Raw genomic sequence first — 72089 nt, 5'->3', positions numbered from 1 at the left:
GACATGCTATCTATGTTATAGTTGGTCGGTTGTTTTTGTTTTACGGCATATCAACCCTTTTCAGGTTATTTAATGCCGAATCCAAAGATTTAAGAAAAAACTTTTAATAGTATATTTGCTATTTTCAAGTCGGTTTCTATTTAACCCATAGTTCGGACTCTAACAAGTACTACAACTCCGGTTCAGAGTGGACCTGGGAGCAATGACAATCCAAGGGTGTTTCCACACTCCACCAAGCCAGCAAGCTGGGGCCTCCCCACTGAATATAGGTTAAGGTTATATTCAGGACCCTATATTTTATTCTATTATCATAAAAACATATTTTGAAATATAAACGTACAATTAACGCAAACTATTTCACAATTTTAACTAGTGTAATAGAAAGTGAAACTATTTTTAACTAAGCGTACAAGATTAATCATCGCTGAGACATCACTTAATATGAAAAGATAAATATACATTTTTGTTAAGCTAAAAAAAATGCTTATTATGTTACTCGCCACTCACTAAAATGTATATGAGTAAGAAATACATACTATGTGTGGCAATACTAATAATATTGCATTAAATGCATAAAATCATTAATTGAAAATTTTAATAAAAGCTTGCATTTTTATTGAAATCTTTACGGATTACTATTTAATTTTATTCAATTATTACTGAAAATAGAGTGACAATATTACTAATATATGCTGCCTTCCCAGCGAGTTCATATATATATATATATATATATATATATATATATATATATATATATATATATATATATATATACATACATATACATATATATATATATATATATATATATATATATATATATATATATATATATAAGGAAAAATGTGTGTTTTGGGGTTTGTGTGGTTGTTTGTATGTCACGCGAAAAATTCGAAAGAGACGACTGATTTCATGCATGTTGCGTTTTAATGGTCGACTTTTTGCACGACAAAAAATCGAAAAGTTGATGAAAAATATTATTTTATTTACCATCAACGAGAAACTGTACTATATGAAAAAAAAGCAAAAATCATTTAACCATGGCAAGTAAGCAATATACACATGCGCAAATAACGGTCGTTTTAAACATTATTTTAAATATTGAAAGTAGCTTAATGAGTAGCATCGTTATCTTAAGATTACAGGTTCGAACGCAGATGTAAGAGTTTTTTCAACTTATAAAATTTTAATATTGAAATAATTTTTAATGTCATTTTTTTTTTCAATTTTTTTCGATCACGTTCGCCGTACATCTTGTTTTCTCATTTATTTAAAAAGTTTACCCATTGTTCGCTTACACGTCATTTTTTTGTTTTTTATTACATTTCCTGTTTTTTTGTATTTGTTATACGATTTTTGAGACGTTTTAACATCTTTTTTTTTTCATTTTTAGCATAATAAACAAGGTTATTATTAGAGTATTCTTTATTTTCCATTTATTTTGATTTAGCGCCTCCGTACACATATCAAAACACCCAGAAAAAGTGTTGTATCCCCGATAGTCCATTATATGAAATGAAAAAAAAAGTCTGTGGGTTTCTATGTCTCGAAAAAACTTTCGACAGAGGCGACAGATTTTGACGAGACCGGTATCATTTTTAGGTTCGACCCTTAAAACGACCAATATGGTCAGTTTTGTACAATAATGGGGTTGTTTATTGCGTTGTTATTTTTCCTAGTAATCGTATCAGTTGGATTGATTTCGCTTAATTTCCACGTTCTAAAATTCTGGTCAGACGACGAAGACATCGGAAAAGACGTAATTTGTTTCCACCTTTGTCGTTACGGATTCGAACCTGCCTGCCTAATACCATTTCTTTTCATGTCAATCCAAGCTAGCAAACCATTAAACTTACTATGGATAAGAAAAGTACTATATATATATATATATATATATATATATATATATATATATATATATATATATATATATATATAAAGGATGAAACACTAGTGTCTGTAGGTATTTAATTATTATAGTAAAAAAATAATTATGACAGCCCCTTTAAGAAATACGTTTCATATCGTTGAGCACTTTCTGTTGAATTAAAAGTCGGTCAATTTAGCTCTTATGCGTAGATCATCGTATAACGATTTGATCACTGTCTGTCTGACGTAATGAACATTTAAATTAAAATGTTCAAATTCAACGCTATTTCACATGATTAATGGTAGCCGAATGGATACGGCCTCCGCTAATTGAGCCAGAGATGTCTCGTGTCGCGGGGTTCGAATCGTTCGACTGGTAGTAATCGTGACACCCTGCACTGAAGAATCCCGAAAGGATGAAACACTAGTGTCTGTAGGTATTTAATTATTATAGTAAAAATATAATTATGACAGCCCCTTTAAGAAATACGTTTCTTATCGTTGAGCACTTTCTGTTGAATTAAAAGTCGGTCAATTTAGCTCTTATGCGTAGATCATCGTATAACGATTTGATCACTGTCTGCCTGACGTAATGAACATTTAAATTAAAATGTTTAAAATTCAACACTATTTCACATGATTAATGGTAGCCGAATGGATACGGCCTCCGCTAATCGAGCCAGAGGTGTCGCGGGGTTCGAATCGTTCGACTGGTAGTAATCGTGACACCCTGCACTGAAGAATCCCGAAAGGATGACACACTAGTGTCTGTAGGTATTTAATTATTATAGTAAAAAAATAATTATATATATATATATATATATATATATATATATATATATATATATATATATATGTATATATATGTGTGTGTGGGGGGTGTTTGTGTATTGTATAAGATGTTTCCAGGAATACAAGAATGTTTCTATTGATTTGCATCAATGTAATGTTTGAATTTAAGAAGGACGTACAACATATACTGGGATTAGGTAATTTAAGAGATTAATTTATTTATATCTCAATAAATTACTAATGTGTTCTGTAGTTATTTCTGTTCATCACATTCCTAAATCCAAAACTACATTGTATAAAGAAACTAATAAAAAATCATAATTTACACCAATCACATATATTATCCTGACTGTATAATCTCAGTTGTAAAACAGTGCACTATTCACAATGCATTTCCCTATTTTTTCAACGTCTGTGATAGTAATTTAAAAAGAAACATATTATATAGGCCACACTAATATATATATATATATATATATATACATATATATATATATATATATATATATATATATATATATATATATATATTAGTGTGGGTGTAAATAAAATGTTATTTGAAAAATTACGATAAAATATATATATATGCATGCATATATATGTATATATATTTATATATATATTTATATTTATATATATGAACTTATATAATACATATAACTGCATATATAAACGTATATATGCATATATACATACATTTATATACATGCATATATATACATATATTACCATATACATCTACATAAATATACACATGCACATATATATATATATATATACACACACAAACTATATTCATATCTATGTATATTATATATACATAAATATCCATACACATGTACATATATATAAACATATATATGCTTAAATATACATAGATATATGCATATGCATATACATATATACATAAAGGTATATATATATATATATATATATATATATATATATATATATATATATATATATATATATAAAATATATACTACCATATACATCTATATAAATATACACAGGCACATATATATATACACACAAAATATATTCATATCTATGTATACTATATCCACATAAATATCCGTACATATATATATATATATATATATATATATATACATAAAATATACATGCATAAATATATACCTATATATGTATATATATAATGCATACACATATATATATATATATACATAAATATATGCATATATATAAGTATCTATGAACATAAATATATGCGTATACATATACATGCACATATACACACATATATAAGTAATGATTGCCACGTATTGTCGGACGAGAGGCACTCCCTCAGGCAGTAAAAATTCCTGTGACAAAGATTAATTTTGAGCCCAGCCAACGCCTTGTATACCCTCAAGCAGTCATGGCATTGAAAACGTTCCCTGGTTTGGATGAAACTAACAGCAGCGAAACCTGTATTATCGAGGAATTTCATGTGATTAACAAAACCTGCCTCAGACCAAAGAGCCCGATCACACACCTTACAGCTCCAAAGATCTCCATTGTTGGGCGGTAATATTTGCCATTACCTTCATGCACTCTTTAGCTTCGCTCGGTCTACTTTGGCTGCTTTAAATGTTCTGCGCCCTATACTACTTGCGATCATACACTAGGACTCCAAACTGCCAACAGGAATATGAAAGCTCGCCGGACTCTCCTTGACGCTATCACGAAAACGTGTTTTTGGCTTGCGTCGGGGTCTTTTTCCAAGAAAGACCATAGAGCAACTGTTTTTAGAGTCGATAGTCTTCAAGCCGTATAAGATGTCCCGCCAAACTCATCTGGTTCCTGAAAACAATGGTCGACATACTGGATGTTTTGGCTTATTAAAGACATACGTATCAGGTTCAAAGCTATCCCACTTGAAATGAAGAATGTGTCTAAGGCAGTACTGATGGAACCTTTCGAGAAATTCTATATGAGACTGGTACAAGGTCCAAGTTCCAGCTGCATAGAGTAGGGATGGTACTATACATGCTTGATATACTGAAACTTTAGTTATCAGAATTAGATCACCGTAAGACCAGATAATATATTGTAACCTTTCGAAAGCATTTGATGCCTTACTGATGCTTTGTTATATTTTCGCATCAAAAGTGCCATCGTTTTACAAGGTACTCCCAAGGTAGACAACATTTTTACGACTTCAAGGCGCTTTCCACAGATGTAGATATCAGGTTCCACATACGGATGATCAGGAGCGGTAGGGTACATGGCTTTAGTTTTCTTAATTCTAAATCCATGTCCGAAGCAGGTACAAGCATTTGTAAAAATATCCATCACTAGTTGCGTAACAAGTGCTTTAGCTTGGAATGCTCTGAGGTTGAACAGTTTCCTGTCGTTTGTAATCACACCCATATCGAAATTGTGGAGACCATACCAGAGCACAGTAATCAGCTTGAGCAAAACCAATTATCAATGGGAGAGGGCTTTGAAGTTGATGCGAGCTTTCATGCTACGATGAAGTTGCTTGAACTTCTCTGTAAAAGCAGGTGTACAACCAAATTTTTCCAGCCCTTTACAAATTCCCTAAGTGCTGAATGTGTCAAACCCCTTGTTTAAGTCCACAAACACCCGGTAAAGAGGCATACACTGCTCAACACATTTTCCATAAGATGTCTAGCAAAAATCACCATATCTACAGTTATACGTCCACCTCTAAAATCAGCTGGGATTCCGAAAGATATCAGGATATATATATATATATATATATATATATATATATATATATATATATATATATATATATATATATATATATATATATATTCCAATCTGTTTAGCAGGAGCTGTGTAAATACGTTTCTAACCGCACTCAGCAGCGAGATACCTCAATAATTTTCACAATAAGACCGTGTACTCATAACCAGGTTGACATCTACCCAATCCTGAACAACCGCTCACTCTGCCATACTGACAGTGTCAAAGAGTGGATCACACAATGTAAATGGACACCACCTTATTTCAGCAGCTCAATAGGGATGTCATCCACCCCAGGGGATTTTTCGAGTTTATCTGTTTGATGCAGTCAACTGATTCCACAAGAGTGGGTTCAAAATCAAGTTCCGGATGAAAGGAACATTGAGGGATACTTTGTATTACAGCAACATCAACATTGGGTGGGTTATAAAACAGATTATGAAAGTGTTCATACCATCGATGCATAATTTCATCTGAGGTTTTCAGCAAGGTTTTCCATCTTTAGGGCGGAATTGTGTAATTGAAGAGGATTTCGCTCCATAAACCTAATAATGCAAAATGTAAAATGTCTTGACATCTCTATGATCGTAAGCAGTCTGTATCTCCCTGGAGAAGTCAGACCACCATTTGTACTTCATTTGCCGCTCACAACACTGAACCTGACTCCGCACAGAAGAGAAGTGGGCAGCGATAGCTGGCCTGTTCAGAGGTGAAGAGTTTAGCAGTTTAAAATAAGCTTTCCGCTTTCTATAAATTTGAAGGTAAATTCGATTATAATTATAAGCAAACCAATCTCTATGTCTGGGAATCTTCAATCCAAGAGCTTCAACATATTTTATATATTGTATCTCTTACTATCTCCCAATCGCAATCTCAGAAATTCACCTAGTTGAACGCAGATTTCGAGGAATTTCGTACACTGGACACTTCCATTTGGAAACATCAATACGTTTAGGCACTTTGAACATTAACTGATCAGTAAAACAGTCTGCACCACGCATTACTCTAATTTGTAAACATTTATAATATCACCACGTCTACACAGTATGTAATCAAGCAAATGACCATGTTTATATTGAGGATGGAACAAGGTCTCCTAATTTTTTTTTGGTTGGAGAACATGTTAGTGATAACAAGATTTAGTTAATTGCAGAGATGGAGAAGCAGCTAACGTTTTGAATTGACTCACCCGATGGCATATGGACCAAACGGAGACCAAGCCTCATTGCGTGATCAAACCACTTCATTGTAGTCACCAGGGACCACCAAACCCTCAGTACTTGGACAACCGATGATAACAGATCTACGCATATGATAAAAGGAAGTAATATCGTCTTCAGAGAGTGCAGCACTGTCTATGAAGTATCTTTGTAATTCATGACTTAAAATTGCAGTCTTCCGTTCTAGTGTTTTACTATTGCACACAATTGAGCTTGAGTGGGTGCCCTTTGGCATAGTATCTTCTGTTCCATTTAATATGGACAGCCATCAGCTGCAGGTTGTTGGCAAGTAGATCGAAGTGAGTCTTGTTTAGGACTCATTTTCTTTCTCCCTACTACATTCTTGGGCGAGTAGACAAAGCAAACAACTGTACAAGTATTATTGCTAAAAACGATGTTAGGATAGATTTTGTCACCTGTGCAGATCAGTTATTACAGCTTTCAGCCTGCCAGGCTTACACGCGTCAGAATTTTCCATCGCCAATAGGACATTTTTTTAATAAAATGTATGTACAAAGATGTTATTTGAGAAATGTAATTTTGTAGGAGAGCTAATCTCTCTGTCGGTTCAAAATGTTGATAGCCACCCACAAGCAAGAGCAAGATAGCCAGAATAATCAAACTGCAGACTAGCTTAATTTAGGTAGTGGTCTTGAGATTTATGTTGTTTTTTTTTTAAATCAGAGACTTGCTTCTCTTAGAGAGGTTGCATTGACCATTCGCTTCACGTCTAGGACATAGGTTGCTGGTAATCAGAACATACTCAGCATGACCGTAGCTCATACATGCCCCAGCAGAGAGGACCTAAGCTCCTCTGAAGATTGAATTAAGAGAAGCGTTTAAAACGGTAGAATTCATCAATATTCATGATGATCATAATTCTGTTTACAATTTAATGGACCCAAACGATGAATAACAATCAAAACAAATCCAACTGGTAAAACAAGCAGTCATGAATCTCGGTGTTAATTTTGGAATTGAGTGAAACGTTTATGAACGGTAGAATTTCTCAATAGTCATGATGTTCGTGATATATATATATATATATATATATATATATATATATATATATAAGTACGTGCATACACATATGCACACAATACATATACAAATATATAAATGCGCATATATACACATACATATATATACCAACGCATATATGCATATATATATATATATATATATATATGTATATATACAATATTTATATACATATGTATACACACATATACACATGCATTTATATATACATATATACACATAAATATATATATATATATATACATATCTATAAACGCACATATATACACATATATACATATACACACATATATATATATGAATATACATATATATACATATATATATGTGTATAGATATATATATATATATATATATATATATATATATATATATGTATATATATATACATCCATCTATATGCACATAATTATATACACCCTTACGCTCATATACAAATATATACACAGATATGTTTCATGTATCTTGATAGAATATTGCAAAGAAAGTGAATATTTACGTATGGATTTTTAATTTTTATATCGCAACTAAAAGTTACTGTGTAACTTGGAAAAACTTGCATTTATGCCTCACATATTATATATATATATATATATATATATATACATATACATACATAATAACAAAGATATACGTACATACATATATATATATATACACATATATACATATACATACACAAATATATATATATACACATATGTATATAAAATTCATACATACATATATACACATACATATACACATATATATATATATATGATTGCAACGACTTGTCAGACGAGTGCCACTCCCTCAGTCACTGAAAGCCCATGAGCCCGATAATAACCTTTTTTTAGTCCTGCCAGCGAATTCAAACGCTCAAGCAGACCTGTCATTGAAGCCGGCCATTTGCATACATACAAATATCAACATATACACACATACATACACATACATACCCATAAACACACACACGTGCACACATCCATACATACACAATACATATAACACATACATACAAACATATACATATATACTACCATATACAAATACATACACACATATACATACATATTAACATATATGTATACGTATACATGTATCCACATATACATCCATACAAATAAAGTTACCTACATAATCGTACACATACATCTATATGCACCTATACGCGCACATATATATGCATATATACATATACATACCCACAAATATATATATACGTATATACATAAACCCACATAAACATTTACACACAATAAATAATTTTTATATATATATATATACAGACATATACGAATAGCTATACATATACATACATACATACATACACTAGTACATATATTAACATACATGCATACATACACACATATGCATATATAGAATGATGGCAGATCAATTATTACATGCTTTCAGCATGTCAGGGCTAAACACATGCCACTTTTTCCATTGCCACGGACAATTTTTATAGACAAATGCCTGAGGGAGTATCTATAGAAAGATGATATTCCAGAGTGTTAGCTTTGTACGACAGCTAAGTCCCTTCCATCAGTTCAAAATGTCGGGATCCACCAACAATCATGAGCAAGATATCCAGCAAAAAATCAAAGTGAATTTTCACAAAGTATACACCCAAATTCCCTAGGAATGTTGATCGCACCTTAATATATTATAACAATTTAATCTTGACACGCATTAATTTTTTTTTACGCAGTGACTACCACTTATCACGGCCAGAACAACTCAGGGATAATTGTTATTGCAAGTACATTACATTCATGTGGAGATTTGATGAAGTGTTTACTTAAGGGGGCGGTTCATTAGGCATTTTGTTGTAGTCAGGTGGGAAGCAGGCAGACGGACACAGAGTTCTACAGGCGTGCAGTTCTAAGAAAGAAGCTTTGTTCATGGAATCCACGTTTTGATTTAGGCACAGATAAAGAGTGGGGGAAATTTTTCACAGTGGATTCGGGTGTTTTTTGTGAAAGATTGGCGAGGGAGTACCATAGATTGGAGTTCAGACGAGCACCTGCCATGGAAATAACGATAAAACAAGGATAGGCTCGCAACGTCTCTTCTGTGGGAGAGAGGTTGCAGGTTAGAGAAAAGGGCATCCTCCACTAAACCACGAAGTCTATTTTGTACTCTGCCAAGGCAGGATAGGCTATTTTTAGCAGCTCCTGCCCAGAGATGGCAACAGTATGCAATCCTTGAACGTACTTGGCTTTTATATAGATAGAGCTTGCATCAGTAGTGAGATAATTTCGATTATTTTTGGTCTTATTATATTGACCCTGAATTGAGACTCCACGTGAACTGCATCTAGGCAGTGTTTTTTTATGAGTAGTAAGAGGAAAGTATATAAGCTTCAATTATTAAGGAAGCGTTTGGTGATTATTTTAGGTTTGTGTTTTTATTGCTATTGATTTAATATTTCCCACGTTCAAGGTCGCTATTTTATTGGTGTTATTTTAATTTATTTATTACGTTTTTTTATCACTCGTTTTTTTATACGTTCAGTTGTGTTACCTTCTCTAGTTTTCAGAGTACAGGTGACGAGTGGGAAGAACTGTGTCATGATATTAAGCTGTTGACAGTTCGGCTAATCCCTTGCTCTGATCTAAAGGAATTTATATGAGTATCATCGCGACTACCTCAATGACAAGTTGATTTTAGGTTGTCCATTGTTTACTGCTTGCGACATCCCATTGATAAGATTTTATTATTTTGTTGAATGTATCTATGTATTTATCTATTTATCTATCTATCTATATATATATATATATATATATATATATATATATATATATATATATATATATGTGGGTGTGTGTGTCTGTGTTGTGTTTGTGTCTGTGTCTATGTGTGTCGATACTACAGCAATAATTCAAACATACACAGAGGCTCTATTACACATTATTTTAAAAACAAAATTATATATAATTTACTTTTGCTCCAAAATCAAATACACCTTATAACGTTTACGTTAATACATCCCTGATCGAGTAAAGTGGCAATCTCCACTATAACATTGTATGTCCGTGACAAATTAGTTTTACATGTTCTAATGATTAATGCACTTTTTACTTAAAAAAAATACAATCATTTCTCTTAAAAAAAATGTTCCTTTCCTTTTTTCTAAAGATAATGATTTCAGACGTTAAATTTAATAATTGCAATAAATATGCATTTATTTTTATTATTCTTTCACCGATTAGATAATAACATATTTATTTAATACAAACATTTTCACGTTTCTAAATGCTTGCGTTTTTTTCTTCATTTTTAGAAAGTAAGCATTTACGACATTAAATAAAATATATGCAGATATATTCCCATATTTTGTAATTTTCTTTAACCGATCAGATTAACAAATACTAATTTCAAAGAAAAAGTATGTTTCTTTTTCAGTTCATGCATCATGTTACATTTCAGATGGAATTTTAAAGTTTAAATATGGTGTTAGTGTTTTCTATTACATAGTTTGGTTTAAGTGCAGATTAGTTAATAAGTCGTCTCCTTATGTTAATAATAGCTTTCAAAATAATAACATTATAATTTCAGCAGCACTAATCATTTTAGACATGATTTCCTTAATTTATAATGACAACAGTTTTAGATGTTTACGGAAATGTACGAAGATATATCAATACATCCGTATTTTTGTACTTATTAGATCAAATAATATTAATCCAATACAAAAATTCTAACGTTTCCGATTGCGTGCGTTTTCTTTTATTTTTTACAGAATTTAGTATTTCGGTCATTACATTACATATACGAAAACATGTCTGTACATATGTTATTGATTTACCGATTCTATAAATAAATATTTATTACAAAGAAAAATGGAATTTTAACGAATGTTATCGGATTTCTTATGTTGTACTTTATAAAATGCCTTACACATTTTCGTATGCATATTTGTCGTTCTGTCCTGTTGCTTTGTAGAAATATATCTCTGAAATATTTATAGAATTCACACTGTTCAGAAACAAAATATACTTGTTTTTCATACATAATTGTTCGTAACTAACAAATAATATGCATTTTGATTTAGAGAAAACTTCGAGATTTTGCAGTGTTTGTAACAAAATTAAAAATAAATTGTAATGAATAAATTAATGAACGTTATAATTAGTGAAGACGAATACAGATTATATGTTTAAGAAAATCTCGAACGACAGACGTTGAATTCTAAGTACTGTTACCCATTAATTGCAAAATGACTAATCGCTTACTGTACAATAGTTAATTTCCTTGGATATAATTTCCCTAACAAAAAATTAATAAACATGTATTCATTGTTATGAATTCCTCTATAGTTCATTATAATGTTTGAGGACGAAATATTCAAATATAGCATGTACAATCTGGAAACGCCGGATACTAAAGCTATTAAACGAATGAGAACAAGAGATGATTTATCGTTATTTTCATGGCAAGTGATACTCTGAGTTCCATTCTATGGTCCCCCACTTGTCAAACTTTCACGAGAAACTGACAAGATCAAAATACTACCAATAATTTCCCTCACTTTTTATCTAGGCCTTAACCTTCACGTATATTCCATGAAAACATGTTATTTCTTAGAATTGCCCGTCCGTAAAAGTGTCTTGTTTTTTCCTACTTTCAAACGGACTAAAATATAGTTGTCTTCATGTCTAACCTAAACAAGTTCTTTATGAGTCGTTTCACTTAAGTAAACACATTTACGGAATTATTATTAACGATTACTACATTGTGCAAATGACTACTGTACACTAATTAACTCTTCGAGTGGCACCTTGACCGCGATAAGTGATGATGCTTATGTAAAAATGATTTAAAAAATCAATAATTTAATAAATATAACACCTGTCAACAAGAACCTAATATCACCACCAGGGAAAAAATACAACCATATAAACAAGCTAAGATATCGGGATTTTTTCAATAAAAGGTAATAAAAAATCCGCTCAACAAGGGAAATAACCCAACACCGCCCTACAAATACCAGCTCACACTTGAGAAACGGCGTTCTTTATTTCCCTCATCACACTCCCCCAAAACACTATTTCTCACATTCACAAGCTATACAGCCCAAATTTCCCTGGAATGTAGACGACAACTAAATACCTTATACAATCGTATGCAATTTTGAACCCCGTTTCAATTTCTATTTTTTTGTTGGTCTAATGAAATTTCGGCCCCTAAGTAATCTTAAGAGATGTGTTCCCCATCACTCTGGAAATCTCATCATTATGCTCTGCACTTAAGAATTCAGGTGATCGCTCGTCCCCCTCTCAGTGCAGCCCAATAAGTCTCCTGTGCATCATGAGTAAGTTGCTGTGTTTTATAGAGAAGTAATCAGACATCTTATCAGAAATAACCTTATTAATGACACACAATAATGTCTACGTTCTGTTAAATCTATAGAAGATGTGCTTAAAGTTATATCTCATATGGATTGACGAATCCTCAACGGAGGCTACCTTTCTACGGCAATTACTCTTGACATATAAAATACATTTGATAGAGTATTGCATCAAAGTGTACTTTACCGGATCTCCAGCTACGGTAGAGCTCGAAATGAATTCTCAGTTATTAAATCATTTCTCTCTGATAGATTCCTAATACTAGTGGTTGGTGTGCAGAAATCAGAACCTCACAGTATTAATTCTGGAGTACCTCAGGGGTCAATCCTGGGCCCTATCTCTTCCTGGTCTACATTAATGATATTCCCAATCACATCCTTACATCATTTGTAGACATTTATGCTGAAAACTCTACTATCTATGGTAGCACATATAAGAGCGCCAACGAACAAGTTCTCACCAATTATCTCTGCTCTGATCTTGAGGAAGTAATAAAATAGAGATATAATACAATAGGGAAAGAGGTGGCGTGTTACTTTTAACGCAGCTAAAAACAAGTTTTTATCCTTACATCATCAACGCTCTTAACCCTATCTGGCGTCAAGTTAAAAGAATGACTATCGTCTTCTCGGCTTGCACTTTACGTCTGGTCTTACTTGGAACACATACATTAACTCCGTTGCCAAGGCAGCTTTAAAAATAATCGGATCCTTCTGTCGAGTCAGGAGATATTTTACTGTTGATGCAATTCTCTATCAATATAAGAGCCACGTGCGTCCAAGGATGGAGTAATGTTGCCACATCTAGGCAGAAGCTGCTAGAAAGGATCTGCCCTCTCTTGATAGAGTTCAAAGTTGACCTCGAAGCTTCATAGGAGATGCCCTATTTTCTTCTTTATCTCAGAGAAGAGATGTTGCGAAACTTCTTCTGAGTGAATGCAATTAAGAAAACAAAATGCGTCTACACATATTTAAAAAATATATTTTGAATGGAATGATCTACAACCTTGTTCTATTTTATAAACGACAAAGTTGTATTTTTTCTTTAAAGTATCATAAATCTGTTAAGATATTAAAATAAGGTATATTCCTATTCATATTTGTGGAACAAACATGGCGGTTATAATTAAAATATATCTATGCAATTAAGATTTAATAAGTGTATTTTAGGTGTAATGTTTTGACGAAGTACATGTATTAACTAATATTAGTCGTGTATTCTTTTATATGAGAGAATGTACTTGTGCCTACGATTAAATTATGCCATTTAAATAAGAGTTAATGTATTTATAGAGATACATGCATCCAGAAGATCCGCAATACAGAAGAAACATTTATGAACACCCAACTTTGGTTGTTAATATATATATATATATATATATATATATATATATATATAAATATATATATATATATATATATACATATATATATATACATATATATATATATATATATATATATATACATACATATATTTATATATATATACACTAAATAGAAATACATTCAAAATTACAGAATTGTATACAACTTCTAGACCTTCATAAAAATAGTTTCTATTATTTTTAAATTATGGATTGAGTGCGATATACACAAAAATGGTAAACATGTCAGCATTGAACATCCTGGCACGCGTATTGTTATTTATAAGGTGAAAACCCTACGTATTACTCAGAACACCTAGAAGTGAAAATATTGTATGACGAATCTTTGATGGTACGTGTTGTTTCAAATGAAAACCTTATTCCTGCGGTGTCTGCCCAGCATAGTGGGCGCTTCAACTACGTTTGAATAAATAAATAATATAAATATTATTGTGGGTGAGAACTTCTTTGCAATTAAACGACCGCATACGTCTGGTTGCGAATATAACGTGTAAGTTCGATGCAATATTACGCAGTTGTACGACAAAGAGGTTTGCTAAGAAAATTGGCCACTGATATTCTCTAGCCAAGGTAGACGAAAAAACAGGATATCTATTAGCGACAGTTTATTTAGAGTTATAATAATTGTAAACATTTTTAGTAGATTCAACAATGTCAAAGGGGGAGATATTGTTACAATTGGGCATAATAATGAATTAAAGATCGCTTAGGAACAAAATATCAAGGCCCTGTGTGGTAAAGTCTTGGTTAAATTGAATGTTTGTTGTAAGACAACATTTTTCCCAACGCGTATAGATAATAGTTGCGTTACGATAATCGAAGTAAGAACACAGGATTTCTTTAAAAAAAAACATCTAGAAAAGGAAAAGTATGCGTATATATATATATATATATATATATATATATATATATATATATATATATATATATACATATATATATATATATATATTTATGTACGGGTGTGTGCATATAGAAATAGATATGTGTGTATATATAGATATATATATATATATATATATATATATATATATATATATATTTGTACATATAGAAATATATATGCATATATATGAAAGAGAGAAACACAGAAAAATATAGGGATATTCTCTATAATTATGAAATGCGAAACCCTATGCACGTTACCTCTAAGTGTTTAAATTTGAAAACATAAAATAAATTTTGACATCTGCCATAATTAACAAAAAATAAAATGATGTTCCTTCTTTTAATGTTTTATAACGCACTACTTAATATTTGCATTCGACATTTCCTCTGTTAAGCTTTTTACTTTTACATACAATCTATTCCGTTTATTTTACACTCATCAAAAGGAAAATGCATTTTTAGTAACTCTTAATGTGTATTCGAAAATTGCCGAAACACATGTTTCAGTACTCTTCGTACAATTATGCACTTTACTTTCAAAGGTGTTCTGCGCTTAATGCCACATAATAATACACAACCTTTCTTAAATTGCAGCAATTTCCTAACTATTATTAACTTTACAATGTTAAAGTTGTAAGAAATCGAAAAAATCATATTGAGAAAAAAAAATCCACTTATGGCTGTTTACTAACATGCTAAGATTTCATTTCATAATGACCAGGATTCCTTATTAAATAAGACACTAATTTTAAACTATATACGTACATTAAGAAACAGAATGTTCAAAAAAGCAACTAAAAGCATTCACTATTAATATCACAGACGAATGGCATTAGAAAGATTGTATGTTTAAGCATAATTCATTTAAAGACATTTCTCTGCAATAAATTAGCCTTAGGAATTGAACAAATATCAAGACGACTGCTGAGTACATTGGGCGTCGCACAACGGAATTTATTGTCAATTAATTCGAAATCGCTTGAGGTATCAATTTGATTGAAATGGCAAATAGAGTAGATAAAAGCAATATAGTGCAGCGTAATTGACGACAAAATGTAAAATCGTTATTATAAACTATCATTGAAAACACTTCTAAAACAACATGAAAACCACCTCGAATCTAGACACATGATGCATCTCTTATAAGAGCATGATGTAGCCAGTATTCTATATAGACAAAACACTTGAGTATTTTACCATGAAATATTCACACATGAGGATATAAAGGTATGTGTTTATAAATACATACATATATTTATTCATTAAATATACATTTAGTTATTAATAAACACACACAAACACACATATATACATACATATATATATATATATATATTAAGTAATGTGATTTATAATTTAAAATTTAAACATCAAATTTTAATTAAATTAGAAATCCGTTTCATAAGAAGGAACAACAACAAACTCAATTATCTGTACGATCGTTTCGGAAAACAATGCCAAAAACTATATATAATTATTCTACATAACTTCATGTATACCACAATAAAAAGCATTGTTTTCGGAAACAATCGTACAGATAATTGATTATGCTGTTGTTCCTTCTTATGAAACGGATTTTTAATTTAATTAAAATTTGATTTTTAAATTTGTAATTATAAATCACATTACTTAATATTGAATTAGCTCTAGGACATTTAACTATCGAGCTTATTATATATCTAAATTACAACGAACACTTTCTATTTCCTGTATTTTAATGAAACTAGTAATTTCAACGTTACATTAAAATACACTCAGCTCTTTAGACTATTGTTCTAATCTCCTTTATATATATATATATATATATATATATATATATATATATATATATATATATATATTAATTTTATTTATACAAACATTAACGGCTACATATGTGCATACATGTTTCTGTAATAATCAACGTTGGGGGATTAGGTCTTCAGACCCAGTACTATCGTCGAAAGTCTTGGCCTGAAGACGTAATCCCCCAACGTGGGTGATTACAGAAACATGTATGCACATATGTAGCCATTAATGTGTGTATAAATATAATTAATATACTTGCTCTGTTCACTCATTGAGCACTATTTTGGTAGATACATGTTGTTTTATTGGATGTACTTCTAGGAAACTTAACTCTACTGGCTATATATATATATATATATATATATATATATATATATATATATATATATATATATATACATACATATATATGTTACATGATAAGGGATGTCCCCTGTTCATGTAAGTATAAAAATAGAGAGATTAGTTAAAATGGAAATAAGAGAAAGCAAAAATCGAACCCTGGACATAAGTTTTTAAGAACAATAGGTTTAAATGGAATGTCCAGTAAATTGTTAATTCGGATGAAATAAATAACAAATAAACTATTCAATTGTTAAAAGAATGTGGATAATAAAATATGAGTTAAATAAATTAGATATGTAGGTTAAATTCCTTTGTGGAAACAACACAAGGAAAATAGGTTATTGGGAAATCAATGTCGAAAACGTGCAAAGTCGCGCATGTTGAAACACGTGAATTTTGCTCACGTGGCCGGGATGCATGGATTTCTCAATATAGCAAGTGGGAGTTAGTTGGTCGAGAGTAAGTCAGAGACAGGCAGAGAAAGTCAGAGAGACAGTCAGGAGAGACAGTCAGACGTCTGAAGCGAGACGTCACTTCAGAAACTAAGATGTGAAACTTTGAGTTCTTAATGAGGAAATCCCGACCGGTCGTATTAAATAAATCCATCATGTGTATTGGATAAACCTCATCTTTGTGTTTGTGATTTCTACAAAAAGGTAAATTGTATTGTTATTATATGTCTGTTATAAAATGTCATTACATACACATCTCTCTCTAAGATACAACATCATATGTAATAAGACAAGAACTCTCACTAAGACTCATATCATTACTAATAAGAACTCTCACAAGAAAAAAAGCATCACTTATAATAGTCTCTCTCTAAGACTCTTTAATGAAACAACTATATAACATATATATATATATATATATATATATATATATATATACATGTATATACATATAAATAGTCTATATTCTAATTTCAAAGATGCTATTAATCTTAGGTTTATTTGGATATTATGCCGAAGTATACACATCGGGGTCTTTAAATGAGGATATGCATAAAATAAACAGAAATATATAATTAAAAACAAATTCCATATATGCATGTATTTTTAGACAATTTACGCCCATAGACACTTATGTATACATATAAATGTATGTATGTATATATATATATATATATATATATATATATGTATGTATATATATATAAGTATGTAAACTATAGTAATTAATATTTTTTTTTATTACATTTTCACCCGATACAAGGCAAATTGCCACTTTGGTGTAGGGGGCTACTATCAGGGGCAACAACTACTGGGGTACTATGTAGGGATTTGGGCAGCAAGGTGTCGGTTCACGTTACACTTGAACTTCTGCATGTCAGTACTGTTGGGGAAGCAGGGACCTGGAATGGAATTCCAGAGTCTTGCGGTTCTGGGGAAGAAACTATTGGAGTAAAAAGATCTTTTACATCTAGGGACCGCTACAGTGTGGGGGTGGGATCTAGTAGGTTGTCGGGTTTGTCGAGGGTGCTCGCGTCGTGGGGGCACAAGTGATTGCAGTTCGTCAGAGCATTCACCACTAAAATACTTGTAGAAAAGGCAGAGGGATGCAACATTTCGTCGATGGGACAGAGGCTGAAGCTTAGATGCCAGTTCAGGGCCTATCAGGTTTGCGACTCTCTTTTGAACCTTGTCAAGGAGCGAGAGACTAGTAGCAGATGCAGCAGCCCAGATGTGGCAGCAATACTCCATACATGGGCGAATGGTGGCCTTATAGAGGTACAGGATACTTTCGGGTGTTAGTAGTTTTCTAGCACGGTAGAGAGAGCCTACCTTTCTTGCAACGGCCCTGGCAATGCCTTCAATGTAATTGTTCCAACTCATGTTTCCTGTGAACGTTAGGCCAAGGAATTTGAAAGATGGACTCTCAGATAAAGAGTCGTTGGCCATTGCTATGGGTGGTAGAGAGGGTTTCTTGTAATTATTGAATGAGACTAGTTTAGTCTTGGCAGCATTGAACGCGACCAACCACTTTTGTCCCCATTCCACTACAGATTGGAGGTCTTCCTCTAGTGTTTCTGCCATTTCTTTAGAAATGTGTTCATTCGTCTTCCTGTCGTGTCTGCCATAGAGTGTAGTGTCATCAGCATATATACCCATCTCAGAGGCAATGTTGTCGGGGAGGTCATTTATGAATATCAGGAACAATAGAGGTCCAAGGATAGAACCCTGGGGCACTCCCGCATTTATATCATATTGTTTAGATGTGCGACCGTCGAGGACTACCTGGATTTTTCTCTTATCTAAGAAGGATTTAATTATGTTAAGTATTCTACCAGTGATACCGTATGATCTGATTTTACTGAGGAGACCCTCATGCCATACCTTGTCAAAAGCCTTAGATATATCTAGAGCTACCGCTCTTCCTTCCCCCGCTTTGTCCAGTGAATGGTATATACGTTCAGAGATCACAGTGAAGATGTCTGCGGTGGAACGGGCTTGTCTAAATCCATATTGTTTGTCAGTCAGTAGTATAGCATCTGTAAGATGATGGACTAGAGCATGGTTAATTATGGTCTCAAATATTTTGGCAACAAGTGGGAGGAGGCTAATGGGGCGATAATTTGATGGGTCTGTCCTTTCGCCAGAATTCTTGACTACTGGTACAACAGAAGCAGTTTTCCAACAGCCCGGAAAGCAGGCTTCATTAAGACATTTGTTGTAGAGTTTGGAGAGAACTGGAGCTACTTTGGCTGAGCACTTTTTTAATAGCACAGCTGGGATAAGATCGGGTCCACATATAAATATATATATATAAATAATATAATATACTATAATATAATAAATTAGAATATAATCAACACCTCCATCATCTCAAATTTAATTAGCATTTCTGCCATTTAATATGATGAAATTAATACATAAATACAAATCTAATTTTAATTTACTTTACCAACTTCCTCATTCTGTCCTACCTTTTTTATCAGATAATCATCACGATCGAGTAAATGCATTTCTGCAAAATTCAGGATTTTTGATATTCGGTGTGTCAGGCTCTATGAATGTAACACACAACCTTATGCACTCTCCGATGTTGACGTAGTATCATTTACGTATATTTACTGATCACACAGTGTTCCCGTAGAGGCTTCTTCGAGAAACATAATATTCAGTAAGATCATTTACTTATATATATATATATATATATATATATATATATATATATATATATATATATATATATATATATATATATATATATATATATATGAATATACATATATACATATCTATATATATATATATTTACATATATATATATATATATATTTACATATATATATATATTTACATATATATATATATATATATATATATATATTTACATATATATACATACATATATATTTATACATATATATATGTTTACATATATATATTTACATATATATATATATATATTTACATATATATATTTACATATATATATTTTCATATATATATGTACATATATATGTACATATATATATATATATATTTATATTTATTTATTTTTTTATTCATTTATCAAACCAAATCACGAATTGAACACACGTTCTATTGCAGTATTCTATTTTCGCTAATGTGCTTACATGTTCGGAATTTTAAACATGTTTAACATTAAAAGCTAACGGACTACCCATGGAAATAACCAGTAGCGCTAAAACACTTTTCTTAACCTTCGCCCCTTGGACGTAAGAGGCTCAATTTTTTTATCGTACATCATAAGGTTAAGAAGATATTGTAAAAGTGAACTCCTCATATCTCGGGGCGTATGTAGTAGGAAGGGATTTTCAAACTGTTGCTGTCTGGTACCGTCGTTTTTAACTCATTACCGCATTTATTAGGTACCCCGCTTCATTAGTAGATAGTTCTGGAAAAAATTTCTGCCTTGAAGTTTTAAAATTATATTTTTTCCATTTCTTATCTTCTTTCTTTACGATTAAGTATAAATTTTTCGGAAGATATTTTCTTTCCACTGAGTGCAGATGTTCAGGCGTATATTTATTGGTTCAATGTCAAATGTATAGATAAGCTCGAGCGGTCGTCTTTTTATTACGCCATATAATTTGAAATTCATAAAAAAATACCCTTTGTAATACTTAAGAATGAGCATGTGTTTGTTAACTAGTTTAGAACATTTCACAAATAATTTGTCAAACACTGAACTCTCTTTGTGACAACCATTTTTACCGTGGGTAAACCAGTAATCGATATAGCGTGGGACCGTAAACTATAATGCGCGAACTCCAAATGTCGTAATTAATATATGAATGAACCATGGTAAAAAGAAATTTAACAACAAATGTGTCCCAATACACCACTGCAATATCTATTTTAATTATATAGTAAGACACCCTAATTAATTACGACACACTCCTAATCATGGAAGAAGAAACAAATATCAAACTATTAGCTAGTTGTAAAGTAAGAACTATCCCCTAGTTTCGCTCCATCTCCTTCGCTTGCTTCAGTTTAAACGTCCGTCGCAGATATCAAACTAATTGAGCCTCAACACATTATGCCAATTATTGAGCGAGTTCATTAACACACTTAATAAGTAAACATCCGAAAACATGTCACAATAATAGTCAATGCGTGGTTCCCGCCTTTAGTTGGAATGTTGCTATGAAATACAGGAGTTATTATCAAAAAACAACGCAACTAGGTAACCATAATACACCCGTAATGATAAAGTAAAACTCTTACAGGGCAACTAAATTAACTAAACAGTCAATCAAGATAAATACATATATGCTATAATGTCAAACATTTACGTGTCGATATTCATAATACAAGAATAAAAAACATTGGAAATGCAAAACGATATAGGGATGGTATGCCAAAAAGTATACAAACAAGATAGCTATGAATGGCTAGGCATATGGAAATAGAATTGCATCCAAAGTATAGCCCTATAGCTTTTCTCCAATCTTCATTCCGTGCCATCATTACGGTTGTAAAAAGCTATAGGGCTATACTTTGGATGCAATTCTATTTCCATGTGCCTAGCCATTCATAGCTATCTTGTTTGTATACTTTTTGGCGTACCATCCCTATATCCTTTTGCATCGCCAATGCTTTTTTATTCTTGTTAATTAGTATTTTTACTTACAGTCTTATTTTAAAACTTACATTCATAATAGTATCGTCTTGTTTAGGAGGCGGCTCATTGCCGCCTCCATTAGAAGCGAGTCGCTTCCTACTGGGTTTTAGGTCTTTGGGTTTTGGGCCTTAGGAGTTGCCTCTTGTCCTCCATCGGTTCTATATTACATAGAGAGTGCTACCGCCTCTCTGATAAAACAGTTAGAGTATTATAAAGTTCTAAAATGTTTATACCTTCACTATTAAATTTTTCTTGGTTCATTCTTTGGCTTTTTTGCAAAGATTTGGCAGTTTTTAATATTTATATTTATAATAGTATGTGCATGAGGCAGCTTTTTCCCCTTGGGATCCCTGTTATACCGTGCTTTTGAGTAAGCACGTGAGGCAGCCTTCTTTTTTCTGGTTCTTTGTTATAAAGAGCACGGTAGGCAGCGTATTTCTCCTCAGAATCCCTGTTATACAGTGCTTTTGAGTCAGCACGTCAGGCAGCCTTCTTTTTTCTGGTTCTTGGTTATAAAGAGCACGTGAGGCAGTTTTTTCCCCTCGGTATCCCTGTTATACCGTGCTTTTGAGTCAGCACGTGAGGCAGCCTTCTTTGCCTCAGGATTTGCATGATACTGTATTTTTATTATTTCAGCATTTTTCTGATAGTATTCTTTTTGCTCAGATAATACCTTGACTTTGTTTTTTTCATTGAGTTATATTTCTCTGAGCTTTTTTTACTACGTGCTGACTTTGGCATTTTTTATTAAATGTTAACATATAACACTTATGTGTATCTTACTATAATATCACTTATCTTATAGCAAGACAACTCTCATATAATTGAGCTACTGCCCCGTCACAAATAGTTAAAGTGTGGAACGGTTTATACACCAATAATATAGTTGTTATCTTTATATGAGGTCCTAATCAGTGACAATGTGAGGTTACTTGGTTAATTTATTGTAGTTTATTTTAGAACACTTACTTGTTTTTATTAGTAGATTGTGTATAGTAGCCACAATATCTAGTTATTTTTGTGGCTAGGGCTTGGATTTTGATTCTTTTTGCTCAGCTTCCAGTGAGTTCTTAGAAGATGACTTTCTTGCAGTTTCTTTTGCGGTTAATTAAACTTATTTCCTTTGGCGTTTGGTGAGTTCTTAGAAGAACTGGTCTGATCTACTTTTCTTAGCGAGCGAAGAGATTCAGCTGCATTTAACAATGGTTGCTATAGTGTATTTTTGCGCATGCGTGAGAATTTCAAGTTTCCTCCTTATTTTTCAATAGTTTGACAGTAGTCACGTGTCTTTCTGCCAAGAGCGACAGACGTCAGTGTTAGCCGTGATCGTCTAGAGGTAAGGACTCCACTTTGTGGCCGTGCTAACCTAGGTTCGAATCCTGGTCACAGCATTGACATTTTGTACATATTTTACAGTCCAAAATCTGAAAACTTATTTGTTTTTATAACATTGTTTTTTGACGTCGTACTTGCTGATAGGTTACTCTTATACCAATTTTGATCAACTGAGATAAAGATTTCGTGGTTTCATTAACGCTGGTGGGTTACTGTTTAAGGAAAAACACCTTAACGTTCACCTCAAATATTCAGCGTCCAAGAAATATAGGCCACTGGCAAACTGGAACGTCTGTGAGCATCCGGTGTATTATTTGGTGTTGTCCCTTTTGAGAGAAGTTCTGTGTTCGAAGTGGTCTGTCTATATTGGGTATATAGTGTTTAAAACATGTTATGACACATACTCTTATTTATATATGGAGTTAGCTAAAAGCGATGGGTCACTGCACTTCTCCGTGTAAAGAGCAGTCGATTGATGCTTTAAATGTTGTCAGAGACCGTTCGTACACCGAGATACATCGTCTCAAAAGAAAGAAGAAAGAAGAAGAAGAAGAACGAAGAAAGAAGAAAGAAGAACAACTGCCCATTTTTGCACCCTTTTTTTTGGCTCTCTTTTTACATTTTAACCGATGTTCTGACACTCGCTGGATTCGTAAGACGCTTCTCTGTAAGAATATGTGCTATTTGAAACTTATATGTTGATTTTAGTTGAGATTTGGATAGTTCTGTTTTGTAGGCGTATATAGGCGTGTACGGGCCATCCCTATATAGAGAGTTCTACCGCCTCTCTCTCTCGCCTAGAACTAAACATATTAACCTATCAAATAGATACATATTATTGTATTAGTGAAGAATATAAAACATTACACACACACAAACACACACACACATATATATATATATGTATACAACAATATACATACATACATGCATATATATACGTTAATATACACACATATATACACGCACAAATAGAGTGTTACATAGGCATCACCACTTATCAAGACACAGAGACTATTCGAAGAGAAGGGTTAATTATGTACAGTCGTAAATTGGACAATATAGTAATCGTTATAATGGAAATTCGGAAAATTTGTTAACTTAAGTGGAAGGGTTCATCAGGAAGTTGCGTACGTTGGATTGAAGAAAATCAAAGTGTAGTCAGCTGGAAAGCAGGAAAACAGAAGACAGTTTTATAGGCATGCGCTTATAGGAAAATATGATTCTTTCATGGAATCTATGTTTCGGTTTAGGGGCAGATAAAGAGTGGGGGAAATTAGTGAGAGTGTTTGCTGCTAGACAAGTGTTCCTTCTGATAGTTTTGCGAGGGGGGGCTATAGATTGAAGCTTAGTTGAGCACTTGCCATGAAAATTACGATAATGCAGAGACAAACTCGCAAAATCTGTTCTGAGAGATAGAGGTTGCAAGGAAGAAAAAAAGGGCATCTCGTACGAGGCTTCGAATCTTGTTTTTACTGTATCATGGCAGGATAAGTCCTTTCTAGCAGCTCCTTCCAAAATGTGGCAACAGTACTCCATCCTTGTCCGTGCCGGACTCTTATATAGATAGGAAATTACATAAGCAGTGAGATATTTACTTGATCGAAAGAAGGATCCAACCATTTTTCCAGCGGCCTTTGCAACAGATTTAATTTACGTGTTCCATTTAAGATTAGGAGTAAAGGTCAACCCCAGACACTTGTCAAAACATGAGGCGTCCGCAAGAAGAGATACATTCATTTCAGTTGATGCCAGATAGGGATAAGAGCGCTGATGATGTAAAGACAAAAGCTTGATTTTAGATGCATTAAAAATAGCCAGCCACTACTTTCCCCATTGTACCACGTACTCAAGTTCAAAGGAGAGATAATCGAAGAAAACTTGACCGTTTACGGTCTTAGATGTCCTAGCATAGATGCCAGTGTCAGCATCAAAAATGTATACGAATGATGTAAGAATGTAAGTTGGAAGATCATTAATGTAGGTCAGGGAGAGAGTTGCACCCAGGATGGACCCATGAAGGACTCCAGCAGAAAATACTAAGTTTCTGCCTTTTACCCATCAACTACTACACCTATGAACATATCAGAGAGAAATGGGTTAATAATAGAGAAGCCCCATCTAGCTATACCATAACTGGAGATCTTGTGAAGGCAACCTTTTTTACATGCCCTATCAAAGGCTGTTGGTATGTCAAGAGCAATTGCCAGAGAAAGGATGTCTCTGTCGGGAGATTCGCTAATCCTTTGAGATATAAGTGTATCCACATTTGCTGTATATCAAGCAGAACGGAAAACATAGTGTGTGACATTACAAATGTTATTTTTGGTGAGTTGGTTGAATACTTCTCTATTTAACACGGATTCCAGCAACTTACTCATGACGCACCTGAATATATACACACACATACACACACACGCACACATATATACACACACATATATATATATATATATATATATATATATATATATATATTCACACACATACATACATATCTGAATAAATACACATATACCTATATCCACATGCATATATATCTGGATATATGTATGTGGCTATATACACATACATATATATCTGAATATATACCCACACACATATACATCCACATGCATTTATACCTTAATACACATACACATAAATATATATATATAAATATATATATAAATATATAATTATATATATAAATATAAATATATATATATAAATATATATATATATATAAATATGTATATATATATAAATATAAATATTATATATATATATAAATATATATAAATATATATAAATACTAATGCATACATATATATATATATATATAAATGTATATATACATAAATATATATATATATATATTTAAAGGAGATTAGAACAGTAGTCTAAAGAGCAAAGTGTATTCTAATGTAATAGTAAAATTAATAATTTAATAAACATATAGGAAAAGAAAAAAAGCGCTCGCTGTAATTTAGATATATAATAAGCTCGATAGGTAAATATCCTAGAGATAATTTAATATTCAGTAATGTGATTGATAATTTAGAATTCCAATTAGAATTAAATTAAAAATCCGTTCCATAAGAAGGAACAACAACAAAGTCAATAATTTGTACGATCGTTTCGGAAACAATGTTTTTATTGTGGTAGACATTACGCAACGGACAATACTTTTTACATATAGTATTAAAAAAAAAACAAAGTTTCCTCATAAGCAAAAGTATTGGAAAGGGTGTTTAATATATGTAAAAAAAACACCATAACTAAACCTAGCATTAAAAGTAAGGCAGATGTATCTTTTAATTCTTCGCCTGTTGAAATCAATAATTAACGACAAAGCATCCATAGGGATGTTAATTGTAGCTTTTCAACTTATGAGTTGTACAAAAAAATATTCTCTACCGGGTGAGCATGTTGTGGTCCGGTGCAAAACGCAACGCTGAATCACCTTCAAACAGAAGGAAATAAATTAAATGGTTGACTTGTAAATGTGAGTTTACCCACGCAGGTCATAGTAAGTAAAAATATACTCCAGCAGCAACTGAAATAAAAACCTAACGACGGGGAGCCAAGAATGATAACCGTAAGACCAGATTACACATATAAGTAAACATTTTTTAAAACTTCTTATTCTAAACAAGAAAAGATCTATTCTTTGGAAGATTCGCGCATGAGCAGTCGTAAAACATTTGAAAACAGATAAAATCCAAAAATACCCAAGTTACCCCTTTTTGCCATATTTTAAAACTTAGCAGCACTTTTTTCACATAATAATCGATTAAAACATTCCATACTTCTGAATGCACTAACATTTAAATGGTTTGCATCAAAAATGATTTCAGTATATTGAATGAAACATGTTCAGACGCACGCAATCTCACTAATATATATATATATATATATATATATATATATATATATATATATATTATTATTATGTGTGTGTGTGTGCATGTATGTGTATATATATATTTGTGAAGTAGTCAAGATCGATGTAAAAATGTACAGGAATTTAATGCTTATATAATGATGGATCGGTTATATTATTTTCTGTAATGTAGTAATAGTAGTCTGTAAGGAATTTAGAAATTACTCAGCGAGAGAAGATTACAATATTTTTATAGTCAGATCCCCATCATGATTGAGAAAATATATGTTACCATATCTGATTATTGTAATCTATATCTTACAGATGATAGTTAAGAGAGTTTTACGGACATTCCTTTATTTAAAACGTTTTTTCCCCCATCGAATATCGATTTTCTGTTCCTTAGAATAATATGCTAGTCTATCTAGATTTAAAATGTATCAAACGTTCGTCATCAACAATAGAGATATTAATATGTTCCTTAGTAAGAATCAATTCAGTCAGATGTCAAGTATCGATTTCAATACAACAGAGAGGTCGATCAGATTGCTTACACGTTAGACAGGGGCTTTGCCAAATCCAGTAATATAATGCGGTTTCATTTAGAAAGTCAAGAAACGACCAACATGGCGACCTTCAGTTTTGTGCTGGAAAACTATCTGGATTTTACATAACAAGCTGCTGTAGGTTTCTAAAAAATAAAAGATGCCTTTACTAAACTAGTATAGTAAACAAACATAATCTGTAATTTTATGCACACCTATTATATATATATATATATATATATATATATATATATATATATATATATATATATATATATATATAGATTCATATTTCTACACTTATGGATTTGAATTTCTTTTATAAATCTTTTACTATAAACACACACACATATATGATGATTGCAACGTCTTGTCAGATGACTGCCACTCCCTCAGACACCTAAAATCCATGAGCCCAAAAATGAGTTCCATCGGCACAGAACCATTTCTATAGACAAATGACTGAGGGAGCATCTATACGCATATTTTACAGAGGCTTAGTTTTGTACGACAGCTAAGTCTCTCTCTCTCTCGGTTCCAAATGTTGAGATCCAGTAACAATCAAGAGCAAGATAGACAGCAACAAATTAAACTGCAGACCACCTTAATGCGAGTACTGGTCTCCCGCGTTATTGTTTTTTTTTTAATCAGAGATTTGCTTCTCTAAGAAATGTCCTTCACCACGGCTTACGGGAGCCCTCTCCACCCCATCACACACATACAAACACACACGGTGCTAGTTGGCCGTTGACCCAGAAAAAGGGGTCATTCGCTCTTTGAAAGGTCTTGATTTTAATCCTTCAGGGAGACTAGACGCCCTCCTCACCAAACAAGTCCGGTGGGGGAACCATTTTAGTCGCCGGTGACCCGACCATGAGGTAGGTAGTACTGGATTACATGGTACTAGTAGCATATAAAACGATCTGACACACAGACACACACACACGCACAGATATATATGTACGAATGCCACTCTTAACATGTGTATGTATAGACTCGTTGAAAATTTATTTTAAAATTAAAATTACCATGTATTATTAGATAAATATGTGTTTAGTCCTTATATCCATAAGTTGGTAAAATAATTGTATTATAATTTCGGGCGTATAGCGAATATATGGCCTTATTTACTAGTCAATTTTCACACGGAATTATGTGGTATTTTTTGGGATAATGAATCGAATGTTTTCCCTAACAGTATATTGCGCCTATTTTTTTAGCATATATACCAGGTGTTTCATATATCTATCGAGAATTATATAATTAAATGTAATCGCAATGGGAAGAAACCAGTAGACATTCTATTTCGTAAACTTGCTCCTGTAATAAATGTTTATTTCCGTACTATTATTTGAAATATGAAAACATTATCGAGGATCGGTCTGTTAATAATGTATTATTAAACAAGTAAAACTCGAAATAACTGATAGTTGCCAAATCTACATACCAATAATAAAGATGTTAATTAAACACCTGTCACTTTTCAAAGAACCATGGATTGAATTGTTTGTAATATGTATTAACAACAATAAACTATATTTACGCTATTGACTCGAAGGAGCGATAGACCGAGCAGAACAAAAGCTTCTTAAAATTCCTGGTCAGTAATCTGGCGCACCATTTGTAACCAATGTAAAACTGCGTTTATTTGTATCTGAGCGACATCCCGCGCTACTTTATCTTGAAATGCCTTAAATGCAAGTAGTATAGAGATGTAAACGCGTGGATGTAAATTTCCATACCGTTTATCATATTTATTTTTGTTGTTTTGCAATTTTCAAATTAAGTAAAAATTATTTTTGCTTGTTTACGCATGGTTGAAATTTTATTTTACATTTGACATTTTCGCCTTTTTATTGGTAGTTTTTAACGATTTTTGTAATTATTTTTTGATCATTCTTTTACTTGATTAAAAATGATGTTTATCTAGTATAATTTCAGCAGCACGACATAGTATATAATATTAAAAATATATTTAGTATATTTAATGTCGTTCTGCAATAATGATATGTAAATACCGTTATTTTATTATTTAGAAGGTGTCTGCTTACGCAAGTACTATGCCATATGATTTCGGCGTACTAAAATTATAACCGTTCCATATCAGTATGATTATTAGACACATTCAAATTCAGCATTATTCCGTCGTTTTGTAATACAAACGTGAAGCTGTTAATAAATTTAAAAAAAAATAAAATAAATAATCTAAACTTGTTTAAAATGGATGAACTTGCTATTAATGGATTTTGGATTTCATATCTACAAAAACTGACCTTGATCAAATCGAATTTTGTAACTAGTGTATAACCAATTCTGTTAGGAGTCGTAGAAATAATCGAACTCATAATATAGTTTGTATGCTCATATTATTTTTAACTAGCGCACTTAAAAAAGCACACTGATGATATAATAATATTCTAGTATAGGCACCACCAAAACTGGGGGGGGCAGGTAAGTACTTTTTGACGGACAGTCTTTTAAAAATCTACCAAAAATCAGGTAATTATCCGATCAATACGAAATATTCACCGATTATTAAGAGCAGAATGAACTTTATAACAGTGTACTAGTTTTTCATAAACGATATTATATATATATTTTTTGCATACAACCCTCCTTGTTTTGAGGGGATACAAATATGCTTAAAATAATCATCTGAAACTGAACACAACATATTGTGTTGTTCTAAGGGACATAATTATAGATTAAAACAAAGTGCTTGCATACCTTATTTTGACGTCTGAATATCAGAACTTCGATTGTGTTTAATTATCCCGCTTTTGAGTTTTGAAGTGTGAAATTCGGTGAATATGTTAAGTAAAATAATTAATTTAAGTTAAGTAAAACAAAAAAAAATATTTATACGCAAAAAGCCATTTTTAAATCTTTGATAAATAAATTAACATTTTTTAGTGAGCCGAATAATGCATGACCATTATAAAATAGTGCATGCTTTGAAGAATCGATACAAAAAAAAAATCGATAAATATTGGGCCATTTGTGGTACAAATAGCATCATTTTTTCGATCCCGTTTGAAACTTTTGCCGCCTTTCGACTATGATGGACCAAACGCGCTGAAATATTTTGTTTTATTCTGCTTTAAATTGCCCTCCCCATTTTGGGGGGCCTGCCCCCCCAACACACATTAAAAACCAAACTCATACAAGTTGTCACCTATCTGGTACTGGCCAGCCTCAGCGTTAATAATACATTGACATTTTCGTCACTGAAAAATAAGTTTTTTTTGGACTGTTTGGTCTTCCATAGTTGGCTTTTTATTAAACACAAACGTAAACATTGTCGATTTAGGCTCTAGATCGACGCGAAGTAACTGGTTGTCTATATGAATACGTGGAATTATTTTAAATCCAGGTACTTATATTATAATATTTTTGCATATTCTCATAGAAAATCATCCTAAATCTTAGTTGGACAATAAATAAATAAATTAATTAGTTCAAAATGTTTTTTTAAATATTTATGTACGTTTTTTTGTGCAAGACAAAAACTGTGAATTGTTATCTCTTTTGGAAAATTTAACATTTAAAATTTAATTAAAAATAGTGGAAAAAGTTTTACATTATTCTGTTTTCTATATGATAAATTTCAGGGTGTTATCTTTCTGGAAAAAAATTACTCAGAAATAATTGATTTTAATAAAGGTAATTTCGTTTTAAAAAACAACAACAACTTGATTTTTCGGCCATTTTTGGCGGTGCCTTTTCTTGTATATTCCAAGATGGTGGATTACGAACATACACTTACCAGACCGAGAGATTTAACTCTCATTTAATTTATACAGTTCGGAATATTTCATCTTCAGTTCAGCAGTAAGTTCCAACAACATGCCCCCCCCCCCGAAAATTTCTGCCCCGCAAAATATGATTGAAAATCAGGTTCGCTTTTGTTAGGTAGTCTGGGGGTTGGTAAGTTTCGTGCTGTTCAGATTAGGATCGTTAACGATCGATACTCTTAAAATTGTTATTGATTATTCAGTAAAGTGTATCAAGATTGTTTTATTTGCTTGAGTGGCGTTTTTGCGCGTCTAGTACCTTGTAAATTATATTCGAACTTGCAAATCTAAAACGCACAATTACATTTCGCCAGTGAAATTTATTCGCTATTTTGTGTTTATAGCTAGGTATTGGCCTGTTAGAAGCTGATAAAGTCGAATCAACTTCATGCATGTTTATTGAAAAATGGTAAAAATGTGTTTTATCGCGAAATGCTTTAAACGATATTGGTTTCCATTTCAACAAGACATTTTTTATGCAACCCAATTTTGGAGGTTTTATTTTCTGCTCATTATTAATTAATGCTTCGTTATTCTTTTTGGTGTTTTCGTAAATTCTGAGTATGCAATGCATTATAAAATAAACGATCGTATTTTTTGAAACAACTATATTTTGAACGGAATCGCACGGCACATTTTTGTTTCTTGGACTTTATTCAACTTACATATTTTCTGCTTAAAAACGCCGGCTAATAAATTCCAAAGTTTAAAAGACAATTCAAGTCGAATACAGTTAATTTTCTTTTTAAACTTAAGCCCTTATATATTTTTATATATCCTGTATACATTTACTGGAAATATATACTTCTCAAATACAATCAATTAACGTTCCAGCGAGTGTGCGTGCTGACTTTTACCTTTATTTTATTATATTTTTTACAAGCGGGTTGTAAGGTTTTCGCCACTTATGCTAATTTATAATTGACAGTTCGGATCCAGCGTCTCGCTGTAATTTCATGGTATCGTTAAATATCTTGACAATTACGTATTAGCATAAATCCTATTCGTTCATTCCGCGAGATCTTTCGGTTCTTACTATATTTTTTAATGATTTTCTTTTGGAACTTTACGAAAAATTGTAAGCACGTTTGCTACAATTTTCACTTTTTTCCGAAGTGGACATTTGCCTAATGCTGTCCGCCGCCTCGCTAACAGGTACCTGAGTATTTTTCTAGCTTTTGAAATGTCAGTCCGTTTTTACCTGTGGGTAAATATTTTCTTTTTTTTTGTTTAATTGAGATAACCCTTTATTGGTCCCCCGGTAAATGGAGGGTTCACTTGTAAAGACACCCTTGTCCGTACGCCCGTCTGCACTCAATAAATACGCCGTCATTTTTTTTTTTAAATTTTGCACGAACATTAAACATGATATTAATAAAAAAATAAAAAAAAATAACAGAACGAATTTCCGGGAACAATTCCCCCTAGAGGGTCATTTCATTTTAAAATGGCTAAGATTGGCGCTTTTATGCTTATTAAAAAAATTGATGACTTGGATTTTTTAAATACTTTCTGAAAATTTGCAACAAACGGATTTCTATATAATTTGGTTTGTATATACTTTGCCAAACTCTTGAGTGTTCCCCAGGGGCTATTTTAGGGCTAATAAAAATAATCAATTTTGATTTTTTTATCATATTTGTCCCAACTTTTCTGTGTATGTCAAGTTAGCAGTTTTTCATTCTGCTGAAATAAAAGTTAAATATGTTAAGGCCTTTGCAACTTTTGGGGCTAAATGGAGGAGGTAAAATGATGGGCTTTGTCATGTCTTTATTTGGAGGGTGCAGAACTCAAATATAAATAGTTAATGCCTAAAACGGCACTGGTTGTTTACTTTTACAAGGATTTGACTTTCCATAGTGACTTTTGTGTTAAATGGTGGGTGGGATGAACTTAGTAATATTTTTATGCCTCATTCACTGTGCACTCACGCGGGACCATGAATGCTTTAAATATTTTATACTGTAACTGGGGATATTGTTTCAATTTTTGGAGGCGTCATATTTGAAGTATTCAAATTGATGATGCGAAAAGCTATTTGAAGATCGGATATTTTCGATGTTCGATTATTACGCATGCATCTTTGTACAAAACATGTTTAAGAACCCGTGCCAAACATATAAATTGAGTTTGTGTGAAATTTGCAAAATATAGTTTTAGCCGTTTCGGAAACTGTCAGGAAAGAACACCTAAGACCCACAGTGATTTTATATAATAGTATATAGTGTATAACCCGGATATAGGACACTGATTATCAGGCTAATATACTTCTCTTATATCAGGATATATATATATATATATATATATATATATATATATATATATATATATATATATATTATATTCGGGGGTTTCCAAGTATTCTGTATTATCCCATATACTCTAATTTTAGGCCTAACAGAATCTCATATGAAGTTTTTTTTTTATCTTATATCCGGTTCACCTGGATGTATGTGAGTAATATATCACTATGCTTATTGACGTCGTCTAGCTGTTAAATATTGAGTTGTATTATTGCTTTCGATTCTAGCTGATGTCATTCAAGCCATGCATGCATATATATATATATATATATATATATATATATATATGCATGGTTTGAATGACATATATAGATATGGGTGTGGTACTGTGCTGCATGATATGGACGTGATACTGTGGCGCAAGTTTGATATGTGATAGAGCATTTACAGTAGACACAAAACTTTATAAACAAAAAATTGCTATCCCTTAAATAAATATATAGCGGATTTTAAACTGTATTACAAAATTAAAGGTAAAGTGTAAAATTTATATCTATATATCTATATATATATATATATATATACATATATATATATATATATATATATATATATTGCACTACTCTATACGCTCGGCAACACGACGTTTCTTGAAATTAATACATAAATATGTCTAAAGTACACCCAATTACGTCACCGTCTTTTAGAACCTTACTTAACTGTATGTTTTTTTTTATTGTTTTTTTTACAAAATATTTAGCAAAAATCAATTTTGATTGCACTTTCTATGTATAAATCATTTTTAATTTTGAAATATTTAAGTTATTTCATATCGGAGCGTCCAAATTCCTTTATAGAATATTTTGACTTTTTTATTAAAATCATGCATAATTTATAGTGCTCGGAATTTTATAATCAAATAAACATGTGTATTATTCTTTGTGTAAATGCAAAGACAATATGTTATTATATATGATCACTTTTTATCTACAGGGAAATCTTCCCTTATCCAGTCCCGGAATCTATTCGAAGATAAGGGTTAATGTGTGTACGGTTGTCAATGAAACAATATTGTTGTAATTGTAGGTATTGAATATTTTGTAAATTTGGGCCACTTAAAGAGACCATTCATCGATAACTGGTTTACGTTGGTTTCGACCCAAATTGAAAGAAGGGAAACAGAAGTGAGATCCCCAGGCGTGCAGTTTTAAGAAAGTAGCTCTTTTCATGGAATGTATGGCTAGATCATGGCACAGTTAATAAGTGGGCGAAATTATTGATTGTGATTTAAACTAGATGAATGTTTATCGTGAGAGTTCTGCAATGGAGGGGCATAGGTTGATGCTTAGCCAACACATGCCATAAAATAAAGAAATCAGAGATAGACTGGCAGCGTCTATTCGGTGGGGAAGAGGTTGCAATGAAAGGAAGGGTATCCTCTACTATTAAGCTAGGGCGTCTATTTAGAAACATGTCAAGGCAGTATAAGTTGTTTCTAGCAGCTCCTACCCAGAAGTGGCCACAGTTCCCCATCCTAGTACATACTTGGCTCTTATACAAGTAGATAATTACACAGCCATTTAGATATCCATTTGTAGAAAGATTCGATGTTTTTTTTTTTTTTTAGCTAACGTGTACGCATTACATTTCATATCCGGAATAAATATCAGACCCAGAAGCTTGTCATCACAGTGAGATTTTCTAAGACTAGAGCTATTCATTTCAGTTGATGCAATACGGGGATCAAATCGTTGATGTTTTCATTGAAGCGATGTGTTCATTAAATTAAGTCTCGTAGAATCTGTATACAGAAATTAAAGAGTAAGAATTGACCATCTCACCTTTTTTTTCTTCTTTTTATCCAATTTGTACCCGAAACAAAGCACAGTGCCACTTTGAAGCAGGGGGATACTATCAGGGACTTAATTAGCAGGGCCAATATGAAGGGATATTAGTAGAAAGATGTCTGTTCACATTACACTTGCACTTCTGCATATCACTGCAGTTGGGAAAGCAGAATCCCGGAAGGGAGTTCTAAAGACCTGAAGTTCTGGGGAAGGAACTATTGGAGTAAAAGGCTTTATTGCACCTAGGGATCTCTACATTAAAGAGTGAGACTTACTAGCTTGTCGGGATTGTCGGGGGTAGTTACGTCGGGGAGGTACAAGTGTTTGCAATTCGTCAGAGCATTCACCATTAAAGTACTTGTAGAACAGGCAGATGGATGAAATATCTCCTCGATGGGACAGAGACTAACGCCTAGATGACAATTCAGGACCTATCAGGTTGGCGACTCTATTTTGAACCCTGTCCAGGATCGAGCGACAAGCAGTAGATGCACCAACCCAGATGTGACAACATCACTCCATACATGGGCGAATGGTGGCCTTATAGAGGTACAGGATACTTGCAATCAGTCATCAGTTCGTCTCCGTTTAATTATTTAATCAATTATTACACTACTTTTTAAATGCTAATCTACTTCTGGGCAACAATATGGATCAACGCTAGCACCTTCATATGTGGATTTTTATAGTCATTTCTCAAGGCATTTGGTGAACTATTTTTATTTAGAAGCTCGGTGCAAGCAATTCCTTTCAAACCCTTTATTATACTAAATTAAAACTATATATGTAGACCTGGGAAACCCCAGAATTAAAATTCTTAAGAAATATAATTCAATACTGCTTACTGATCGGTATTTTTTCAATATATGATCGTTTCTGAAATAATCGTAAACTATATCGCTTGTTTTTGTCTCGATTTTATTGCACATAATGATAAAATACTTTAGTAACTGTCCATTTAATCTTTCTGTCCTCCACTATCTCTCATATATATCTATATAACATTATGCATAAGAACGGATTTGAAAACATGAGCAGCAGTGAAGGATGAATGAACTGTGAAGGGATTAACCGCAACTGTCGCTGAATAAACGCGCATATGTTACTTAGAAGGACTTTACTCGAATAGAAAAAAACGAGAAAATGTACACCACGTACTCGGGGAGAGAACAAGATAATTTTGCTACGTGGACCAATATACATAGGGAAAGCTAAAATATTAAAATTTTAAGTAGTATTGATTTTCAAATAAAAGTAAAAATGTGACGGTTAAGTAGCACACTAGATATGAAGGTCTTTTTTTCTTTGTAACTGCAACGTTTTATGACCATAAAACGCAGCTGCTTGCGTTGCCGCTCTGGTTAAAAAATAAGTTCCCACTAAATATGTAGGGTGCTCGCACATCTCTGTTATAAAGATGGAGAGTGTAAATAGCCACGGATATTTTCAGTAGACGTCCGAAGTTATCTATAAACGCCGAACATCAGACGAATTGTTCAAGGTATGCACGTAATCTAGCCATCGGGATTTAGTTACTGGAGTTTGGTGGGTCGGTTAACGCACCACAAGCTTAGACGATAGCGGACATAAAAGACTAGTGAATGAATGAACAGTGTTTGTATTAGATCTGCCTGTGCTTAATGATAAGGATTAACGGTTTTTTGACACGAAGCTCGAAGAAATGCAATATCTGTTGCGTAATGTTGATATCTAATATAGCCCGTTAAGTGGGTGAACACTATTAAACCTATAAGCTGCAATTGCCTCTCAAAACAGTGGCTTACCTGTCAAGAGAATGTATTTGGGATTTGACTAGAATAGGGTTAGCTTAATGTTTTCTCAAATAGTCCCGTTAAAAGTAACTGAGCAATAAAATATTCCGGGTTTATATAAGGAAATGGGAAAATATTCGGCGCAAATAAATAAACTCAGGCAAAAACATGCGTATAAATGCATCTTCAAAGATAGTTAAGATTATAACGTGTTATGTAAACTGTAAAGAAATAATAATTGGCTTTCTTACTAAAAATATAGGTTCCGTTGCGCTTTGGTAAATTACAGACTAAGATCCAACAAATATCCAACAACTATGCAAACTCTGATTGTTTTTGCAATGGTTTGACTGATTTTGCCATTTTTTATGTTTTATTTGACACTGCATCCCTTCACATACAAAAGGAAGCACTTCCGAACTGCCTCAGAGCAATTTCTCAAAATACCCTACCCTAAAATAAAATCCTTCGTATTAAAACATTTCAGAAAATTATTTATTTATTAAAAGGACCTTGAAATATCTGAAGCACTACTTTAGAATCTCTTTATTTTAATACATTAAAAATAAAAATAAAACAAGAAAGGGATTTCTTATAAAATAAGTATTAAATGGCAATAATCATTCATATTTTATGATATTAACCTTTTCTTTTTTCTGTTATTATCTCAGGTTAGTTTAATTGAATTCTTGTAAGGAAACATAGTGAATATGAGCATGCGGGAAAACATCAGCAGAGACGAATGCTAGACCACTTGCATAGAGATTAACAGCAACAGTAGTCGGAAAACAAGCAGGTAACAAATTAGAAGGTTGCGCGGGTTGACGCGACAACACGCAGAGAAAACGCACAGCATTTGCTCGCGACAGAAGCGAAGTGCGTTTCGAAGAAATAGACTTGTAAAATTGAGGAAAAAATTGGACATATTTAGATATTTTGAGGTTGTGGCAAGATGGAAGAGTAACGTATGAGAACATATTTTGTTAAAAATGAAAAATGGCCACCCGGAGTTTTCTATATTTCCTTTTCCTATGTGTGCGTAACGGCAACGTTATACATGTGCGTGTTGCCTTTTGTTCAAGTGCATTTATTTAGCATGATTTCCATTTATATTGGAAAAGGAAGAGCCGGATTTGCGTTTAATATATATGTCCTTACTAGTGAACGAAAGTCTTTCCTCATAGTATTGATGTTATGTAATACGAAATAAAACACTTAGACATTACGCTCTCTTTGTGTTTAAAGAATATTGAATCTCAATTCAATATAAAACGTCTTTGTTTTTAAATTAAGCAGTGATCTCCTAAGAATAAAAAAATGGGCTACTTCTTAAAAACGGAATATAAAATCTTGCACACGCTCGACACAACTGTATTGATTAAATAGAAGAATTTATAGAGAACTAACTTAGTCAAAAATAAACTATGAAAACCGGTTCCGTAAGGCAAAGATTAGGAAACCTGCTGGGAAATCATTACCGAATGATGGAGGCATGGAATATCAGTCGGAAATATAAGAGAAGAGATAACGTTCGGTGTAACAATAACGTCGATATTATTGAAAAAAAATGTATTTTATTTTAGTACTGTAATACTTATAATGAATAGATGTAAACATAACATTTCTTGTTCTAGGTTTTATGTTAATTATAATAGGTATGTAATCGGTAAGGATGTATGTTTTTTTTAATTATTACTATAATAAGAAGGATACACAGAGGAGAGTACCTAATAATATAATACATGAAGATAGAATATAAATGATACTTCACATGATGTCTGTATAAAAACCAGTAAACGTTGGTTTACGGTGAAGTTTTGTCAGATAATTTAATGGAATTTTCCTTATCAATACATCAAGGAAGTGTAATTAGAATTGCTTTCATCCTTATGAGTATACTTTACTACAGGATGCATTTTGTTGAGTAAAGTGAGGATTTGTTTTTGTTTTGTTTGATTATTGAAAAGTCAAAATGAATCATCTACATATCGAAATAAACTAGCGGGTTACCGGGTCCACATAACGATTTTTTTTTCATAGACCCCCACAAATATATTCGTCATTATTGGTCCAAGGACCGAACCCATTTCCACCCCATCTATTTGCCGATACATTATATCGTTGAAACTGAATTTAACCGATATTGCTGTAAATTTTATTAATTCAATAACTATATTTTCAGGAATGGGAGGACGTAATATCTGGATACGATATAAAAAATTAGTACAGATCTGTCTTTGGAAAAGTGAGGGCAAAAAACTGGTTGACAGACACTACCGCATTATCATTTTGTGTTACCTTCATTAAATAGTTTCCCTCCGCCTTTCTTTTTATCATGGATACACAAAACTCGTTTTCACCATTTTTGATAGCTATCATAAAGATTTGTCCCTCCAACAGGTAATATATATATATATATATATATATATATATATATATATATATATATATATATATATATATATATAATAAATTCCACAGCCAAACAGCCCACAAGAGCCATGACAGTCAAAGAACCGGAAGTCCAAGACTCGAGTTTCGCCCTCATTTGGGCTCGTCAGTTAGACACATCCGAACTCAGGATTCGAAACCCGAGGCTCGGGTTTCGAATCCTGAGTTCGGATGTGTCTAACTGACGAGCCCAAATGAGGGCGAAACTCGAGTCTTGGACTTCCGGTTCTTTGACTGTCATGGCTCTTGTGGGCTGCGACGTTGTTTGGCTGTGGAATTTATTATATACATTCTCTCACATTCTGAAAATATATATATATATATATATATATATATATATATTATTGTTACATCTGCTAGTATTGGCACTGAATTAATGAAATTACGAGATTTTAGCTCGAACCCTAAAGACTTCACTGTTTATATCATGTTACATTTGATAATTTTCCCTTTAGATATATAGCTTTTACTCCATCATGACTAACCTTTAAGCCCGGATTTGCTCGACGCTATGTACTCTTCATACTGTATATATATATATATATATATATATATATATATATATATATATATATATATATATATGTTTGACTGATGTCCAGGCAACCTATATGTAAAATTTAAAGTTTTTAGACCTTGCATTGGTGGATGTGTTTTGTAGAGTCTGCAAAGGTCAAACCTTAAACAGCTGCATCTTGGTAGAAATAGTTACGTTCAAAACTGATTAAAATACTTGCGTGTCGAAATAGCCTTTGTGTGAAATTTCAGATGTTTAGAGCGAAACTTTGCTGAATAGTTTGTAAAATTCCAAGTATGCAGACACAAAATTGGCGGAGGAGTTTGGTTGAGTTTTCCATGGTCAAATCTGTTTACCAAGATTTTCCCAAACCTCAATACCTCGTATGTAAAAGTTTAGTATGTAGTCGTTTAATTGATAGAATAGTGTAGTAGGTTAATTTATACAGGCAGACACACACAGACCGACAATTTCAGTTTTATAGATATATTTATTCCATACATTTTATTTTTTACAAAATTATATATGTACCTTATTGGACTAAAAAACAAATCTTATAAGCACGTTTTCTATATATCTAATACTAACAGGAAAATTCGAAAAACTGCATATTTTAAAGTAACAATTAATTTTATTACTTGCTTATATCACTTAGACAAAGAAGGAACGTACGTTTGTATTTGTTGTTTCAGTTTCGACTAAAATGAAAATGTTATTCGCTTATTTTAATAACCAAAAGAAACCGATCTCTCACATTTTTAGTGATGAATATATCCGTGTATTTGAATCACAAAGGGTCCATATATTGAATATAAAATCACAAGAGAAGAGCCAACGTGCCTCTGTAAAACATTATTAAGACAAGCTACGGAAATTCCAGAAAAAATGAGCAAGAGAATATTTTGCTGAAAAAAAAAAGACGAAATAATATTTTGTTATTTGATAAGGTGTCCTAATATTTGGTCCGATAACAAATACAGAAAATGTTCGCCTAATCAAGTCGGGCGTTTGTAATAACAACTATTAAATGTGTTGCTAGGCGAATAATGAACTTCAGCAGAAATAACTATAGCATGTCATGCTGTACTCAGTTGCTTTAGCTAGCACACCGAAGTGCTGTGATTTTTTGAAAAAGGAAATAAGTGCTGCGACAATGCACACTCATGTTATTATATAAGTTTAAGTGAACATAGAATATCAATGATAATTATGTAGTACATTTTCAACATAAATTGTTTTACATGACGTTTATAAACAATGTATGGACGTCGGTCATGGTTTATGTTTCTAATTTGTTTTCTATGAGATTTGATCGAACTTAAAGAACAAAAATAAACAAATGTGTTCTAAATACTCTTTAATTTTCAGCACAATTTCTACCATATTCCGGTGTAGCTTTTCAGCGTTTTCAGTTGCCTACCCCCGAACTCTAAAAATTGTATGTTGAACTTGGAAATATATAGGGAGCATCTAACATAACATACGTATTTATTTAATACAGACACCTTGTTGATGATCCATATGCCGCAATCTACATGAAAGATACATTTATTCTAATAAGTTACACTCATGAATGACCAAACAAAGAGAGAGTTGGTACGCTGCGACATTTGTTGCATTGTACTTCTTTTTTGTTATGACTAATATTTACACTTTAGCAAGTATTTTAATCATTACGGGAATGAAATATAAAAACGAATTTTCATCATTCGGACTAATACTAAATTCTGCGACAATATATTTTTTAAAATAAACACATGCGGTTACATGTCTAAACATTTATAAACATTCGCTTTTCTTCTAACATGAACCTTTCCTTATATGCGAGGATTGTGTGATACAATGGAGAGCCCCACTTTTGGGGGAGCTGGGGGCTTCTACATTATTGAACCATGTACCTAACTTGTATGTACTTGTGAGGTGCAGATGTGTTAAGCAGGTGATTTGGGTTTGGAAACGTAAGGATATATCAATCTGGTATGACTTAAGCCAAGAAGGATAATATAATTTCATTCTGTCTCTATGGCTCTCTCTTTCTCTCTTTCACTTCCCCTTTTAATGAGAAAAGCGAATTAAATATAATTGGATTGCTTTAAAACAGTTCCAGCTTGAATTCTTGGGTCGGCGGACGAGATAAAACACACGCCAGATTCCAACTTGTGTTTATAAATATCTGCTCCTCGTCGTAAAATCTAAAACGAATTATATATTTTTTTTTATATAAAAATAAATTTTTTAGTTATTTTATTATAAACTTTAAATTCCAGCATGCCAAGGATGTCGACGATGGAAAGATGCATGTAAGGGCGTAATGAAGGAGCGACCAATGCCAATAAGTTATAGCCGACGATATATCGACCCGCTGTGAAGCAGTTTCCCTGTGCCTATCGTTGGAAGTCGTGTATTCTACACGGGAGTTGGTTTTGTTCCCAGGATGTTCCCGAAATAATTATCTCTCCCCAGGAAATGCTAATATCATACCTGTTGAAATAGTAAAAAATCTATTTTTAACTAAACAATGTTGAAGAGCTACAATACGAATTTTCTTTTTTTTTTTTTTTTTTTACACAGTGATCACCACTTATCAAGGCCCGGAAGCCACTCAGGGATAAGGGTTATTTTAAGTACATCACGTTAGTGAGGAGATTTTATGAAGTGTTTAATTAGGGGGGCGGCTCATAAGGAATTTGTTAACATTAGACTTGAAGACATCCAAGTTGTAGTCCGGAGGGAAGCAGGCAGACGGAACAGAGTTCCACAGGCGTGCAGTTCTAAGAAAGAAGCTTTGCTCATGAAATCCGCGTTTTGATTTAGGCACAGATATAGAGTGGGGGAAAATAAAGTAGCATTAAAATGTTTTGTGCAGATCCATTTTCATGTTCAACGCATTTATATGGATCGCTCAGTGATTAAAGTCAGTTTCAGTCTCTATCACCCACATTTTAGTTGTGACACTAAAATCGACAACAGACCTAAATATGCAGCGATTCACTACATACGCTTTGTAAGCGTTCAATAGAGACCTATGTAAATTAACCGGTATATTTCTTCTGCATGAATAATTTTAATAATTCATTTCTTCTCCTGATGCACCATCATGGCAGGGGTCTCTTTCGTAGGGTCTACAAACCTACATATCTGAAAGCGAAGATATAGAAACTTGCACTTAGTGAATAATGTAATCGATCATATTTACAATTTAGTTTTGCAATCCTATCGAACTGCATAAAATTATACGATGCATTAGTTTTAAAACGTTTATCGTATTTATAAAAGATCTCACCTACGAGGATAAGCAGCACCCATTGTGCAAAATATACACGGTTCGATATACTTTAACATATACGATATAGAAGTGTAACCGCTATTTTAACACATGTTAATATATCAAAAATAGGAGCATAGTTTCCATGCATATTCGATGTGAAATACAAACGAAAATGTATACATTTTGACATGGGATCCGTGATATTCGAAATAAACCATAGCTAAAAATATATGCACCGGGGTAGCCAAGAAGATTGATACGTAAAAAAGGAAACTAAACAAAATATATACACATATATACAAAAAAAAACGAGAACAACAATTCGGCGACCACCACAACTACTACTATTACTATTACTAACAGTAATAATAATAATACTAATAATACTACTACTAATAATAATAATAATAATAACAACAACAAATACTAAATGCACATGGGTCAACGTAGTTGGAAAAAAGATCATATGCAACAAAAAAAAAATCTTCGTTTCTTTTTCTCTCTTTTCCCTCTCTGCCCTGCTCTAAGCACGTCTGAGGACCTAGTCCACAAATTCCAAAACTCCATCATGACAAGTTTCAAGAAAAATTACACGATTAAACCCGGATCTTCTATGCATTATTTAATTATTGGAATTCTTTTTGCAGCGAGTAATTTATATATTTTACTTTTGAGAACTATTATCCTCATCTCCATAGATGATCTTTAACGGCGTTTCGGACTACTATTCCATTTGAACGTTGTTGGCCGAAACGTCCTAAAACAACTATAAATACCAGGATAATAGTCGGCAATTTAAAAAAGTAGAATACAATTACTTCGGTGTATACAATCAATAATATCTAAATTATATTAACAAAACATACAATAAAATGTACAATTGAATCTCTTATAAATCGACCACATCGAAAATTGCGAAAGTGAGAGCTGGAATATCACTAACTACATATTTTATCACTTTAAATCCATCGCTAATTTATTATGCATATTTTCTTTGTATTTACTGTCATAGGCTCACAACATATCGCATGTAATAAACATTTAAACTTTCATGAGCAGGGAATTTCTTTAAAAAATCATCTATAGAACCATCTCTCCCGAGGAAAATAAATATTGCATATTATAATATGCATCGACACGTAACATTGTTCAGTGAGATTTTATTTAGGTGTATTGCAAAAAAAAATTGTTTTTGTCATCTATATTATTTTATCCTATATATATATATATATATATATATATATATATATATATATATATATATATATATATATAGTTATATATATAGTTATTTATATATATATATATATATATATATATATTTGTGTGTGTATGTATTGTACACATCGTAATAAAAAATATAAGACTAAAAATGAAAGTACTAGTTAACATAAAACATTTATATTTACTAAACTCCATATCATTATTTGAACGGTCACATTTATATTATGTAACTAAGAAATTTTTTTTTTTTTTTTTTTTTTTTTTACAAAGGCATCACCACATTATCAAGGCCCAGAGGCCACTCAAGGATAAGGGTTAAAGAGTGTACAGTAGAAGTTGGTCAATATAGTAATCATTAGTAATGAAAATTTGGTAAATTTAATAACTTATATGGAACGGCTCATCAAGAACTTATTTACTTTAGACTTGAACAAAACCATATTGTAGTCAGCCGGAAAGCAGGAAAACGGAAGACAATTCCACAGGCGTGCAGTTCTAAGAAAGAAGCTTTGTTCATGGAATCTACGTTTAGGTTTAGGCACAGATAAAGAGTGGGGGAAATTATTGATAGTGTTTACAGCTAGACGAGTGTTTCTTGTGAAAGTTTGGCGAGGGGGGACCATAGATTGAAGCTCAGTTGAACACTTTCCATGAAAATAACGATACATCAGAGACAAACTCGCAACATCTCTTCTGTGAGATAGAGGTTGCAAGGAGGAGAAAAGGACATCTCCTACGAGGCTACGAAGTCTATTTTGAACTCTATCAAGGCAGGACAAGTTCTTTCTAGCAGCTCCTGCCCAGATGTGGCAACAGTATTCCATCCTTGGACGTACCTGGCTCTTATATAGATAGAGAATAGCATCAGCAGTGAGATATCTACTGGATCGATAGAAAGATCCCACCATTTTTCCAGCGGCCTTGGCAACAGATTTGATATACGTGTTCCATTTAAGATCAGGAGTAATGGTCAAGCCCAGAAGCTTGTCAAAACTTGAGGCCTCCTGAAGACGAGAGCCATTCATTTCAATTGATGACAAATGTTGATTAGAATGTTGATGATGTAAAGAGAGAAGCTTGGTTTTAGATGCATTAAAAGTAACCAGCCACTCCTTTCCCCATTGTACTACGTGCTCAAGATCAGAGGAGAGAGAATTGGAGAGAACTTGGTCGTTTACTGTCTTAGATGTGGTACCATAAATGGTAGTGTCGTCAGCATAAATGTCTACAAATGATGTAAGGATATGATTTGGAAGATCATTAATGTAGATCAGGAAAAGAGTTGGGCCCAGGATGGATCCCTGAGGGACACCGGCATTAATATTGTGAGCTTCTGATTTTTGCCCCTCAACTACTACTCTTATGAATCTATCAGAAAGAAATGATTTAATAATTGAGAAGACTTTTCCAGCTATACCATAGCTAGCGATCTTATGAAGTAAACCTTTATGCCATACCCTATCAAAGGCTTTAGATATGTCAAGAGCAATTGCCCTAGAAAGATTGCCACCGTCGAGAGATTTGCTAATCCTATGCGATATAACTGTAAGGACATCTGCTGTAGATCTATCTAAGCTATCCCAGTCAGCCTTAGTGTATCGATATACTGTACGATGAAGAGGTACGTCTGGGGACTTATTACATTTCATTTTTATCTTAATTGATACAACAGAGTGGTCGGAAGATCCAAGAGGCGACAGAACAGAAACTGAACATAGTTCAGGGCAAGTTGTGAGAAAAAGGTCTAGTAGGCTCGCATACTGGCCGTCATTATCGGGCACACGGGTAGGTTCCTGAACAATCTGAGTGAGGTCATAGGCAATGGAGAAATCATGACAGAACCTCCCCTCATCATCGGTCTTGTTTGAGTGGGTCAACCATTCGACGTTGTGAACATTGAAGTCTCCACATACGTGAATGTTAGCTGAAGGATAAGTAGAAAGGACTTGGTCAATTTTCTCAGATATGCTTTGAAAGATAGTAACTCCGCTGTTGTGGGGGCGATAGAGAGTAAATATAAATGTTAATCTAAATACATCGTATATATATATATATATATATATATATATATATATATATATATATATATATATTTATATATATATGTACATACATAACCAGCTTGGACAATATTACCGATGCTCAAAAAAGGTTAAACACACACAAACCTCCAAGTAATATTAAGAAGAAAAAATAAAAAGAAAATATTGTAAGTACAGACCTATGTTCAGTTGCTAAAAATAATATTTTTATTACTTCGAAAAACATTTTTCTGTAATAAATCTATTTGAACAAACTCCTAAAACTGTATAACTTCACCTCGTCTAGAGTAATGTCGAAAACATTAATATATTAGTTCAATTGGATTGTAGGGAAATACGCAAAAATAAAATACTTGCACAGAAAAATTCGATTAAAATATATGAATTTCGAGGACAAGATAACGAAGCGATGAGAAATACGAGGACCCAAACGTCAGAAATCCGAAACTCATAAAATAGTACAGACCAACAGTAAATTACGTTCATCACAACATACGTAAGCCTATCAACTCTATTAAAATGAGATATTAGAGAGAATAAAATGTTAAGGTAGTACTCAATATATAGAAGTGATTAAAAAAATGTATGCTATAATCAAGTTTTATTGATTCTCAAGCAAATAGTTTCGTAGGAGTTGCGTCAAAAGGTAAGCGGACGAAGGAAATGATGTTGATATTCTGCATTTACCATTTGTTCAATGAAATTATATATATATATATATATATATATATATATACATATATATATATATATATTTAAAAGAGTGTAGCCATCAACAATTGTGGGTTTTTTAAAAACGTTTTCATCATATATTTATTTTAAAATATTTTTATAACGCGTTTCGAGCTTAGGGTGTGCTCTCTTCAGATGTTATCGTAAAAAGTTTTTCTTTAAAATGGGAGTTTGTAGAGTTACCTCCGCTGATAATAAATATGTTTTTCAGAGTGATGTGTGGTCTCAGACATTCTGACTCCAACTGTAAGTGTTCAAAGTGTCCGGTTAAAGTTATATTCAAAGAGTGGATTTTGGTCCATTTGGTGAAGGTTTTTATGTTTTTGTAGGGTTCTTTTTAAAGACTGTCTTTCCCCATGTATAGCATACACTCACACACGCTTACACAGGCATACATATACATTCATGTACATGTACACATGCACACGCACGCAGGCAAACACACATACACACACGCGCATACATAGAAATATATGTAGGAGCATACATATATACATACCCACTTACACACTCACACACGTAGTCGCATACATCCACCGCTAACAATTATTTTATGTTTTATTTTATTTTATATATATATATATATATATATATATATATATATATATATATATATATATATATATATATACTTTTTCCCCAACCAAAACACGCATGTATATATGCGCTTAATCATTCAGACATACGTACACGGCACCCACACACACACACAAGTAAGATAGAGAATAGGTAGGAGAAGACATATATATATATATATACATATACACGCACATACACACATATATATACACACATGTATGTGCATATGCACTCACAAACATCCACATACTATGTAGGCACATACACATACACACATGCACACACAGACATATGCAGGGGCTCACACATACGCGTATATCCATACCCACACGAACACATTTACCCACTCATACATGTGCATACGTATGTATATATATATACACACACATACATACGGATGTGTATACATTCATCCACCTATATATATATATATATATATATATATATATATATATATATATATATGGGCACATGCACTCACAATTGCACATACATATACATATTCACACATTCCACCTTATGTATATATTTGTTGAACTTTCCTTTCTAATCCAAGCACATATGCGTACATGGATTCGGAAAAGAAGCAATAATATGTTGGATCAACAAACAAGCACAAACACTAGATCCCAGATTCACAAAGCAATTTATTATCGATAGTATAGACATGATTCTAAATAATAATTCCTTCGAATTCAACAATACCAACTACATCCAAACACTAGGTACAGCAATGGGAACGAAAATGGCACCGACTTACTCAACCCTTACATTAGCCTACCTAGAAGAAACCTTATATAAAAAGATAGAACAAAAATTTGGCCACATCACTAAAAAACTGTGTGTAGAATCATTGAAAAGGTACTTAGATGACTGCTTCATCTTATGGAAAGCCACATGGGGGGCATCACAGACTTACACACCATACTCTAGAACCTACACCCAAAAATAAAATTTACAATAGAACAACGCTCTACAGAATTACTTTTCCTAGATATACTGATAAAGATTAAAGACAATAACCTTATCACAGACATTTACCGCTAACCTACAGACACTCAACAATACCTACACTTTAAAAGTCACCACCCTAAAAGCTGCATAAAATCAATTCCCTACATCCTAGCACGTAGAATCTGCACCATAATCACAGACAATAACCTTCGGAAAATCCGACCCAAGGAACTACGAATACATTTTAGAAAAAGAAAATACCCATGACAACTTATAGACAAAGGGATCCAACTTGCGACAAATATACCAGTAGAAGATTTGAGAACCTCTAAAGAACGAAACAAAGAACAAATCCTAACATACGTCTCCACACACAACACAAACAACCCAGATCTTTTCACAGAGATAACGAAAAACCTCGTCCTACTTAACCAAAACAGCAAACTAAACAACTTTCTTAAAACAACAAAAATAATAAAAAGCAAACGCCAACCCAAAAACCTAAAACGCATTCTTCCCTCATCCAAACTCAATCAAGCCGCAACAAAAGGAGTCACAAAAGGCAACAAACAACGAGGTGGAGTCTGCAACATAATATTAGAAACACATACACATTTACGAACCCCATACAAACATTCAAATTTAAAAACAAACCTAGATTGCACCTCAAAAAACATGATCTATGTAATAAAATGTCCAGCATGCGATAAATCCTACATAGGCGCTACAAAAAACCTTAGTAGTAGAGTAGCCCTACACCGATCCAACATCAAAATCGCGGAAAATAAACACCTGCATGTATCACAACATATACACACATGCAGTGGAGGCAGATTCGAGATAATGCCCATCTTCCAAACTGGCAACTACTTCTACTTGCTAACACAAGAAAAAACTTCATAGCAAAGTTTAACCCCACCTTAAACATCTCTCCATAATTATACACATAAATAGGCAAAACACAAAATACACTTACACCCATGCATACTGGGGTAAATTTGCATCCTCACACACGAAACAAAAAAAAAAGCACAATGCAGCACACGCACACTTTCACGGGTGCGCGCGTCCACACCCAGTACAGTACCGTTTCTCTAAACTAAACAAACAATAAGAAATTATACGTATGTATGTGTATGTACGCGCGTGTGTGCGTGTGTATATGTGTGTGTGTGGGTGTGCACATATGATTGTGTATGCGTGTATATATATATATATATATATATATATATATATATATATATATATATATATATATACATATCATCTGTTATCGATGCTACATCTTGTTTGTGTGTATACGTGCACTTATGTTTGGGTGACCGAATCCATGTATGCATATGTGATTGGATTACAAAGGAAACTTCAACCAATATATACATAAGGTTGGATATGTGTATGTGCGATTGTGAGTGCATGTGCCCATATATATATATATATATATATATATATATATATATATATATATATATATATATATGGGTGGATGAATGTATACACATCCGTATGTATGTGTGTGTATATATATACACGTGTATGCACATGTATGAGTGGGTAAATGTGTTCGTGGGGATATGGATATACGCGTATGTTTGATCCCCTGCATATGTCTGTGTGTGCATGAGTGTGTGTATATGTATGTGTATGTGCCTACATAGTGGGTGGATGTTTGTGAGTGTATATGCACATGTATGTATGTGTATATATATGTGTGCATGTGCGTGTATATGTGTGTATATATATCTTCTGCTAAGTATTCTCCATCTTGTGTGTGTGTGTGTGTGAGTGCGTGTACGTATGTCTGAATGATTAAGCGCATATATACATGCGTGTTTTGGTTGGGAAAAAGTTTAAATATATATGTATATATGTATAAAAAAATAAAAATAATTGTTAGCGGTGGATGTATGCGAGTACGTGTGTGAGGGTGTAGGTGGGTAAGTATATATGTATATTGCTATATATATATTTTATGTATGTGCGTGTGTGTATGTGTGTTTTCCTGCGTGCGTGTGCATGTGCACATGTACATGAATGGATATGTATATGTATGCGTGTGTGATTGCGTGTGAGCGTCTGCTATACATGGGGAAAGAAAGTCTTTAAAAAGAACCCTAAAAAAACATAAAAAACCTTCACCAAATGGAGCAAAAGCCACTCTTTGAATATAAAGTTGACAGGACACTTTGAACGCTTACATTTGGAGTCAGAATGTCTGAGACCACACATCACTCTGAAAAACACATTTATTATCAGCGGAGGTAACTCTACAAACTCCCATTTTAAAGAAACACTTTTTACGAAAACATCTGAAGAGATCACACACTAAGCTCGAAACGTGTTATAAAAATATTTTAAAATAAAAATATGATGAACATCTTTTTAAAACCCCACAATTGTTTATGGCTTCACTCTTTTAAATATACATTTTTTCTCTCGTTGGAACTACACAACCATCACTTTAAATATATATATATATATATATATATATATATATATATATATATATATATAAATATATATATATATATATATATATATATACATATACATATACATTTTCCATTAATTGATTTTACATAAAACTAATATGCTGCTACACAGTCATAAGTATATTTTAGTCAACTAGTAAGAAACAGCAAGACATTTTTTCAAGCGATATAGCTTATGCGAAAGAAAGGCATGCAATGGAAATGGCCGAGTTTCCTCTTTACAGGGAGTTTATATCTAGAAGCTTCATCATATTTTCTAACAAATAAGAGCTGGTTGCACATAAATAAGACACATTATCAGTTATAATTTGGGTCTGTTCTGATATAGGAATAAATAGGAAGTGGAGGCTGTTAAAGATCGAGATGGATTAAATGTGACACAAGAAAGAATAGTATTCGCATATGTTGGCAGCCCAACTAATAAATATGCTAATGTGTGTATATTCAATCCGTACTCTTATATTAACCCTGTGTAACGTCATTAGTGTCTTTATCCCAGTAAAACAATAACCTCAGCTATTATATATATATATGTGTATATATATATGTATGTGTATATATGTATATATACATATATGCATATATATGTATATATACATATATGTATATATATCTATATACATATATGTATATATACATATATATATATGTGTATATATGTATATATACATATATGCATATATGTATATATATGTGCATATGTATATATATGCATATATATATATGTGTGTATATATATGCACATATGTATATATATATGTATATATATATGTATATATATAGATACATATATATAGATATGTATAGATATATATACATATATATCTATATATATAGATATAAATATATATGCATAGATATATACAGATATCTATATATCTATAAAAACAGAGATGTGTGTACCACATACGATTTCTGATTAGTTAATCCAATAATCACATCTCCTAAAAAACAATGGTTCCTACGTTCTTGAATTTACCATAATATATTATGCCCTGATGTATGGTCCATCTTGGAAGGGTCTTTTTTTCCTAACTTGCCATTTACAAATTACAAAATTACGAAACTTACACCAGCCATCACAATCAAACCGCCGCCACCACGTCCGCCATTCTGGCGCTAGCCGCACACACGTACACACCACACCAAAACAAACGATGTCCTCCAAAGGACTGACTATAAGTACTACTACCCAGCACACGCGCACACACGCACACACATACAGGTTCACTCCCGTCCTCTTTAAATAACGTTCTTTTGTACAGACGATTTTTTAAGCTGTTGACACACATGTTTTAAAAATCGAGCAAAAATGAATTTTCCTGAAATTTTTCAATATTTAAAAATAAATTATGCCGGCTGATAGAATTGTTAAACTTATTTTTACAGCTAGAAAGATAAAATTTAAAAATACTTATTTTATATATATATATATATATATATATATATATATATATATATATATATATATATATATATATATATATATATATATGAAACTAAACTAAAAAAAAACGCGCGTTCACTCGTGGTCTTAAAATTCATTTCTGGTCTATATTACTGTACACATAGATTCAAAAAATTTGTCAAAAAACAAATATATAACAAATAAATGTTATCAAAGGCTAGATAAGCTATTTTCTACCAAACTGGATATATTTTTCGCGTGTTTATTCAATGTACCATGTTTATTCAGCTCGAAAAAACATAAAGTGTTTACCGATGTATTTGAAAATTCAAGATGGCGCCTCACTCCCTCTTTAACACGGTAAATATGGGAAAAAGGTGTCATAAATAATAAAAAACTAGAAAATACTATTAAAACCCGCCGAATATGGGTCAAGCTATGGCACGGTAACATATATTGAGCGAGTTTTTAACAGTATTGTATCCAGTTTTTTATTTATAACATGTAGATAGATAGATAGATAGATATGCACAAATGTGCATAAATGTGCAGATATCTTCGAAGCATACTTACCCATTACTTAGCATTATCTACAGAAAACTTCATCCATGCTATCCTTATTTGACAGGAGCTGAAATTCCTTATTTGATAAAAGTTAGATATTTCGTGCAGGAATTACAAGAAAAGAGGGGTTGAATGATATTAGTTATGACGTAATATTTTAACATTTCTCATATTTCAAGCTCGACTGCAACACAAGTCTCGTTGTCTGGAAACCAACGTCTTAAAACCTTTTCAACAAAACGAAATACCTCAAGTTGATTGCTTGCTATTTTTCGCTTGACTGTGTCATTTAACAAACAGTGAAATTAGTAGACTAGATTTTCTACTTAAACACACTGCATAACATATTGCCATTTTTTAAAAATAAATATATGTCGTCACAGCAGCACTTGATTTGTTATATTTATAGATAGGTTGCTTTTTGCGAAAAAAAAAAACACTTTTGTTAACAAACCACTGATGAGTGTAATCACTCGAGGAAACATAAATATCGGTTTTAGACAGCGTCGCAAACAGAAATTTATTTTACATTTTCATACATTTCTCTATTTTGGAAAACTCCTATTCTAATACCCGCAGACATCCGCTGTATCCGTAAGAACACCCCCACACAGCTACACACAGCTACACACACGCCCACACACGCCCACACACACACATATATATATATGTATATATATATATATATATATATATATATATATATAACTGCTCAAAGGCAACTATCTATTAATCTTTGAAGGAAATGTGTTCCAAAAACACGCCACAGCTCGTTTTTGTATATCTGTATATAAACAGAGAGAGAGAGAGAGAGAGATAGATAGAGATAGAGAGAGAGAAAGAGAGAGAGAGGTGGGGGGGAGAGACTGAACAGACATACGGCGAATATAAGAAAGCAAGGGGGAAGGCATAGGAAAGTGAGAGAGATATACGAGCAAACGTCCTGCAAGCGTGTATGGAGGTAAATACATATATATATATATATATATATATATATATATATATATATATATATATATATATATATATATATATATATATATATATATATATATATATAAATATATATATATATATATATATATACATATTTAAATTAATGCAGTTTTCATATATATAATTATAGTATACAATGCCTATTGATTAATATCAAATATGTAGTAACGATTTCAAAATATTAATATACGATTTAGGTATTATCTTTTAAATCGTAATTAAAAAAAATCAATGCTAGTGGTGTAATCGTTTCTTACATGCGAATTACCGGCAAACAGATATGGAAGATTTAAAATAAAACGACTCTAACTATGAAAATGTGTATAGTGCGCATGCGCAAACTGATAACAAATATAATATTATATTCGACTTATAGAACTAAAGTCAACACTTTTGATTTCGATTTAACAATTACGCATGCCTTTTAATCCGTATTAAACAACGTAAAATCATATTTTCCGTAGGCAAACAATGCAGGCGAGAGTTTGATAGGCTGTTTCGTACACCTACCCCCGGTTAAGTCACATGCATGAACATAATTTGTAGTTGAAAAGCCTCCTTCATGGTCTGGTCAATGTAATATAGATGAGCTGTTGCCAGTGCTGCAGTTGCTCTCTCTCCCTTCTCTTACACTCTTTCCAGGAAGCCAGATGATGCAAGGGAACGACATAGTTTATACTGCTTGTCTAACAGCGATGAACCATTGCTCGGTAATAACAATATAAAGGCAGTCCTCTTAAGGAGCTCGGTGTCCGGATTTTCTGTTGAAGTTTACTTCGTTACTCTTCCACTGATGAGGTAATTCAGCTAAAACCCGGAGTTTTTAAACAGAGTTATATTTACTTTGATGACCAGAGGAGCCCCTCTTGTCTGAAGTGACAGATTTTTAGATGCAAATTGACCGCCGTTATCTTATCTCAGAATTGGTATAAATAGGTACACCGGGCATTGTACATATATTACAAGAGAAAGTAAAGAGCAGAACTTGGCCTACCGAGGAGTTTATCACCATACCAGCCTCGGTTGTTTAGCTATTTAAAACTTTACTATTTTATGTATCTGAATACACACTTATATGTGTGCGTTTGTATATAAAGATAGGAATATATATATATATATATATATATATATATATATATATATATATATATGACTATTTCATTTATTCACTTAAATTTACTTTACGAAAGTATAGATTTATGCGTAAACTTTAAGTATTTACTTCAAAAGTGCTCAATACGTGGGTAGAGCTCGTGAGTGCCAACCCCTTACACAAAATCTTCAATAAAAATACCTTGAAGTTATCTTACAGTTGTTGCGAAAATTTAGAGATGATAATTAAGGCACATAATAACAAAATATTAAATGAAAACAATGTAAACAACAATAAAATAAACAATAAAAAAGTAGACACCAGGACAGAAAAAAAAACAACACTAGCAGAAATAAAAATAATAATAATAATAATAATAATAATAATAATAACAATAATAATAATAATAATAATATCAATAATAATAATAATAATAATAATAATAATAATAATAATAATAATAATAACAAACCAACCCCGGACAAGTACAACAATACCATGAATAAAAATACTAATAACGAACCAGATAAATGCAATTGTAGACACCGCACATTTGCCCAGTCCAAAACAAATGTCTAACAAAAAGCGTAGTCTATCAAGCAACAATATTTGCAAAAGAAAACCCGAATAACAAGAAATATTACATAGGCATGACTTCCTTAGATTTCAAAACCCGATACTATGACCACAAAAGCACATTCAAAAATAAAAAAACACCGTATAAAAACAACACTAGCGAATAAATACTGGGAACTCAAAGAAAGCGGACATTCGCCGGTAGTCGAATGGAAAATAATAAGACAAGCTACCACATGCAGACATTTAGACGACCCATGTAAATTATGCCTCCATAACAAATTTTCTATCCTGTACTTTAAAGAACCTCAAAATCTATTTAACTGTAGGCGGGAAATAGCAAACAACTGTGTTCACAAAATAAAACTTACTCTAGGATAGCGATACAAAATAGCTTTAAAACTAACAATAACAATAGAAAACAAACAAAGAAAAAAATTAAATAAACATGAATATACATAAACGATCACACGCATATGTGTGTATATATATATATATATATGTATATATATATGCATTATTGTGTACACATAGGTATATTTATATGTACATATATAAAAAAAGGAGAACGGCCAACTAAAACCACTAACCTAGCTCTAAAACAGATCCTTTGTTTGATAAAATGCATTCCCATTGGCTGGTAGGAAGGGGCGCGGTGGATACTAGAAAGCTGGTTGGTCAACTAGTAATCCTCAACATGTATAAAAATAAGAAGCAACGACAGAATTCGCGCATAAGCCTGACGAATCCTATAGTTGGATGAAACGCAGAATATTCAGTGTAGCTTAATCGCCATATATATTTTATAAACTACTATATATATATATATATATATATATATATATATATATATATATATATATATATATATATAATCAGAATAAAATTATCTAACAATCAACTGGAATGGAAACCTGTGATTTTAAGTCTTACAAAATATTATTGGTAGTAATATGATATAACGCGATATAAAATTGAAACAAAATACATCAAATTAACAATAAAATAAAATAAAAACGATAAACTATTTTTTTAAAGTTTTTTTTTTTTAATGTTTAATTTTTCGTTTTGCTTTTTTGCTTTTTTCTCATTTTTTATCAGTTCAGTTGCTCTTATTTTGCGTCACCTCTAGACTGAAAGCTGTTTTATTTTAATTTTGTTAACAATTCGAAGGGATTTTTGAGTGCTATCTGGAGCACATGTTCTATAATTATAAAAAAAATATTAACATTATCAATTTATATGTTTATTAATTAACAGATCCACCGGACATATATGAAAAAAAAATACCAGACCCATTATAAAAACAGAGAAACTATATCCAGGAAAATGCCTAACTATCCTTATAATATAATATCTACTCGGTAATTGATTTAAAGTGTTGAAGTGTAGATATATATGCTATACTAAAATTTGTTTACTATTGCAACTCGTCGATAAATATTCTGATACTTGATCATGCACTGGGACACATGTATTAAAACATAAGTATTTCAAATACATATTCAAATATTTTATACAATAACAGAAAATTAAAAATTAGGTAAAATATTAATTGATTTAAATAGTCAATTTGGACTAATATATATATATATATATATATATATATATATATATATATATATATATATATATATATATATAACTGAATGTGTGTGTGTCTGGTCAACAATAGGCCCCTATATTGTTGACTTTTTAAAAAAAAAACTGATTACAGGTAATGATAGAAGATGTATGGAGACACAGAAATAGGTATGTTTGATCTGGTAGAACGGTGGCTCATTAAAACTCTGGGGTCTGCGTTCGCGCCTGTTCGACAACGCATGAAAATAAAAAAAAAATACAAGTGTTGTTGATATAGATGCACATGAGAATACTTTTATAAGTATGTTTTATCTTAATTAGGGATGGTATAATAACATTTTGGGGTCTGCATGTATCTATAGTATAGGATGCAGATAAATACATATTTACATATTTAATCTTATAGAGATATACATATGCGTGTGTATAAATATACTAATATTCACTAGCAACGTGACTAGGAAAAGAGATTAAGCAAATTAACAACGAGTCTGTGCCGTCTTTATTGTGCTAAAAAAATATCACAATAGGGGAGATCGTACACATATCCATAGCTATATATCCCTCATACACAGAGATATCGTTGACGCCATAATTTTACGTAAGTAGAATAAATATTCAACTGATTCCAACTGACACCTGATTATCTCTATCTACACCGCGCACTAATGGAAATATGTAAATAATTTTTGTAATATAAAAATTAACTCAGATGAATGATTAGGCCGACTAATATCTTCATATGTTGAAACAAATTTATGAGTTGAACAAGATTTTGATTTTTATGTCGTATACGTAAACAGTAGACATCTATTGCAGATGTGGTATCCGATAATTCTGTTCGTTTTATTAAGGTGTTTTCCTTGTTTTCATCAAACGTTTTGAAATACAATTTTCTTTACACATGCAATGTCTGAAATTTTTGCACGTTTAGTTATGTTTTCTTTATATTCATTCGAAATACCAAAGAATAAAACAGATTGAATTGGGTGGACAAGTTTCCAATGATTTCATCGGATATAATTGCAAGTGCCGATTCCAGAACACGAATATAATCATCATTCAATCCATTGATTGGCTTTTTTTGGAATGCACGGGAATCGATATATTGATTTCGAAAACCTCAAACTACAGCTTTACTCTCCAACTATCTATAAGTTGAGTTTGTTTTATTTAACTAAAGAAAGATACACGTTAAGAATGTCTTTTGTAAGCGTCAAGTGGATACATGAATAAAGCAGGGCAGCCTTATATTCTTCTTTGAGTATTTCCCCGATGCGAATGATAGGTTGTTAAAAAATTAATAGACCGGCAAGCTGTATGTATTATATGTAAACTAATATGGGAATTTATCGGCCTAATGATTAGCAGTAGAGTACACTTCTCCATTGTGTGAAGGTCAAACGATAGAAAATACATATTAACTTTAAATTCAGTACAGAAAAATATAGACTGGCTACTCCACGCTAAATAGTTACATCTGGTGAGTCGTTAGTCTTATTCAGATATGTGTGGCGTTAGCTATTACTATTAGGAACATAATGAAATTAATGGTTAAACTCTGCCAACCCCTTTATTTCAGGTTAGTAATATAGCCATATTTCGCTAAATATACGCCTTACAAAAATAAAAAAAAAATCTTATTAAATGACTGTTTCAAGGTTAGGAATTACATTCAAATCCAAGCGACATTCTCGAAGTTATGAAATTAATTTTTTTATTGATTTATGCTGCCAATTGCTTTATTGCAAGTCTTTTAAAATTCAAAAAAAAAAAAGCGGCGATTAACGAAAAAGGAAAGGATTGTTGCTAGACTCGCAGAAGGATTTTCATCAAATATTTAGCTAAGGAGCTGGAAAGTGATCCAAGAAAGGTGGCTTCATTCGTGAAAATCCCTACACCGAATATGGAAAGGATAATAGCACCAGGAGAAACCGTTCACATCGTGATGTTCGGAAAATTCGTAGGGAAGTAAACCGAAACCCAAACAGCACCAGTGCTTCTATTTTTGACAGAGCTGTACTCGCTCTATGATCAATACACGCCCTGATGTACTGTGTTGAATGGAATAGCAAGGAACATCCAAACTGTTCCAAGGCCTCCGTTGAGCAAACAACATAGAGCAAAACAAAATGCTTCGGCACGGAATTACATGAAAATGGATTTACATCGTGTCCTATTACATATGAGACCCGTGCTACTTCTGACGGTTCGGATGTATGGGCCAGATTTTGGAACTCGGTGGAACTCCAACCTCTTACAAAGTTCATCGCCAACCAGGAGGTGGAATCATCATGTTTTGTGCGGAAATCATTAGGGATCAGTTGATTGGACTATTTCCAATTCGACAGGGTTTAAAACTTACCAGCAATGCGTACATTGCTTTTTTGGATAAACATGTCATCATGGCTATATAACCTATCATTGTCACGTCGCTTTCAGATGATTTTTATGCATAAGATTGCCCACCCTTATTCCGTTAGGGTTACTGCAGCCTTCCTTAAATGCAGACATTAACCCCATTGAATATATCTGGTCAATATTAACAAAAGGAGTTTATGAGGGGGAGAGCAGCTTGCTTCAAAGCATGCCTTATGGAGAACATAGTTTATATTGCGAGAGCCATAACTCCTTCTGGAGATCAAACAATTGACTTGCCCGGGTGGGGAGCAAAAGCTTGTTTTATGTTATTGAAAAAAATACTGGAAGTGTCGATAAATAATTTGGTTTTTAGGAGGATCTGTTTTTGTCATTATTCCTTGACAGAAAACAATAATAAAAAAAATAAGTTCGCGTCATATGACGTTATATTTTTGTCCTAAAACAACATTTCAAGAGACCTGTAATAATTCTAGGATAAATAATAAAATATTATAACTTCGTGAACCTCGCGTGAATTGGAATAACATTTTGGAAAATAACTAATGTAAAAGCATACATTTGATGATAAAATTTCATTTTGTTGTGGCGCATATTTTGTGGAATATTGATATTATATTAATCTGAAATAAAGCGATTCACGCAGTTTATATGCCTGGACAAAAATTAGCATACTAATCATTTTGCGCTGATTTTGTTAAAAACTATATTTAAATGTATTTGTATTATATTAAACTCTTAATATTACAACAACGGTATAATGTCTTATCAAGACTGTATTATGGTTGCAGTTAAACTCTCTTAAAATAATCAGCCTAGAATAACAGATGTTTGATACATTGGGACAGCCATATTTTCTCTCTCGTCTTGATCCAAATTTTTTCCCGAGAATGTACACTTATTTGTATTAAAGGAGTGTTTTATTTTGCTATAACTTCATAAAATAGACTGCGAACTTATATGAGAACATTCATGCCAAACACCTAACTTTATTCTAATTGATTGAGATTGTCGGACTGACTTCCTCATCTTGGTTATTGTAGTTACAAGGTTTCGGCCGTTTTGCCCTCCGGCCTTCATCAGGTGTTTTGTATCGAACTGGGGAATCGTTTCTTTTACAACCTTGCCATTCGAGATCTCACCGGAGCTACTTATGTAAAAGTTGGAAACCTCAGGAGTTGTCTGCCTCTCGATTAAAAAGAGATACTATGGATCTAGGAAAAGTCGCGGAAAAAACTATAGACTTACACCGTTTTCAGCTGATGAATTGTTACTCAACATCATCACAAGATTAATGGCAACAGAGACGTCAATGTACAGGACATCTTTGAAATGGGAAGAGACATTGTTCAAATAATGGACCAAAACTCAGATTTGTCCATGATCGCACAAACGAAGTTAACATACAACCTCTCTATCATTCACTAAGAACTCCACAGTTCCTGCAGAGCATCGAAATTGACTTAGCACATTTGTTTCATAGGTTTCTTGTAGTTGTATTGACAGAAAATCTACGGCTTGATAATGTCATGTCCTAGGAACTGTGACTATACCCAATATCTTTGTTAGAGGGAAAAGGTTTTTTTGAATTAAAAGAGGTCAGGATTAGAACGAATCATCAAAACAGAAAAAACAATGAAAGACTGTTCAAGAACATTCTCTCGACCAAAGGACACACGGGATTTTCTGGTAACCAGTAATGACAGACAAAATTACCAGATGAACTGATTCAGATGATTCATTGCAACTGTTTTGAATGATGCATTATCTTCAGGTGGACATGCAGAAAGCATTAACTAGAATTTACCACTGCATATGAAAATTGCCAACGTTGCAAATACGAACAATTGAAACGGAACCAGCCATGAATGATGAGGAAGTGGAAGAGGAAACGTAAACTACTTTCAGAAAGCAATGTAACGAATGTATTCGCAGAAGAGTACGGGTAACCATAGTTATGATGTTAGGGTGGATTCAACATCACTGGCAACTCTTTAATCTGAAAGATTGTCCCTGAAAATATGTATAATAATGCAAGATTTACACCTTTATGCTGAAAACTGACCGATTTAGAGATTTAAAACGTGATGGAAAATGACTTAAGTAAAAATATTCAACTTCGAAATTTGAAACTGACCCATGCTCAAATCTTGTCAAACATTTAGTATGATGTATAGTAGATCCAACATAACATAAGACTGCAACAAAACGCATACGATATTTTTTATATGAGTTCGTATATGGATGGTATTTGTTTACTAGTGAAATTATATTTTAACGAGTATCATTTGTTTATATTCGTGAGAAGAATGATAACAAGTCCTAAAATGTGGTGAATAAATGAATAGTTTCCTTACTTTATGTAATCAGAGAAGAATCTCAGAGAACATCTGTATTATATAAGAAATTAAAATATTTAAAAATATAAATACAGATTTATAAATGTGCCCCCCTATAGAAAACAGAACAAGAGCTTTATTGCCAAACTTATATGGAGAAAAATCAATGTAGGTAACTTGATTATGAAGTAGAGCTCATATTTATTCAATGTAGCTGCGTTCAACCTTAATAACCACCTCTATACTAATTTGGAACAAGAAACATGCCTTTTACACAGGTACATGTCCGATTACTTACCAAACCCGTTTTGGTGAGGAGGGAGATCCTATTGTTTATGCTCTTGACTTCTAATCACACGGGTAGGCTGGGAAGAGTGGGCAGTGAGAGATGGGTGGACAGTCGTAGCACTTCTTCTGAAGCAAAGACTGTCCCTCTTTGGATATTTGGGCCGGCGCTGAATCTTGATGCCACACTTATTTCTGCTAATGGCCACGTGATTACACAAATATATCACCCACTATCCAAGCGTATCTCGGTACATTTTTGTGGATTTTAAGCCAATTTAAAGATGTAGGTCTGTATATGCCATGATCCTCAAATTTAATCACACCCAAGACCACCGCCTTGGCGGAAACTTCATTATGCTTTGCCCTCAAGCATTGAACCAAACAGATTCACATTTTGGATGTGCTGGCAATTCACAATTGTCATAATCTGGATCGATAGAGAGCAAGATTAACCTAGAAAATGCGCTTTAGAAATAATTGTATTTTCAATTCGACATCGTGAAAGATCATATTGTTGTTTAAAATAAAACATATTTAAAATATTATATCAACAATACTGTCTCGGTGAACCAAATATTCATGCAAGCCATTTTCTTTTCTATATTGCTTTTAGATAAAATTGTTACTGGTTTCCGTTGGTCGCTTCGAGATTTAATTTACTTCTCTTCAAATGTATTGAAATGTATTTTAATAAACAAATTTTACATCTTCTACCTGCGGCCAAATTTTAATTTCAGCTTTAGATTTTATACAAAGTGTACATGATTTTATTGTAGTTCTATTTTACTACGAAGAATATATACGGAATCCAGAGAAGCAAATCAGATTTAAATTTTCATTAGCCATTGTATATGCAATATCTAAAAAATGTAAGGTATTAATTTCGATTTATTATCTATATTTAATATTATCTGATATTACGATAGATTTGTATTTTATACAGGAACCGCATTTTCCGTTGATTTTATAAACTCCGTTAAAAAGATATGAGTATTACATTTTCTGTCCACAATCTGTTCTAAATATTTTTCTCATGTCGGTAGAGACAAGCTGTTTGCATTGTCTGGCTTTTGCAATACAACTTTTCCTAAAACAATTTTATTTAACTCCTGTCTTTTAGTTGTCGATGAACAAATACTTCATGTTTGATATTCTCTATTGATACCTTGATTTTTAAAATTTAAAAACAAAAATAAATGAGATTTTGCGAAAATGAATCGTTTCCTTAGTGGATTGCTTAAAATTGTGGTAATATTTTCTATAATATTAATTGGTCGTTAGTGCATTATGGATTCACAATCTATCTACAAATCATATTCCTTGAACATACAAAAATAAAATAAAATGCATGAATAAATAAAAATAATAATGTAATAAGATAAATTTGCCTCTGGAATTAATTATGTATAATAATAATAATAATAATAATAATAATAATAATAATAATAATAATAATAATAATAATAATAATAATGGCACGGTTTTGTTGTTTATTAAATATTGCATGGAATAAATGTAAAACTAAATTTTATAATCATATTTGTTTGATAAGATCATCAGAACATGTAGTCATTTTGATATTTAATTGAATATTGCGCTTTATGTGTGTGAAGAAAATGAAGAAATCTGCTATATCTGTAACATACTTAAAACATGTGACTCATACTATTAAATCAACTATTTAATAAGAGTAAACCAGAGTGAGTTCCTTGTTTAGAGAAAATGTGAATTTTCTACAAAAGATTTAGTCAGGCTACATAAATTATTTGTTTGTTTATTTTCAAACGCAGAAGTAACTACAATTACTTAATTGTTTAATTCAAGTGTATTTATACATGCCCATTTTAAATGATTCGAACCAGATCATAGAACATCTATAATAATAGAAAAATATACTGCACATCTTGAACCTGGTCTCTAAGAAAATGAGCTATGTTTATTACAATGTGATCTTGGGTGTATGCGTACTCACTAACTCTGACTAATAAATGGATGCATAAAATAACCATACAATACTATATTTCCATCTTTTGCAGAAAATCGTTCAACCATACACATTCTACAGGAAACATACATCACTTTTGATCAAAAGTACACATTTATGGCAATCTCTACACCGCGGGTAATGAAGACGAAAGCGATTGTATAAAACACACACTTGGCAGTTAGATGAATACTACTCTCTAACACTTGATATATTTAAGGACATGTCAATATTACCTTTGAAGATGTTCTTACAAAAATGATCTCGTATTTTATTACTTGACAAATATTTGTAATGAAAAGCCTTTATTTGATAAAGTTCACATCAAAGTGATTATCGATGCCTTTATAATAAAAGAAAGTCACGACAATACGACTTTTAATTATGGCTCGACACTTACTCTTTATTCGGTGTGAGATTCATGTTTGCCGATGACGTCACTGCCAGTTCCAAACGTTAGTATTAATTTCATGTTAAAGCTTCTAGAGCTGTAAGCAATATATCTAATCTGTAGTATAATAGATACAAAATTAGATTATCACATTAAATGATAAAAAACAATTTCCCTACTTGAATGCCTATGAGAGATTTGTCCAAACATCGATTGCATTGCTGAAGAAATCCTTTTTTTCGAGTTCACTTTTTATCTGCTATTCAATTCTTCAGCAAATAAAAGTATACACAAAACTAGACTAACACATTCTCATTCACTTAACATAAGATACCTCTATGCACCAACTGTTATCATATATTAATACAAAAAGCAATAGTTTACTTGTCACGCATGATTGTAACAGTTAAGGAGATGTGTCGCTTACTATCATCAACCTTATAGTTAATATCACAAATCCATTGCTTACATATTTCGCTCCGTAGCTATTTAATCGTACCCCATGTATTATATCAACAGGGCAATTGAGGAAATAACTTAAACAGAAGACAAAGTGGTTTAAAGCAGGAGGAAATCAGTTAGCAAGTAGTGTGTTACAGAGACCTTAGGTTCTTAACAATATTTTTTAGCCTGTTGTATTTCAATGAACTATAACTACAGGTGTTGCTTCGGGCCACTAGACTAACTAGTCTAATGAGCAATATTAATGTAATGGGAGAATAAAAGATATAAAACACGTACAGTGTGAAATTGGTTTTGCCACGCGTTTGCAATATTGACAATTTAAAAAAACTGATATTCGTTCAAATTAATACCAACGTACAGTGCATGTAGAATAAATGCTAGGTATTGGATGTGGTACTATATATCGTAGCGAATGTTTTACTTATACTATGGTTCCTTTAAGGTAACGATACAACCTATAGGGGCAACTGCGCATGTAATTATGAGGTAATTGTAGCACAATCCCCAACATCACCTCTCCTGAAACAGCATAGGTTGAGTCCACTGGCAAGGAGAATTCATTACGACGGAAACCGGTGCCGCATTAAGGAGAGCACATACAGATCCTAGAAGTCACAAAATACTCACCGATTTAGTACTAACCTGGTTCAACGTTGCTTAACGTCGGTCATCAAACGGGAACAGGTGAGTCAACGTGATTATTATTTAGTTATAAAATTCTTAATAACTATAGTGCTCTCTTTATTTCTCTCTCTCTCTACTTCTGCGTATTTTTCTCATGAGAGATATATTACAGAACAGTATCCTCCTCCAACGAATACAAACCGTATGCAAAAGTTACGACGATTATAGTACGACATAAAACTCGAAGATCGTCAAATATAAGTCTCCTCATAGGAAAATACCACATATTCCTCGAATACTACGTTGAAAAGAAACCGACATATTCGGAGATATGAATATAGAATATGGGTGTAAACTTATCATAGAGGTTGCGACAAAGTTATGTTATATGAAGCATACACAAATTGATATCAAGGAAAAAAAGTTTTGGCTGATGTCCTATCATCTTTCTTTTGTTTCTCCTCCTGCCATGATAAATACGACTATGAAAAATAATATTTGCTTTCTGAGTACTTGATTGTAAATTTCATTGTTGTTTTCATATTTATGTCAAGTGCCGCATTATTCTAGAAAGGAATATATATATATATATATATATATATATATATATATATACATGTATATATATATACATGTATATGTGTATATAAATACATGCATATATATTCATGTATATGTATATATATATATACATGTATATGTATATATACATGTATATGCATATATGTATATATATGTATATATATATATATATATGTATATGTATGTATATATATATGTATATATATATATATATATATATATATATATATATATATATATATATATATATATATATATATATATATATATATATACCGGAATAATGCTCGTCGGCTTTTGGTAAAGATCCATCAGGTTTATATGTAGCTATATCTATATCTATATCTATCTCTGTCTAATCTGTCAATTTTTCTCGGTGTTCTCTCTGCTTAATCCGAATATTGACACAAACATGTAAAAATGAAATACTATAGACTGAATTAGCAGCATTAATATATTTTATTTATTGCTTCAATTATAGTATGAGAGAAAGGTCTAGAACGATGCAATTATTGAATAGTATCCATTATGAAAATCATAAATAGACTCAATTAGCAGATATTATAACTTGTAGAAAGGTTTCCAAAAATCATGGTCGACTCACATAACGATAACGCATCACAATCAATCGTGTAAAAGATTTAGATGCTGATGCTTAAACGATATATCTTACTAGGTGTTTCGCAAGCAATCATTAAGTTAAAAATATTAAAGTTTTGTAAACTACTAGATAATTCCACTATTACAAAATTAAACAGAAGAAGATTCTATATTATGTATTTAAAAAAAAATATGAATTACATTTCAGATTAATTTGTGGCGTAATGCCAGCAATTTTAGTTTAATAAATGTAACACTACATATATTTTACTAATATATATAAAAATCTAAACTACAGAGCCTTTATATTACTTGTATTGACTTGTATTTATCGGGTCCTTGTTGTCATCTGGAGTTTTATTGTTAACGTCTTGAGTAATATGTGTTCAACGTTTTCGACCGTCTACCGTGCGCACACCATACATAAAATGCCTATCCGAAAAAGAAAAAAAAACATAGGCAGTCCCTGTTGCATCAAAACAATATTTCAGAGAGATTCGACTCATATAAAGCAATTAAAACTATTTCAGCCTCCAACCATATAAATCATGACAACTATTGCGTATGAGAGATTTCATGCAAACGCGGAAAATTATACAACGGTAAAGCTAGAAAAAACTCGTTAAGCACCGACCCATTGAGAATTCGAAAAATGCAGGACTGTCCGATAACACATGAAGAGAAAAAGAACACACTCCTCCTTGTAATAATAAAGGACATAGATAGAAGTTGGAGGGAAAGGCGACAAAATGAGCCAACAAACCTGTGTAAAAAAATTACTAAACAGATAAAGCATAGAAATAAGTAATATTTGTGAGACTTTACTTGTAGAAAAAAAAACACACATTTGAAGGGAGAAACGCGACTGTTGTTGTTTTTTATAAATCCGTGATTAAATGCTAGTATATTATTTATATTTAATTATTTTCCGTTAATATTGCCAATTCTGCGTTTAATCATATTCATTGTGTTTTGTTATTACAATAGTTACTAGTTATAGGTTGCGCAATCATTATTTATTGTTGATTTCGCGTATTGTTTAACAACGTGTTTATACAATATGAAGCGCATTACGAAGCTGTATATAATGACATCGTTTAAATTAACTTGTAAATGTAGTAATAAAAAATCTATTCATCCGATTGTTCAAATTGCGCAACTCGTGCAAGGGTAGCATGTTCCTTATTTCGATAATGATTTAAACGTTTGGTTCATGTTTTATTACCAATAAACAATCACACATTAAATAACGTATACATGTTCACGTTGAGACAAAGATTGTAGATACAGATATTTTGCCCAAGATTTGCCATGTGGATAGGATATTTAAATTCATTTCACTTTTCGATTTTTCAATATCACTTCCCTTTAGATATTTAATATGCAATATATATTAAATTCCTGGGAATTATTTGCAATACTAAATCGTCATTCATACATTCCCTGCAATTATTATAGAAGACAAAGGCAATAGAGAAGGTATATGGTTGGCTAGGGCTACATTTTACATTTACATAAGGCGCAATTCCATCGAAACACTTTTGTCTGTGTTCATGTTTTTATCTGTTTATTTGTTAATCGAATTATTTAAAGGACATTTTTTAATCATGAGAAACATGGCGTTAATAATTACATTCGATACAGATAAACATTGCCCATCTTTCAACGAACTTGTATTTAAGCTTTCATTTTGAACGGAAACATTAAACAGAAACATTATTCGATAAAAATAAGTAATTATATCTGAAGGGCATGACTGATTATAATGCATTTAATATTGTTCTAATGGTGGACTATACCGAAAGTAATCAACTACACGTTGTTTATTTCTGAAATCATCTTGTTTAATAAATGGCATATACATTATTGTGTAAAGAAACAACTGTACATCTTTCAATGGACAAGGCAACACATGATTTAGTATCACTGTGGCTGAATTGAAAATAGTTTTCATGAAAGGAAACCGGTATAAGATAAAATGTAATAACATATCGTGTATATGCGTTATAACCGCGTAGAATAGACTTTATTATCATTATTATTTTCATATATAATTTTATTCAAACATCTAAGTTATATTCATGTAAGTAGTTGCATATTTCACGCTAAATAAATATATCATGCCCGATAAATAGATTCCAATATCGATATATCTAAATTTAGATTAATTTAATATTATTTGCCGCAAAGAATGCATGTCATGAGCTTTATTTCTTAATTAATATATCTACTCGAAAGCAATGCAATATTAAATACGTATTATGGTATTTTTAGTTTTACTGCGTGAAACACATTATATACTCTTATTAGATAATTGAAATTATATCGTTGTTTAAATATTTGAAAGACTGTTTTCTCATATAATAAAAACGGAATTTTTATAAACATAATTGTGTAAGCTTCATATAAGTTTGAGACGTAAGTTTTTGCGTAATTATTAGTTTTCATTTAAAATGAGTTTTTTTTTCAAATTACTTTCGTTATAATTCTTTGACTTTATATATCATTTGTAGGGCGTTATCCTCCATTTCTAATCGGTTAAATTACAATCGGTTTACTATAACCATGTTTTCTTATAAGAAAGGTGACGATAAGATGGCAAACATCTAAATTAGTTTAAAATTTTTACTACAATTCTTCGTAGGCTTAAAACTTGCCAAATTGCTGGCAATATCAACGAACGTTTTGACGCAAGAACCATTATCGAACGCCCAGGGTATTGGTGTTTTAAGGGATTATGTGGTGGCTACCAGCGTTTGAAGATGACGAGCGCTGTGCTCAGTCATCGGTTTTTGACATAGATTAATTAAGAGGCACACTCAGATGTAATCAAGCACAGTTGTTTGAAAAATTGCTGCTACATTAGATGCAAGATCTTCGACGATCTCCACCCTCTTGTGAAAGATTGCAAAAAAGCGTTATAACTGGTCGGCTCATGAAACGCCGTTATTACGTGTCATCTTCCCTTTTGTTTATCCAAAAATAACCACCAATTTATCGGCTGTTTTTTTACTTGCGATGAAAATGATTATTTTACGACTACAGGCAGTGTTATGTGCAGTGCTTAAACGCCGTCGAGTCCCCATGACAATTCTCGAAGCCATAACATAGTCACACTTAGTGTAGGCAGCTCTTGACCGGCCTAATCCATTACAGATTTTACATGCAAGCGGAACCATTACGGTGGTGAGGTATATGTTTACAAATGGATACCATTAATTGCGAAACTTTTATATCAAGATCCATCATTAGTAAACAGAAAAGACCCAATTCTCCTTCACTTATTTGTCGACCATACATAGCAAAACTGACCGTGCAGAAGTGTTACAAAATAGGATACAAAACTCTGCCTTGTCGTCCATACTCCCCAACCCCCTCTTTACTGACTATTACTTTTTCAAGCATCTCGAGAACATTCTGAATGAGAAATATTTCAAAAACCTAACCGAGCCAACCACGCCTTCACTGACTTCATTGCTACTGGAACTTATGATTTTTAGGTTACTTGTATGAATAGACTTGTTTGCGTTAGAAAAAGTGTGTTGATTCTGATGTGCATGTCTATCATTGCATTTTTGTTTGAGTCGATATATACACATCTTGATTTTAAAGTCAAAACCGCAAGAACTTTCTTCTCAAACAGATATATATATATATATATAAATATACAACTATATATATATATATATATATATATATATATATATATATATATATATAGTTGTATATTTTACACCAAGAAGTTTTATTTACGATAAATAAATGTTATAATATCTCACCTACTATTTGGACTTTTATATTATTAAACATTTATCTAGATCCAGGACTCACATATGTTAGGATAATTTCAGCAACTGAGCTTTAAATAATAGGAAATTTATAACTACCAATCTTCATACCACATAATACATTACATGTAAAGAACAAATATGACCTAATATTTCCGGAATAGCAGTATACTGCAAAGTGTGGACACATACATGGGACCACATACTTGTGCGGTCGAAAAATTGTATTCGCGTACTAATCCAGGGATTTAAGGAACTTCGAAAATGTCAGTTTACTTATTAAA

This window comes from Euprymna scolopes, chromosome 4, assembly GCF_053919585.1.
Source record: "Euprymna scolopes isolate OS-2025 chromosome 4, ASM5391958v1, whole genome shotgun sequence".
Lineage (NCBI taxonomy): Eukaryota > Metazoa > Mollusca > Cephalopoda > Sepiida > Sepiolidae > Euprymna > Euprymna scolopes.
Note: the sequence above shows the minus strand (reverse complement) of the source record.